We start from the raw sequence: 72,089 nt of genomic DNA, 5'->3' as shown, positions 1-72,089 counted from the left end.
AGAGTCAGGCCTGATCTCTGCTAGCACTAGCAAATAAATTGTTTGGTAGCAGTTCAAACAGTCAGGTGCCTTTTAACCGTGAGTCACACTAGGTATCTATAAATTTATTGGCCAAAATGTCCAAACGGAGGTATACTAGTGAAGAGGCCTACACGATGCTGAGCATGACAGATGAGAGTGATGGGGAAGCCTCACTGTCAGAATCAGGCTTAGTATTGGAACCTGCAGAAAGCAGCGGCACCCTGACAGATAGCTCTGACAACGGAGTAGTGGTCCTTGCTAAGGTCAGGTGTACCCGACCCCGTACTTCTATTGCTGAGGTGCAACAATCGCAGGGTTCTCATATGCAGCAGAGTGTTGGTACTAGTGCCGCTCAACATTCTGGTGAACTGGCAAGCACCAGCAGCCTAGTACATCCTGGTCACAGTCAAACCAGCACTGCAGTAACACCTGGTGACGTGGCGAGTCCTATAAGTGCAGTTCAAGCTGGTGCGGTGGCTAGCAGAAGTAGTGTCTCGCAGCCACCAATAATTCAAAGACAAGCTCGTAGAGCCCATAGTTTTCTTCCTGATGTGCTTGCAAATCTTGATTGGGAGCTCACCACTTCTGCAGCGCCTGTACTTCCCCCATTCACTGGCCAGCTGGAAACCGATTTTACTCCCCTTGGATTTTATGAGCTGTTTTTCACAGAAGAGCTGCATCTATTGTGGATTAATGCAATTTATATACCGATTAATTAATCGCTGCAATAAAATTTGACCCTTGCCAGAGAATTTGCAAGGAAACGTATCACGGTTTCTGAATTAGAACCTTTCTGGGCCTATCCCTCCTCATGGGCATTATTAAAAAGAGTAAGTTGCAGTCATATTGGTCCACTGACCCAATTCCTCAAATGCCCGTGTTCTCTGCTGTCATGGCCAGGACTAGATACAAGCAAATCTTGCAGTTCTTGCACTTCAGTCCTCAGGGTGACTTCAACCAAAAGTTTGCAGCCTTGTATACGCTCCAACAAGCTGTCTGCGTTGAGTCCGTGATTAAATTTTCTGGTTGCCTTGCTGTCAAACAGTTTCCCCACAGCAAGTGTGCCAGATATGGGGTCAAGATGTACAAGCTCTGTGACAGGGCAAGAGGCTATACATGTGAAAAGATAGCAATGTGGAGCCCCCAACTGCCAAGACTACATAGGGAACAGTGGCAAGATTGTTTGGGACTTGGTGTTACCCTTATTCGGAAAGGGGTGCCATTTTTAGTCACCTTTTTGATTCTGAAATTGGCACATGTGGCACCATGCAACCTAATTGCCGGGGCTTACCCCAACAGCTTGTAGACCCCAGACTTAGATGGGGGGAGAGAGCCCGCTTGAAGTGTAATAAATTGCTTGCAGTGAAGTGGAGGGACACACAGAATGTTTTCGTTCTGTTCTCCATTCACGCAGATATAACAGTCCAAATTGCAGCGGTGACTGGTGTTGTTAAGAAGCCCCTCTGTGTCCACGAATACAACCTTAACATGGGAGGGGTGGACTCAAACGACTAGATGGTGGTGCTGTACCTAATTGTCTATAAGGCCAGACTCTGGTACAAGAAAGTGTCTGTATACTTATTCCAATTGGCTCTGCTGAAAGCTTATGTGTTATACAAAGCATCAGGAAGAAGTTGATCCTTCCTAAAGTTCCAGGAAGAGATCATCACAGGCCTTCTGTATCCAGAAGGTGCTGTAACCCAATTTCACAATCCAGATGCAGTGAGCCAGCTGCATGAGAGGCATTTTCCGGATTTTCCTCCCTGGTACCCCTACCCAAAGAAGATGTCGTGTCTGTAGAAAAAAGTGGATATAGGCGTGACACCCACTATTTTTGTCCCTCCTGTCCTGGCCAACCTGGTCTCTGCATCGGGGACTGTTTCCTTCGCTACCACACACTAGTGGAGTATTAGTATAGGGTACAGCACGGCACAGTCTATGGCACACTTTCACACATGGTCTTTAAAGATGTTAGAGGGCTATCACATTTTGAGTGACTCTAACCTGGAACGTTTAAAGTTTTTTTTACAGTTACAAAAAAAGTTAATAAATAAAAAGTTGTCGTTTTATTGAGTTAATTTTCTGTTCTTACTGTTTTACTGTACTTTATAATATGCTGCTATACTGTAATGTTTTATTGTCACACAAAAAAAAGTGCAGCGCTCTCCTTCAGTAAAGTGCATTCAAATTATAGTGCATGAATAAATATCTGAAAACAGTGTAGAAATCATCCATGTATAATAAATTAATAGCGCAAGTCCATCTTTACTTTTAATTATATATATATATATATATATATACAGTCCATCAATAAATAATTCAATGTCCGTGAAAAAAAAAAGAAAAGAAAGGGGGGGGGGGTGCAGTCCCATACACCAGAAACTCTTTAGTAACAATGCCTTTCACCCCACCTATGGGTGTCTTCTCACCTACTTAAAGCGGAGTTCCACCCTAAAAAAAAGTTTTGCAGCATCAGTTAGCAAAGAAAAGACCTGAAAAAGAATTGGATAGTTAATTATTTTTTTTCTTTTTCACTTACCTTGTTTTTAATGAAAATAAACTTGCCTTCCTTCCTCTTCCTCCTTGTGCGAACACGGCCCCCGATGTAACTTCCTCCTTTGCATTGCATCCTTGGAGATGAGCGTCCTCAATCCCAGGATGCAATAGGAGTGGCCCCGGCTGCTACTCTGATTGCCGATCGCAATCTACTGCGCATGCGCGAGATTGCGGTCGGTATTCTGGGTAGCTGAAACCAGGAGGAAGGACACAGCGGCTTCAGACGCTCACACGGGAGATGGCCGCGCGCTTCAATCAATTTTAAAGGTAAGTATTATTATCTTTATTTAATAACTGTAATGACCTGTAATGTGGGATTAGTGTTAGGGTAATAGGGGATAGCTTAGGATTAGGGGGGTATTTTTAGTAAAAAAATATGTATGTGGCCGGAACTCCACTTTAGGTGGACCTCACTAATTAAAGGAGGTCTATATGCACTTCATAGGTGTGCGCAGCCTATTGCATTAGGGTGTGCATCCCAAAGTTTAAATACACATGCATGTGTTTGCCTACATGTATATGGCCCCGGTACATTACTCTCCCTGCTGGCAAAGTGAAATAGAAGTGTGTGGCACTTCTCTTATGGCAGAGCTGGTCCGAGGGAGATCTTTCCCATCTCCTCACTGGCAAACAGAGCGATAATGCTAATGTGCCCTATGTGATTAGGGTGTGCCCAGGCACACCCGGCACACCCTGTGCGCACGCCTATGATGCACTTTGCAGTGATATAAGTGGCACCGCTCCGTACACTCCAAATCTGTGGCTCTCAGCGTGGTGTCAATCATATAGGAGGCAAGAGGAAGGAACCATAGTACAAATCGCTAATAAAAAGCATTTATTTCCATATAAAAATCCACTCACATTTCAGAAGTAAAAAACGAGCATTTCCCAATACAATCCTCTGCATACACAGCTCCACCTAGTCCCAGCGTGACTATGTCACCGCCCACCTCACGCATAGCACCCAATGGGCTATCTCAACAGTTCAGGCTAGCTGACTGCATCATGCTTCATGAAGCCTAGTTCATATGGTAACCCAAGGGGCTGGTACACACATTATATATAAATAAATAAATATATATATATATATATATATATATATATATATATATATATATATATATATATATGTATGTATATATATATATATATATATATAGAGCATGTGATAGAGGCAGCTCCATGTGTATAGATAGCTCACATATCGGTACAAACACTGCATTTTAGATATTAGCAGTAAAGTTATCAGCTTGTAGGATAATCAGTATAAGTATACGACATGTCTGGATAGATTGTATCAAGTCTAATAAGATCTGTGAGGCTCCGGTATCATGGCGATGGCCGTTTGGCAGTTACCATGGGAACTGGGCTTCATATAAAACAGGAAGCGCGATGCTGTCCACTAGCCACTGCAGTGGACAGTCCACAGTCCACTGAACCTTTGATACAGCCCATTGGGCGCTATGCGTGAGGTGGGCGGTAACGTAATCACGCTTGGACTAGGTGGAGCTGTGTATGCAGAGGATTGCATTGTGAAATGCTCGTTTTTTACTTCTGAAATGTGAGTGGATTTTTATATGGAAATAAATGCTTTATATTAGCGATTTGCACTATGGTTCTTTCCTCTTGCCTCTTATATGCTTGACACCATGCTAAGAGCTGCTGAGAGCCACGAATTTGGAGTGTACGGCCAGTGGGAGCGGTGGCACTTATAACACTGCATAGTGCATATAGACCGCCTTTAACCAGTTACCGACCGCCTGACACGCGCATCCAGGAAGCCGATGCGTGTGTCAGGCAGCTCCGACTGCCACCTGAAACCCACAATCGTTCCCCGCTGAGAGAGAAGAACTTTGTAAACACAGCTGACCGTTCTTCTCCCTGCAATGATCATAGAGCTCATGTGATCCTGCTATATAGGATCACAAGTCTCTATGGTCATTTCAGAAGCCCCCCCCCCCCCCACAGTTAGAATCACTCCCCTAGGCTCACATTTAACCCCTCCACCACCCATAATGTTAACCCCTTCCCTGCCACTGTCATTATTACAGTAACAGTGCATATTTTTAGCACTGATTACTGTAGTAATGTTACTGGTCCCCCCAAAAGTGTCAAAAATATCAGTCAGGGGACCCATCTGTCCACCGCAATGTCGCAGTCCCGCAAAGAAAAATTGCAGATTGCCGCCATTACTAGTAAAAAAACAAACAATAAAAACGACATAAATCTTTCCCGTAGTTAGTAGACGTGATAAACTTTTGCGCAAACCAATCAAAATACGCTTATTGCGATTTTATTTACCAAAAGTAATGTAGCAAAAAACAAATTGGCTTAAAATGTTAAAAAAAATTTGATTTTTACATTTTTTTTTTTTTGAGAATGTCATATAGCAGAATGTGAAAAATATTGTTTTTTTTTTTTCAAAATTGTCGCTCATTTTTTGTTTATAGCGCACAAAATAAAATCGCTCACAGGTGATGAAATACCACCAAAAGAAAGCTCTATTCGTGGGAAAAAAAGGACGTAAATTTGATTTGGGTACAGCGCCGCACGACTGCGCAATTGTCCGTTAAAGTAACAGTGCCGAATCGCAAAATAGGGCCTGGTCAGGAAGGGGGAAAATCCTTCTGGTCTTAAAGTGGTTAATTAGTGAGGTCCACTTAAGCAGGTGAAAAGACACCCATAGGTAGGGTGAAGGGCACTGTGGTGATCAGAGACAATTACTGAAGAGTTTCTGGTGTATGGGACTGCACCCCCCTTTTTTTTTTCCATGGACATTGAATCATTTATTGATGGATTGTATATATATTTAAAAGAAGAGATTGATTCAAGTTATTAATTTATTATACATAGATGACTTTTACACTGTTTTCAGATATTTATTAATGCACTATAATTTGAATGCACTCAACTGAGGGAAAGCGCTGCACTTTTTTTTGTGACTATATATATTTATTGCATTTTGTACAGGTGGTTGGATGCATAGTGGTAGTAGCTGCTTCCTATAGTATATAGAGTTGAATAATAGGTTGTTAATACACAGGGATAGCGCAGAATTTTTTTTCACATATATGTAATGTTTTATTGTTACTGGTTTTCATTGTTAACCATAGTTTTCTTTGCAGATACCACCATTCTACTGTTTTACTGCACTGTATACTATTATATTGTAATGTTTTATTTTTAGTGTGTTTTATTGTTAACCATTGTTTGCTTTGCAGGTACGCCCATCAACTGCAGCATTGATTTGTTTATTCTGACAGCAACAGCGTTTGCTCTCAGCATATACAGTACGTAAATCAATGATTTCAGCTCTGTAGGAGGGGATTTCACCACCACAGTTAAAAAAAAAAAAAGAGCATATATGACGAAGCATAGGGGATAGGGTGGATCTCCCCTATGCTTTGCCATATATTTTTTAACACTTTTCCTGGCAAAGATTTCTTCATCCACATGGATCAATGTGAATGGAGGAATCTGCTATATTCTTTTTTCCATTGCATGTATGCCCATTATTAGAAGTGGGTGGATGCTGTGAGGTTCAGTGGTGGGCATACCACACACTTTCTGGCAGAGATTTCTTCATCCACATCGGTAAATGTGAATGGAGGAATCTGTTAGGTTCTCTTTTTTCGTTCAACCCACAGGCTGCATGCCCAACAAGGACCAGCAACATACTGGTACATCACTGGACTTTTGAGTGGTCATACCAGGTTGATGTCTGCAGATTTAGGCATCATCTTGATATTGTTTTTTACAGCCAGAGGTCGGCTTTCATGCAAAAGCAATCCTAGTGGATAATTGACTGCTTTTACAAGCAGTGGGAGGGGGCTGTACCCCTGCGAGATGGGGGATATAACCCAGATATCCTGGATCATTTCCACCCAAACCTTTTGAGAACCAAAGCAGCCTCCCCCCCCCTCACCCAAGTGAGTGGGTGCGCCCTTTCACAATGTAGGCTTAGAGGAAGACTTAGCTGATCTCTGGGTCCAGGACTTTTTCTGTCCCTGCCCTGAAGGCTTGGTTCCGGACCCAGATGGCTGAGGCCATCGCCATCGTCTGGAATTAGAAGCATGGTAGTATGTGTGCTGGGGATCTTAAAAGAGGGACGCTTGCTCTTCCTTTTTACAGTTAGCAATGTACTCCCCCCCCCCCCGAGATCTTTTGGATATACTTATCCAGATCGTCACCAAAAAGGCATTCTCCATGAAAAGGGAAGCCAGCCAGCAACGTTTTACATGGCAATTCTGCAGACCAGCTCTTTAACCAAAGGATTCTGCGCATATGCACTGTCATCAGAGCAACCCGTGACATTTGCCGTATGGAGTCCGTAAGAGCATCAACTGCAAAATATAAAGTGCAAGGCAAATCTGACAGTTCTTCCACAGACCCTCTTTGAGAAGGAACTGTCTTGGACACTCTCGCTTTAACTGGTCTTTAAAAGACTAACAAACTCCTATGGCCGCTACTGCTGATTGTATCGCAGATCCTGCAACAGCAAAGGAGGCTTTCAATAAAGATTCCAACTTTTTTTCTGTTGGATCTTTAAAAACCTGGCCATTATCCACAGGGCAGGTTAAACCGTTGTTAATAGAAGAAATGGCAGCATTTCTTAGTAAACTTTTCCTCCATAGGATACAATAGAGAAAACCTTTTAGGAGGAACATAAATCCTATCAGGGTGGTCCCAATCATTATACATTACTTGCTCCAAGGGCGGATGTATGGGATGTAGGCAATGAGCCTAGAGAGAAAAAAAGAGACTTTAGCTGTCTAAGTGAGGAAATTTGAATCCAGACCAGACCATTTCAGTAAGAGACTGAACTAACAATCTCTGGGTTTGAGAGGCTGAACTAAATCTCTGGGTTTGGGAGGCTGACAAAGATTCCTCAGAGTTCCGCATCCTTGGTTTGTAAGGTCAAGTATACCGACAGATCCCCTAAAAAAAAAAGATCTCTCTTTCTGGCTTTGGACCAGCTGAGGGCCCAAAGAGTGATAACGGAGGTTTAGAAGAACGAAAGGCTCAGGGGTTTTTACTCAAACCTGTTTATAATCCCCAAACCAAATGGGGACATGAGACCTATTCTGGATCTCAAAGCTCTAAACCAGTTTCTGAACGTTCGTACATTTCGTATGGAATCAATTCATTCAGTCATGGCCTGCCTACAAGGAGACATCAAGGATGCATATCTTCACATGCCTATATTACAGGCTCATAGGTTTTTAAGCTTTGCAGTGGAAAACCGTCATTTTCATTTTGTGGCCCTGCCCTTCGGGTTAGCCATGGCTCCAAGAGTGTTCACAAAGATCCTAGCTCCAGTAATGGCTATTCTAAGGTCCCGAGGGATATTGGGATATTACTTATAGATCGATCGGCTTCAGCTCTAAGCCGAAATATCCACCAGACTGTACAGTTCCTAGAATGTCTGGGTTGGATTCTGAACTTGGCAAAGTCAGCATTCCAGCCGATCCAGTGTCTGGAATATCTGGGATTCCTTGTGGACACAGTACAGGCAAAGGGTATTCTTAACAACAAGAAAGGTCACAGACCTGAAGGATCTGGTTGGGTCCATAGTAAGGCTGAGATATCCTTCTTTATGCCTTTGCATGAAGTTATTGGAGAACATGATTTCCGCATTCGAGGGAATTCCCTATGCTCAATTCCATGCCAGACCCTTGCAGAACAACATTCTGTCTACATGGACTGGAAAGGTTCAGTCTCTGGACTGGTCCATGTCTCTGGTACCAAGAGTATGTCAGAGTCTAAATTAGTGGTTTTTGACCAGAAATCTGGAGAAGGGGAAATCCTTTCTTCCAGTAACCTGCAAAGTGATGACTACAGATGCCAGTTTCTCCGGCTGGCGAGCGGTTCTGGAGGAAACCACTGTCCAGGGGAAATGGTCTTGGGTAGAGAAGAGTCTCCCCATCAACATTCTGGAAATCCGAGCAGTCAGTCAGGCTTTGAAATACTGGACGTCCCTGTCAGGGTGCAAGCTGACAATGCCAAGGCTGTGGCTTATATCAACCATCAAGTAGGCACAAAGTATCAGTCAGCCCAGAAAGAGGTGGATGTCATCCTGTTCTGGGCAGAGAAGTTTGTGCCATGCCTGACAGCAGTTTTCATTCCAGGAATAGAGAACTGGCAAGCAGATTTTTAACAGATATTTCCAGGGGAATGGTCCTTACATCCTGAGATTGCATGTCATTGTTTGTTCCGCTGACATACAAAGTTTTTACATGTGAGTGCATCCCTTTTTATTTATTAAAGTTATACATTGGTAATGCACTATGGGAAGTGTTTCCCCTTTTATTTCCATGGTTATACACTGGATACCCCTGTGACTTATGATTGGTTGTCCCCGGAGAGAGTGACCTATGCTCCTGCCTTGCCATTCCACTACATTGGAGGATCTCTCTTTCATATGAGCGTTCAGCCACCTATAATCTAGTGGCAAGAGCTATTTGGTAAGGAGCCATCTCTCACTATATTGTCTGGTGGATTCATTTCTACTCCTGGGCACGCCTGATCTTCACCTTTCTTCATTTGTTTGGAGCTTTTCCTTTCCTGGGAATCTGTTTCAGCCAATATCTTCCTTTGTGGACTTTTTTAGTGTTCATTTTTTGGACTGTACATGTTAACATCATACTTTGATTCAGTATAGGTGTTTGTCATTCATAATCTAGCGCTACACCCTTCTGTTTTTACAATTTATTGAAATACATCACGGGACACGGAGGATCCCTCACCTCTTTTATGGGGCCTTTATTGCTTGCTACAAGACTGAGGTACTTCTAGTGTGGGAGGGGTTATATAGGGAAACATCCTTTCTGATTGGCTGCCAGTGTCCTTCACCTGTGGGTGGCTATATAACCCATATGTTATGATTTATGGCTCTGTGTCCTGTGATGTATTCAAGCAATGGATTTACATTTATGTTATTATTTCTGGTATTAAGGTTTAAACGTGCACTACAGACACAGAGTTAGCCATTGTGATATATAATGTCTTTATAAATAAAACCAATTTTTATAAGCAAACAAAAAATATTGCTTTTGACAAACAGAAGTGCAACTTTAAAAAACAAAACCCAAAACTGTAAACTCTATTGGCTGTAATGTCATTGCACATATTACTTGAATATATTACCAGCATTAATATTATGATACAAATATCAGAAAAGCCTTTTTCTTAATTTGTTTCTCTTTCAGCAGTTTAGTAGATGCCCCATACTTATGCCTTATGCAGGAGTGCAATACATGTTTAATCTTTATTGTGCTATTATTACAGGCTCTGGATGGAATTGTGCTGGCGATTTAGAAATGGCCAGCAGAGTAGTGTTAATTTTGATGTCAATTTTCAATTTAGTTTTAGTCATAAGGCAAAGCCTTCCGGTCTAGAATTAGTTAAAGTTCACGTGCGTGTAAAGGCAGGCGTCCCAATACTTTTGACAATATAGTGTATGTGGCTATACTTTCTAAGCTGCAGAGTGTTAAGTAATTTGAGGTTGCCACCTCATCCCGGTAAACCTTACACATATGTATTACACTTATTACGTAGATTCTCAAGGTGGTGTATAACTCATTAGCTTACCTGCATTAATGTGCTACAGAGCTGGTGTAATTCATTCAGGTTTAAAGGGAATATGAGACAATCCGAATTTATGTAATAATGCAGCTAACAGAATACATATCTCCCAGTATTACAAGCTAAGAATATTCATACCTGTAGGGAAAGCCACACCTGTACATCTTCTATTGTGGAGGGTAGTATGACTACTTGTCAGGTGCAGTATGTAAGCTGGAATAATGCAATGTAAAAGAACAAAGCTTCTCAATTCAGCCAAAGTGAACAAAATAGCGGCTGATTATTACCAGGCTCTGGGTAGTGATCACTGTCAGATGTCAGGATGGATTCTGATTGGTTAGTACTACAGTTTGCGCAATACTTTTGCGTAACGTCCTAATCTCTTGTGTGTACTCTATGCAGTCTGGGTAATAGATCGAAGTTTGGGGTAGGTATTTCTGGGTAGAGAGCATATAAACCTATTAGTAAAAAGCTTACCTCTGACGCTGCTGACTGATGCAAGAGCAATGGGAACATCAATGTGTTCAGCTTCATTACACAGGTTTACATGATTAATGAGCCCACACAGGGAAGATCATTAAAACCTATTGGTCAGCTGCAGACTTTTTTTTGTGAAGCAAAATGGACACTACTGGGCAACACATTCCAAATATATCTTCAACAAAGTATACACATACAAGTACAAACTGTTGTATTCTGAGGCTGCTTCACTTTTTAACCACTTAAGCCCTGGAAGATTTTACCCCCTTCCTGACCAGGCCCTATTTTGCGATTCGGCACTGCGTGAATTTAACGGACAATTGCGCGGTCCTGCAATGCTGTACCCAAATTAAATTGACGTCCTTTTTTTCCCCACAAACTGAGTTTTCTTTTGGTGGTATTTAATCACCTGTGCGATTTTTACTTTTTGCGCTATAAACAAAAAAAAGAGCGTCAATTTTGAAAAAATAACAATATTTTTCACATTTTTTTAAATTAAATTCCCCAAAAAATGTAAAAATCTAAATTTTTTAACATTTTAGGCCAATTTGTTTTCTGCTACATATGTTTGGTAAAAAAAAAAAAAAAAAATCGCAATAAGTGTATTTTGATTGGTTTGCACAAAAGTTATTGCGTTTACTAACTAAGGGAAAGATTTGTCATTTTTATTTTATTTTTTTTTAACGAGCAATGGCGGTGATATGCGTTTTTTTTGCGGGACTGCGAAATTGCGGTGGACAGATCGGACCCTTGACTGACATTTTTGACACTTTTGGGGGTACCAGTGACATTACTACAGTAATCAGTGCTATACATATGCACTGTTACTTTAAAAATGACACTGGCAGGGAAGGGGTTAACTTTATTGGTGATGCAGGGGTTAAGTGTGTCCCTAGGGGCGTGCTTCTAACTGTAAAGGGGTGTGGCTAGTGGTGTAACCACAGAAACATACGATCCTACATAGCAGGATCGTATGATCTCTGCAGTTAGATCAGGGAGAATGACAGGCGGCTTTGTTTACATCAGCCGTCTGCCTTTCTCCCTCTCCACTGGGAGATCGCGAGTGACCGGCGGACATTGGGTCCGCCGCTCACATGCGCGGACATGTCAGGGAACGAGCGGGGGCGGGAGCGCACCTCCAGCGGCGCGCGCTCGCCCCCTAGAGGCTTTCAGACGAGCGACGTAGTACTACGTCACTTTGCCTGTATGGGGCTGACCGCCACAGTAAATAGTCGTGCGGTGGTCGGCAAGTGGTTAAATTAGAGTTCATAAACTTGTGTGTTAATTATATGCGGAAAAGGATGCAGGAAACTTGAAAAACAATAGCAACCTCCCTCACTCTGGCTGCTGGGTTAGAAAAATCGAAATCCTTGTTTTCACTTAGGCCTCATGCACACGGGCGTTTATAAAAACGAGCTGCAAAGCCAGTTCTGACGCCAGGAAAAGAAGCTGTAAAAACATGCTTTTAGAAGCGTTTTGTATTGGCGCCAATGCATGATTTAGCCACGTTTAGCAGTGTTAGAGTTTAGCAGCCTTTCTCTGCGCTCTATTTTCCAACCTCAAATTCAACTACTACAGCTTAAAAACATTTGCATATTTGCCAACATATGGAAAAAATTTCCAGGGACACTTTGCAGCACAGCTATCAATTACTTACCACACCCACTTCCCTGAAGCTCCGCCGACTCTGCATAATTAATCTCCGCCTACTTATCATCAGAATATAGGGTCTACTCAATAAAGAGAGAATTACAGGAAATTAAAAAGGGAATTTCAAACTTAAGGCCAAAGTAGCAGAGTTGGAATAATTCTCCCATTCAGCTGCACTACTTCTGCCTAAAGGTTAAAATTCTCATCACAATTCCCTGCAAATCTAAAGTGTGAAATGTGCTCAGGTGTGACCAAACAAAAAAATGTAATATGTAAATATAAATAAAGTGCAAGGTGTAAATAAGTACGATAAAACCTAATTATACTATCTGGTATAATTAGGTTTTAATGGTGCCAGGCGGCGCCATTACGTAACTGCGCATGCGCCCGCCCGGCCAAACTTTTACGGGCTTTTCCAAGCCTGGCAGGCGTCAGAACGTCGCATGCGCAGTTACGATGTCGGCTCGCAACCATTTTTATTTCGAGCACCGGCTGCCCGTAAGGGGCATTTACGGGCAGCCCGATTGACGGGCGCTTCCTGGGACAATGTATATTAAATGGGATAAGCTCCTATTTGCCGGGACTGTCCCTGCAAAAACAGGACAGTTGGCAAGTATGCATCTGACATGGCCTAACACTGTATGCAGCCTTTAGCAGCATCAGGCATTTTTACAGCTTAAGCTGCTCCAGAACGCACTGGCCCTAGATTTTTTTTACCGTTTAAAAAACGCCTATGCCACTTGCAGCTCCTAAAAGCCTGTGTGTGCATGAGGCCATAGAATAACATGGAGGTGCCAAGAGTGTAAGTGCCGCCGGGATGGGGGTCACGGGAGGAGTCAGATGTGTGTGGACTGTGGAGAGGAGACTATAGGATAAAACTAGAGCTGCCTGACTGAGCCCTGCACAGTGCATCTGAGAGGTGGTCAGTGACACCGCCACCAAGCCAGTCTGAGGGGGGTGAAAAGCACTGAAAATTGCCATTTTAGGTACTTTTTTGCAGTGTCAGTAAAAAATGTGGCTCTGTCAGTATATTTCATGATTTTTGCCTGTAAAAAATTGGTGCCATTTGTAAATTTCAGGGGGTTGGCTACACTGATCTGAGTGGATCCCAACATTAAAGTTTGGATCCCTCCAGAGTCTGGACTGGCTTAGTGACGTCAGCTGTCGGCTGAATATGGATCACAGGAGTGCAGAACGAAATTTCCAACATTTCCAACATTCCAGCCCACCTAGGTTGGGAACTGTTGGTCTGAGTGCTGTACACCAAGTAATAGATGGAAGCAAGGCTCAAACTGCTTACTTTGCTATTGAATAACACATAGTAGAAGACCAACCTTATTGACTGAACAACTGCCTTATCTATTGGCAACATTAGGAGCATTAAAAGTGGACATAGCATTATACACATGTTTTCATGTTAAAGAGCATATATGCTAAGCAATGTGTAAGTGTAACACTTAAAGGGATTGTAAAGGCACAAGGTTTTTTTTTTTTTATCTTAATGCATTCTATGTATTAGGATAAAAAAGCCTTCTGTGTGCAACAGCTTTCTCAGCCCCCCTAATTCTTACCTGAGGCCGACTTTATCCAGCGATGTTGGGGGATTGTCTAAGCTTCCTGGGACTCCCCTCCTCATTGGCTGAGACAGCAGCATGGCACGATTGGCCCCCGCTGCTATCAAAATCATTCAGCCAATCAAGAGAGAGAGGGGGCGGGGTCGGGTCACAGCTCTGTGTCTGATTGGATACTGGGAGCTGTGACTCGACTCGGGTGACCCCCATAGCAAACTGCGTGCTGTGGGGGCACTCAACAGGAGGGAGGGGCCAGGAGCACAGAAGAGGGACTCGAGAAGAGTAGGATCCAGGTTGTTCTGTGCAAACCCAACTGCACAGAGCAGGCAAGTATACCATGTTTGCTATTTAAAAAAACAAAACTTTACAATCACTTTAAGAGTCCATTCACACTGATCCGACTTGGACCGCGACTTGTCAGCCTGACAAGTTGCGGTCCGTCGCGCTCCCATTGTGTATTACAGGAACGGTTCTAATAGGAGCAACACAAGTCGCTCCGACTTAAGCCCCGTACACACGTACCGATCGGCCGTCTTTTGTCCAGGGCTGTCCTGTCCGCTGAAAAGTGCAAAAGACTGCACAAGAATTTTGTCCGCCGACTGCAGAAGTGATGTCTTGTGATGGTTAACTTTCCCTGTGTTTTTTCTTCTCTGAGCATGCCCAGTCTTGCAAATCTGCTGATTGTCGGCCGAATTCTGTACTGACTGGGGAACAATCGGCCGTTCTGGTGTTGGCCAACAAAAATTTTAATGCCTGCACGACAGATTCTTTTCGGCCGAAAGTGCGCTGTCGGCTGTCGGAAGCATCATACTAACAAGCCTACAATCGGCCGATCGGTCGTCGGCCGAATATTTACGGCCGACAATCGGTACATGTGTACGGGGCTTTAGAAAAAGGGTCCTGTACTACTTCGGGGCGACCTGGAGCGACTTGCATAGACATTCATTTTATGAAGTCCGTGCAAGTCGTGCCGAAGTCGCGCTGCACGCGACTTCACAGGTCGCCCCGAAGTCGGATCCCCCGTAGTGTGAACGGGGTGTAAATGTATTATTTGTTACAGAGATTACAGTATGTCTTCATCGTTTCTCATTTCCAGACAAACAGAACTATCTTGGTATAGACATCAAGACATCATCCAGAACTAGAAGAGCCGGTTCACACTACCGCGACCAGAAAGTCGCCCCAGGAGCGACTTTTTAGTGCGACTTTAGCGCAACTTTGAAGAGACTTCTGAAGAGACTTTAATGATAGGCGACTTTGTCTGTGGGGAATGCCTGGGTAATCTTTTTCTTCTTCCTGGAAAGTCTGATCACAGTCGCTTGAAAATAGATAAGGATCCGACTTAGAGGCGACTCCCATTGAAGTCTATGTGCACAAGTGAGATAGAGGTCGCCTTGAAGTAGTACAGGAACCTTTTCTGAAGTCGGAGCGACTTCAGTAGTGCATATTAAGATGGCTCTCATTCATTTACATTGAATTGAATTTGTAATGACAAGCGACTTGGGGCGACTTGAGGTCGCACAAGTCGCGTCCCAAGTCGGAGTAGTGTGAACCGGGTCCAACTGCTTTTCACCTTGGGACTTGCTACAAAGTTAGAATGATGCCGTATAATCACTGGGGGAGAGAAGACTGATGAGATGCCTCCTCCTGCCTGCAGCATGCAAATTACATCATCTCAGCCTAGACAAAATCACTGACTGGAGCACAGGACTGCTTTTTATGATAAAAAGTAGAGCTTTTCTGAAAAAATGTACTGTTGCTGTATATTGTGACATTTTAGAAATGTATTTTACAGATTTGTAAGGGAATTAAAAGAGTACACACGCTGAGAGGTCTTTTATGGTATAAAATATAATCTTTTTTTTTTACACTTACAGCGCCTTGAAAAAGTATTCATACCCCTTGACATTTTCCACATTTTGTCATGTTACAACCAAAAACGTAAATGTAATTTATTGGGATTTTATGTGTTGATAGACCAACACAAAGCTGGTAGAGACATACCCAAAAAGACTTGCCGCTGTAATTGCAGTGAAAGGTGGTTCTACAAAGTATTGACTTTTTTATACATATTTGTAAAAAATTTTGAAAACCTTTTATCATTTTTCTTCCACTTGACAATTATGTACCACTTTGTGTTGGTCTATCACATAAAATGCCAATAAAATACATTTACGCTTTTGATTGTAACGTAACAAAATGTGGGAAATTTCAAGAGGTATGAATATTTTTTCAAGGCACTGTAAATGCTTTCATTTATTACCTTTTATATTTATCATTTGACCACCATCTACAACTAAGTGTGTCAATGAATAATGGCTGTGCATAAAATGGGAATACAAATTTTAACTTTGATTATTCCTTGTAATAATCTTGTTGGTTTATACTGCTTCTCCCCTCCTTTAAATTCCTTTCTATACATATTTTTTCAATTACAATTTTCTAGCACTCCTTCTGCCTCTCTTTTTCAACATACTGTATATACTTGCTTACATTTACTGTTTCCTTTAGCCCTGGTTCACACCGGTGCAGCTTTGAAATCGTGCTACTTCAGTGTGATTTCAAAGCTGCACGTCAGTGCAATTTGCAGTGCAGATTTCATTGTGGCTTGCGACTTAGTTTAACAGAAGTCTATGCAAATTGCAATGAAATCAGTAAAAAGTAGATCAGCAACCTTTTTCATGTTTGCTGTGACATGACAATAGAGTGCAACCTGTCATGCGATTTGGAACTGTCAAATCGCATGACAAGTTGGACCAGCGTGAACTCTATTTCTCTTACTAACATCCCCATCTCTGAAGTTAATTGACAGACGCAGCTTCATATCTTCTTTAGCCATGGGGAGATCCCAAAGCAGTATTTTCATGAGGGGTGGGAAAAACCACACAAAGAAGAACGTAATTCTCCAAAGGTTAACATAGCCAAACAGGTAACAAGGAGCTTAACCAGGAACTGGAGCTCACCCAGAAAAAACATACACCCTCAAAGAGAAAACATTTTCTCTTTAAACAGCAGCCTGCAAAACCTTGCAGCCAAAAAAGGCATCCGATAATGCTAACACATCTACCTTGTAGAATTTTGTGAATGTGTGCACTGACGACCAAGTTGCCGCCTTGCAAACTTGCATCACTGACGCCTGATGGCGAAAAGCCCAAGAGGCCCTCAGCGCTCTAGTAGAATGTGCCTTCACCAAGAAAGGAGGAACCTGACCCTTCAGTGAATAAGCCTGAACCACCGTCTGCCTGTTCCATCTGGATATGGTCGTAGCAGACGCAGCCAATCCTTTTCGAGGTCCTTCGGTAAGGACAAAAAGAGAGTCTGATTTCCTGAAAGATCCAACACCCGCCAGGTAAACTCAAACTGCCCAAACCAAATCCAAAGAACAATTTCCTTGCGATGCTGGGCTTAGGACAGAGTGAAGGCAGCACAATGTCTTCATTCAAATGGAAATCAGAAACCACCTTAGGAAGAACTGATTAGGTCGAAGTACCACTTTATCTCTGTGGACCACTAGATAAAGTGAATGGCAAGACAACGCTGCCGGTTCAGACACCCTGCAGGCAGAAGTGAAAGCCACCAAAATGGCAACCTTCTGAGATAATGTAAGCAGGGGAATCTCCCTAATGTTCTCAAAAGGAGGTTTTTGAAGAACCGATAAGACCAAATTCAGATCCAACGGAGGTTAACGGGGATCGTTTTGGTGGCGCCATATGACGCACCCCCTGAAAAAAAGTGCTAATCAGGGCATGCGTAGCTAAAGGACGTTGGAAAAACACAGCCAAAGCAGACACTTGGCCTTTGATAGTGCCCAAAGCCAAACGCTGTTCAACCCTTTTGAAGAAAAGTCAAAACCCTAGCTACCGAAAATAAACGAGGGTGCACTTTCAACGATTCCCACCATGAAATGTACCATTTCCACATACAATGATTGATCTTTCTGGAAGTAGACTTCCGGGCCTTCAATAGTGTAGGAATCACAGAGTCAGAAAGACCTCTATCCTTCAATACCTGGCTTTCAACAGCCACGCCGTTAAAGCCAGCGCCTGTAAAGCAGGATGGAAGATCGGCCCTTGAGACAGCAGATCTTCTCTGAGAGGAAACCTCCAAGGAGCATCGGCGACCAACCCTACCAGGTCTGCATACCAACACCAGCGAGGCCAGTCACTAGAATGACTGGAATCCCTTCCCCCTTTATTCTGCGTTGCAGCTTCGGCAGGAGTTTCAGTAGAGGACGACTCAGGTAACCCGCCTGCCAGTTCTCCACTCTTGGGATATGCACGACGGAAAGGGCTGGAACAAAATTTTCTGCCCGTAGCAGGATCTTGGCTACCTCCCGGGTTGCCAAGACACTCTTGGTGCCCCCTTGATGATTGATGTACGCCACGTCGTGGCATTGTCCGATTAAATCAAGACTTGGCAACCTTGCAGACAAAACCATCCAGTGACTCAGGCAAAACTTTATCGCTCTGAGCTCCAAGATATTTAATCGACAGCTTGGACTCTTCCACCGTCCAGAAACCCTGGGTGCAGAGTTTTCCCAGCACTCCTCCCCAACCTGACAGGCTGGAGTCCATGGTAACCACCATCCAATACAACGGCAGGAAGGACTTGCCTTGGCGAAGTGCTGACGAGTGAAGCCGCCACAGAAGAGCAGACTTTGTGTTGCGACTCAAAGTATCCAAGGATTTTGGACTCTTGATCCATTTTACAAGAATCTCCCATGTGGAGCAAACAGGAACCGCCTCGAAGGTCGATACCATCAGACCCAAGGCCCGCATACAAGTCCGCAGAGAGGACAGATTTTTTGCCAACAACCGGATCACCCCTTGCAATTTCTGCAACTTATAGGGGGAAGAAAGGCCCTCGCCAAAGTGTAGTCCAGAGTCAGGCCCAGATAATCCAGTCTAATTGAAGGAATCAGGGCAGATTTTTCAAATTGATGTTCCAACCGAACTCTTGCAGTGTTTGGACACTGACAGTCAAATCACCCAACAGGTCTGAGTGAGAGTCCGCCCTCAATAGGAGATCGTCAAGATACCCCAGTACTGAAATCCCCCGTTGGCACAGTAATGCCAGCACCTTGGTGAAGACCCTGGGGGCGGAGGCGAGACCAAAGGGTAACGCTGCAAATTGATAACGCTCCTCTCCTATAGCGGAAAAAATGCTGATGTCCAGCGTAGGTAGGGATGTGTAGATAGGCGTAGATTGGATAGGAAGAAGCTGTCCGACAGTCGAGACTGGAATTCCATCTTGTACCCCAATTGGATCAGTTCGTGAACCCATTTGTCCTGAAACAAGGAAGTCCATGGTTCCCAGAAAAAAAGCAAAGATGTCCCCCCGCTCCAGAATCGGGTGAGGGCGCCCCTTCATGCAGACGAAGAATTTCTGTACCCGCACAAAGCAGTTCAGGGCCTTGAGGAACAGAACCGGATGTACCTTGCCATCCTTCTTTGGGACTGTGAACAGGTTTGAATAAAAACCTTAAAACTGTTCTGACACCTGAACCTGGACGATCACATCCTGAAGCAACAGGTCTTGCACCGCCCCAAAGAGAGCTTCCAATCGGCCCAGGGACAGATGCACATTGGAAGGAAAGAACCTTTCCGAGGGCAAGAACAAAAAACTCTAACTTGTAACCGGACAGAATCACTTTGTGGACCCATTTGTCATTTACCAAGGAGGTCCACAGGCCCAGAAACCAGCGAAGATGCCCCCCACACCAGGCATGGGTGAGGGTGCACCTTCATGCTGAAAGAGCCTTGTCAGTGGGTCTAGAAAATCCCGCTCTCAACTTGCCAGACCAGGGCTGCTTGGAACCTCCTGAGGAGGCCTTGAAAGGGTTTTAACCCTTGTCAGTGGACTTGTCAGTGACGAAAAAAAACCTTTTGTGAGCTCAGAAAGATGGCCCATGTATGCGACAAGGTTCTTTTCCCTTCCCAGACTGGAGGAAAGGTACTCTTCCCCCCCTTTGAGACTCCTAATGATGTCATCCACGGTAGCCCAAACAGGCAATCGCCTTGAAAGGATAAATCAGTCAGAACTTTTTTAGAAGTCTGGCTCGCAGACCAACACTTAAGCCACAATACACGTCCAAGCACCACTGCCGAAACAGATAGCTTAGAAATCAGGGGAGCCACATCACAGACAAACTGCGGCCCCTGGACCAACTAGTCCGCCAACTCCGCAAAAGCAGGGGGAATCTGCTCACCCTCTAGGTCACCACAAAAAAGTTTAGGCCACTCTGTTTGCGACACCATGGCAACGGCCAGGACTGGTCTCAGCACCGAACTAGCAATAGTAAACATGATGGGATACAGACTCTGCCTTCCTTCCTCTACTGGAATCATGGTTGCCTTATTCAACCTGGAGACAGGGGGGTCCACTTCTTGAGAAGAGATTCTTCAAAGGGGTACGTCACAGCATAGCGTTTAGGAACCACAAAGGGGCATTTTGGCTGCTCCCATAGACAAACCTGTCAAAAGAGGAGGGATAAGGAAACACACTTGCTGTGCAAGACATCTGGTGGGTGCTAAAGGGGAGCGGCACCTGCGCCGCAGTCTCAGCTGCATCCTCCATTTTTAAAGTCTCCCACACAAATGTAATCAGTGCGTCAACCAGTGCCTTCTCGTACGCAGCTGCAGGTTTGGAGGAATCATCCTCACTATCTGATAGATCAGGAAGCTTGGCTACAAACACTACAGGGTGGGCTACATCCACGGCGGCAGAGTTAGATTCAGGATCTGAGAAGACAAATGAGGCAGGGGAAGGCGGGGACGCTTTTTCCTAGCCCAGCGCCCAAAGGCCACCTCCACCTGGGAAACAAAAGACTCCAGGACCGCTGTCAGTGCATCAATGGGTGGCCCCGAGTGACCTGCTGCCTCCGAGAGGGGGTCAGGTGGAGAAACATATCCCGAGAATTCATAAGTAAAGAGGGGGAACCCACCACAAAAAGTGTCTAGCACCGCTATGGGTCACCCCCACCGCACCGGTAGGATCACCAGGCTACCAAGCAAGCAGAGCAGCCCACAACCTGCAGCAAAGAGCGGGAGGGACCCCACCAGACTCACCACCCCACCAGAGTAGCACCAGTCTGCACCAGAGATAGCTCAGTATCCACATGTGGAATCCAAGGGAAAGGGAAAACCCATGCGGGAAACACCATGGAAAAAGGAGGAGCTCCCACAGCCAAAATCGCCACCCAAAGGCTCCACCGTCATAGCCGCTGCTCCATAAGCACACCAGACCAACCAAACATGGCCACCGGTCAATAGAAACACATAGGTCCCAAAGAAATGGGGCACAGGCCATGGCAAAATGGCTGCTACACAAGGCATTCACGAGGCTCCCAGGAGGGATCCCTGACAACAGCCACCGTGGAGAGGAGGGATCCGGGCAGAGGACCATCATCAGCTGCCCCCCCACCATAAAACCCATCGGCCAGCAGCGCGCCCCCCCCCCCCACCGGTACAGTGCAGATCACCATCCCCTGGCAGTTGCCAACCCATCGCGCTACCTCGGGGGGGGGGGGGGGGAATGGGGTGGGGGGTACCAAGATGGCCCACAGGGGCCACCAAAAAAAAAAAAGGGGGGGTCTGAGGAGAAACCACAGGTCTGACCGTCCCAGGGAGGGATCCGCTTTCACCCTAAACCAATCCAGAAAGAGAGGGGGGCCATCTACTAACCATACCCGGAACCAGGTGGGCACCACTCCAGACAGAACCTCCTCACCATCAAAATGGGGGGCTGTTGGCCAGGAGAAATGCTGCGACTACAGCCAAGACCCGGTCGTATGCGACCTCGTGAGGCGTTTAACTCGCAGGCTAGCCCCCGTCCAGTGGGGCTGTGTCGCAACAGACCCAGCACAGAGCTCTGGTCAGCTGGCCAGACTGGAGTGACTACTGGATCTAGATATCCAGCCCGTCGCCCAGTCCGGCCGTTGATTGTGGATCTCACAGGGAATAAAAAAGGAGAAAAAATGCCATGTAAAAAGCAAAAAAAAAAAAAATGGTAGGACCAGAGATCCCGGCAGGGAGCTAGGCCCTTACTCCTGACTAGGCAGAAAACAAAACTGAAGGCCTATAGCAGAAAGGGAGATGTATACCACCTAGAACTGCCCATAGGCATAGCCAAGTCTTTTTTCTGCCTAGTGTCCTACTCCTGTAAGCGGCGATATAACCCTGTGGTTCTGAATAATAGAGAGTGGTGTCAGTCAATGAAAGAAACAGAAAATTGATTTGTCTTTGTCTACAGCTATGTCTTTATAAGTGAAATATAAATAGACCAAACAGGTCCACCCTGCGCATATGTGAAAATTTAAATGTGTAATAAATTGTTTCTTAAATGTTAAAGCTGCTGTTCATCAACAAGTGAAAATAGTAAGTGCATATATAAACACAGCGCTATAACAGTGAACTATATTGAATAAACTTATGTGACTAGTGATTTGATGTATCCATATATATAATAATTTTTTTGGACAACGCGTCAACGCGTTTCGCCCCTCCCTCAGGGCGTCATCAAAGGACATGATCATAGTGGGTTTTTTTGGTGCTAGCAGCACTGAATATTTTTGGACACCTTTATTTGGACACTTATATTTGGACACTTCTTTTTCACTTATTTGTTTTGATCGCTTTATATTGTGCGATTTATCCATATATATAATAATTTTTTTGGACACTTCAAATCACTAGTCACATAAGTTTATTCAATATAGTTCACTGTTATAGCGCTGTGTTTATATATGCACTTATGTATTTATAAGACCTAATGATTTTTTTTTTCCACTCCTACGCTGTGTGTAGGGATACAAAATGTTGCTGACCTATTACGCAATGTAATCACTAGGGTTGTATATTGCCAAATTTGCTTGTCCAAGCTTAGGGAATATCACTGTTCTTAGTGGCTAAATGTATACGCAGGGGTAAATCTCATAGCTCCAAGAGGTATTTCTGTATGTTAGAATCATATTCAAATGTGTTTTTTACATGGCTGGAAAAAAAAAAAAAAAAAACACATGTTCATCTTCTAACTCAAACAATAAAAAAGGGGGAAATTATACAATTATAATCCTATATACACAATCATATACTCACAGTTGATCCAAAGCAGTGGTTCTCAACTCCTGTCCTTAGGACCCACGAACAGGCCAGATTTTAAGTATTACCTTGGGGAGATGCAGACTAAAATACTGCAATCACTGAGCAGCAAAATATATCACCTGTGATGTATTTCAGTTATCTTGCAAACCTGGCCTGTTAGTGGGTCTCGAGGCCCGGAGTTGAGAAACACTGATCCAGAGGAAGGCAAAGCATGATCCGATTTGCTAGAGCAGGGGAAAAAATCCTTCCTGACCGCCCAAGAGGAAATCAGATATTTCCTGGATCAATGTTTCCTATAAATATTCACATCCAGTTATAATATGTACATTTAGGAAATAATCCAGGCTTTTTTTTAAGCAATCTACTGAGCTGGCCAGAACCAGCTCTTGAGGGAGTCTATTCCACATTTTCACAGCTCTTACTGTGAAGAAAGCTTTCCGTATTTGGAGATTAAATCTCTTTTCCTTCAAACACAAAGAATGCCCCTTGTCCTCTTAGTGAATAACTCAACACCAAGTTTAATATATGGACCACCTATGTATTTATACATGTTGATATCCCCCCTTTTAAATAATAATTTGGGGGAAGATTTATGTGAGGTGAAAAAAGGCAACAAACATTTGTTATTTTCTCAGTACCCCTGTCATTCAACAAAGTAATGCAGATGTCTCCAATGGCCCACTGGGCTTTCATATTGGATGATTGGTGGTGGGAAGGGTGCAATCATAGCATAGAAAAGGACTGTATGACTGATGAAGTCTCTGTTTATATATTTACAAATTGGAACTTCACCTTTGCCACCTCCCAGATTGTACGTACATTCATGTTGTCTTCAGGTGTAACGCTATGCATTCTTCTTAATCAGAAGCAGCCCCCTATCTCCTGGGCTGAGTACCTTTTCCATAAGAACATAGGAGTGCCCTTCAGTGCAGCAGCATTGTGTAGAGGGTGTGCAAAAAAACACAATCCTCTGGGGTCACGTCATCACACAGCCTGAACTCATAGGAAGTGGATTGAATAGCAGTGGCCATCATTCAAAAGCAATAAATAAAATAAATAAATAAATAATTGTCACGGAATAGCATATGATGAAAAAAAAATGGTTACCTCCAGTTTACGCTGTATTTTCAAACAAACCTTTGACAGGTACATATTGTATGTATGTGATTCTAATGTTATTTAATGCATATATTTATTGCTGAAGGAGATAAACCACTTTCAATTTAAAGCTGATTTGCCATGCATTGCAACAGTAATGGCTTGGAAAAGAACTCTGCCAAAGAGTTCATTAACATGTGAGTGATCTCATTGAAATACAAAAGGTTTGTTCTCATATCCTTGAATGTATTAAAAAAAAAGAAAAAAAAAAAAAAAGAAAAAACCACACGATCAATAAAACTGTTTTTTTTTAAAAAAAAAATACATTAAAGTTCTTCCGAATTCTGAAATGCAGCCAAAACGCAAACCGGCTGCGGCGCTGCTCTACAGAATCAGCTGTTCTTCCAATACTGAACTGTAAGTGACTACTGCTTTATTAAATCTTGAAGTTTATACATACTACACCATGAGCTTCCTTGCTTTTTTCTGACATATTGAAACCACCGTACGTGGTCTGAACGGGGTGTATACCGGAATCCCTATCCAGCCCTCTTCCAAACCAGCAGAAGGAAATCCCAGATATAGTACAGCGGGGAGACGCAAGTCTGAAAAAGATACCGGGAATTCTTAAAAGATAACACTTACCTATGCTAGACCCCAAGGGGTCGTTCGGTAAGTGGGCTAGGCATTCGGGGACGAATTCCCCTTTCCCCTATTTTGCATGAAGAAATGCAGCTTTGCTGAAACACGAAGCACTTTAATAACAATCACTGAGATTTGTTTGCTGCACGGTTTTGCACTTGCACTTTGGAGATACAAGGACTATATATTTAATATTAATTTACAAGGACTATATATTAATTTAATTATATGCACAATCACTTTAAAGTTTAAGCCCTTTAGGGGGAAAACCCATTTGGCTTATGTAATGGTTTTTTCGTGATTTGTGGTTTATGTATACATATTTATTTATTTATTAGGCATAATTGATTAGAATTAGATTCACGCACAGAAAATTATTGAGCGCTGTCCTCTTTTTCACAACCCACTGTTTTTGACTAGCTGCTCAAATTTCTTTTGGTACCCATTTATTTGAATTACTTATAAATGTAATACCTAGACACGATCACGTGAGCAATTATTACTCACACTTTGCTCCAACATTAAAGTTCTTGTTTATAAATTAAAAGTTTTGAGCAGAGCAGGCAAGCGAAGAGAAAAAGGATACCTGTTTAAGTCCTACTTCTAGAACGCTGTAGTACTTTAATAAAGACACAACACCAAGTGATAGTAGAACTAGTAATTTTTTTTTTTCTAAACGATTCTTATATAGTATAGTTAAATAGCATTGCTTAAAAAAGATTTGGTTTATCAGTGCAAAACAGAACATATTGCAAATACATCAGATTTACTCAAGTGTTACAAACTTTCTGTTTCCTCAAAGACCCACTCAAGTTAGGATGCCTTTTTATTAAATTCCACCTAAAGGCCTCATTGAACATAATGCTATAAAAGAGGTAGACTTGAAGAATAAGCAAATTGATTTTTAAATCAGGTTTGATTCACCTAAACAGATGCATCAGATAGATCTATTTGGAAATTCTATTTGGAAATTGTCATGGGAATCAAAAATGTGTGTTTCACTAGATGGATAAACTCAGCATTAATATATATGGTCTTCACTGAATCAATTGGCTCATCCCTAGCACACACTTTGAAATATATTTACTTTAAAATAAAAGTATAAAACAATCTTAAAGCGAAGTTCCATTAAAAAGTGGAACTTTCGCTCATCTGCTTCCTACCCCACCCCCCCCCACCCCCGGTGCCACATTTGGCAACCTTTGAGGGGGAGAGGGTACCTGTTTTTGACAGGTACCCTTCCCCACTTGCTGGAGACAGCGCCGCAGCACCGTCCCTCAGAAGTTCCATCCTCCTTCCCCTGCCGCCGAACCAATGAGAATGAGCAGCGCGCTTCCCGCATAAGCAGCAGGGAATCGGCTGTGAAGCTGTAAGGCTTCATTGCTGGTTTCCCCTAGAAAGAATGGTGGCGGCAGCCGATCCAAAAATGGGCTAGGGTGCTGACATCGTGGACTCCCTGGACAGGTAAGTGTCTATATATTAAAAGTCAGCAGCTACAGTATTTGTAGCTGCTGACTTTTTATTTTTTTTCCCCAGCTGGGACACCTCTTTAATCTAATCCAGTAAATGTCTTTTTAATCTGATTTGGGTCTAACAGCCAATCAGAAAATTAGAGTATCAATGTAATGTTAAACTATTTCACAATCTCACCTTGTACCATATAGAAAGCAAAACTTAATAAGGCCTCATACACACTGGACATTATAAAAATAAGTCAGTAGAGTTAGTTGTTGAAAGCTGTAGTTGTAGAATACGTTTAACGTCTTTACAAGAGCAAAAGCTTTTTTTTAAACAAAATTATACTCTCACAAAAGCTTATGGCTCAAAAACGCTGATAAATGCCGAATAGCCAAGTTTTTCAATGGTTTTTTTTTGTGTTTTTAAAGCTTTTTTTCCAGAGTTAAAGCATTTTTACAGCTGACAAACTCCTCTCAAAACCCACTAGTTCTGGGTTTTTTTCCAGTCAGAAAACGCCCCTACCAAATACTGCTGATAACAGCCTATGTGTGCATGGACATAGGATAACATGCTGGGGAGTTTACTGGCTGCAGAAAAAAACATCTGACGCCAAAAACAGCAGCTGTAAAAATGTTCAGTGTGCATGAGGCCTAAAAACTACAGTATAACTAGTATGACATTTAGAGCTTATCCTGCTTCCAAAGGCCTCTGAAAACAATTACTTAAAAATCCCACAAGGCAAAGGCCACTTTTCCTGCACAATTTAAACTGGGTCTTTAAGGTGAACGAAGGCTCACTAGGTTAGTGCAATGCATTACAGTAGTCTTTAGTAAATCACCTTGCTAACGGATTCGATTGATAAAAAAAAATCTGCAATATACAGTTTTGTTCAGTGCACACAAAACTGAAGAGAAGTACCTTATGCAAAAATATAAAAAGGATTACGAGAGCCGGGTATACCATCTGACAGCAGCATGTTACTAGTACAGTGTGTGTGTACTGAACATACAATTATATTAAACTCTAGGAAAACAAATATTAACATTTTATTTACATTTCCCTGCATTTGTCACAATACAGTAAACCATTTAAAATGATATTGCTGTTTTGTCAAGTTATTCTTGAACACTTGCTCAGTATTAATGCAAGCATTAAAGCGGAACTAATCCCAAAAAATATGCTGGCATATGATGATATATATTAGTAATCTATGGCGAAATTCTTTCTGGCTTTATTTTAGGGACAGAGCAGCTGTCTACTCTGCATGTAACTTTGCTCACGGCATGCCACCATATGCAGAACATGTCTAAACCCGTAGAAAGGAAATGGATAACATATGCTCATTTAGATTTACATTGAAAGAATCTGGTTTGGACATATGATTGGTTAAAAGGGCTTCCAAGACCTAAAAAAGATAAATCTCACCAATAATAGAAACACATTTTAAGGAGTGCAATCTGCTAGAGTCGCATGAGAAGAGTACACACTGGCTTGTTATTGCAGTCTCTTTGGTAATAGAGTAAAATGTTTCCAATTCAAGGGAGCTTCAATTTTTCATGGGCGGCAGAAAACCGTTACATTTTTTTTAATGAGTCCCAAGTTCCAACATTTATCCTTCCTTTCACCAAGGCATACAGGGGTCTGGACAGTCCCTAAGGTAGGCCTCAAACTTGTTCTCAGAAATGGACATCATGGTTGTGTATGTGGTAAGCTGCAGAAAATACAACAAAAACACATCAAGACACAGAATCATATATTATATAATTATATAGTAACACAGGAAAAAAGTGGGATGATGCTTGTGGCAGCCAATTCAGCTAATTAGATGCCTGATTTACAAAGACTTCAGAAATACTATTGTCATCGATTGTTGTGGACATTTCCATTATGTTGTCCGGTTTTTATTAGCCCAGCCCATAACCCCTGAAAAAGAAAGCCATGTGGACTGTAATACTAATAATATATCATCCAGGGGCTTTATTATTTTTTATCTTCCAAGTGTACACTGCATGCATGGTTAGGATTTACAACACCTGCCAGCTAACATTCCAAGAAGCTTAATATAATGCACTTCAGGTCTACCATATACTTTATTCTAGACCTAACTTCCTTTTTACTCATCTTATTGCATTTTGTAAACTGCAATAAAAATGAAAAAACAAGCTTTCATGAAAAATAGATATCTGGAGCATCAGTAGAGGAATACTGAAAAATTTCTGTCTGCTCTAACATATTCTGTGGCATACAGTCAAGTAAAAAAATAAATAAATAAAGAAGTACAAGTATTCTTAGGCTGGGTTCACATGCGAATTGGATGCGAGTTTCTCCACATCCAATTTGCATGACAGGAGAGTGTGACTCGCTCTCAATGGTGTTGGTTCACACAGCACCGGGGCGGCCGCAGTCTGCACTGGAAAAGGGTCCGGTGCGTCTTCTGGCGCGCTTCAGGTCCGAATTCAGCCAAAAATTTGGACACGAGTCCCACCTGAAATGGAGAATAGGGATGCACCGGACCCCTTGCTGTGAGCCTTGGCCGAACCTAGTGTGAACCTAGCCTCATACTACTTAAAGCTGAACTCTGGGGCCAAAAAAATGTTTACCCTTGCAGTGGTTCTCCCACTGAATTGAGTTAACTGCTTGTTTTGCCTATGGGATGACGAATAAGGTTATATACTTACCTTATTCTCTGTTCCTACAGGCCTCCCATCCACTGAAGACTCTTCCTTTTTCTGCCTGACTGGTCTGCAGAGGTCCTGCATTATACAGGAGGACCCTGAGTGCCTGCCCACAACCTGGGAGCGACAAACAGCACAGGAGAGCATAGGCTGCTGGGAGAGTGAGGAATAGGGTAGGTATATCCTATTAATCATCCCCTAGGTAATACAAGCTGGTAATCCTTGAAGTGGTGAGGGGAACCCATTGCAAGGATAAAGATTTTTCATCCCAAGAGTTTTTCTTTAAACACGTATCGAAACTGCTATCAGAAATGAAATGGTTTACCTCCAAATCTCTTTAAGTGCCCTGGGAGCTCCAAAAGCTCATTTATGCAAGTTTGGTTTTTAGATGAGAAAGTTGAGGCTTAGCCCTTCCATCATGCTCTTCTCTGTTGGACAATCAATGGGATGAGTATCCCCAAGGACTAACAGAGGAAAGTGTGAAGGGATGGGCCAAGACTATCCATCTAAGGTCACAGTTCTCAAGTGCCCAGGAGGCTCAGAAGCTCATTATATTTAAAAAGAGATCTGGAAGTGACAGCAATGAATTTCTAATAGCAGATAAAATATTGTGCTATACTGCACACAGCCTGCAGTAGTGGGGACCACAATATAATTCCTCCAGGTTCCCTGAACATTAAAGGACTTTACAGAAAAAGCAGACTAGGCCCACCAACCTCCACTCAAGAGGGATTACACAGTTCAGATGGATTTGCAAGTTTTTAAGTACATATATCCTGATACATTGGTGTGAAGTTTACCTTGTTAAGAACGGGCTTAGTAGAAAGCATATCATAGATTGTTGAAAATGAAATGCCCTGCAAAGAGAAGCAGAAAATAAGTTACAGCATTATGACAATAGAAAAATAAAATACAAATCTGCTCCATCAAAATGTTTTTAAACTAGTAAACGAGAACTTCATTTAAAATTGGCCTTTTCAACAACATGAAGATATTTCTGAATGAAGCAGGGGGCTAGGACAAAAAAAACCTTTACTCCCCCTTCCTCAAATTGGAAAAAAAAAAAAATGAGTCAGTGTTAGGCTTATTTTTTATTATACAGGATATATAGTGCCAATAGTTTGAACGGCACTTTACAATGTGAGGGGAGACAAAACAGTTACAAGACTATTTAATACAATGCAAGAGGAATCATCGGAGCTTACAATCTAAGAGGGAGGGTCAAGTGATACAAAAAGTAATAATTGTGGGGGTGGGGATATTTTTTATTTGCTCCCTTTTGTGTCAAACTACCATTTAAAGCATTCTATTATATCTGTTCAGTAAAAGCAAAAAAAAAAAAAAAAAGTGTTCACCCTGTAAGAAATCCGGTAAGCTTGAAAGGACTTGTGCTCTCTGCGTGTGCAGCACAATTTTCAGATAACATTGTTACCCGGTCCTATGCGTGAACTGCAAAATATCTCCCCCCCCTTTACATCAAGAGATATATATGACTTTTACATTGCCGCCATCTATGTCTGAAGAACTTATCATTTCATTCTCATCCCTAAGCTAAAGACCCTCTTGATTCAACACCCTGATAGACCCCCATCTTCACTATAAACAGATGTTAAACATTTTTCAAAAATACTTTCCCTCAGGCTTAATCAAGTTGTCCAAAACCATTATACACCCAATTCAAACTGGTTTTAGGTCTAGTAAAAACACCTCACTTAACACAAGACATTTATTCATGAATTTACAGGCCTCCTAAGACCAGGCAAAAGTATATGTTATTGTGGAATGGGGCAGCTTGTAGCCTTGGGTTTGGCCCTAATGTACTAAACCAGGGCTCAAAATTTAAAGTCCTGAGCTACTAGCCAGGCCTTAAGGGTTACTCGCCACCAGTTGCCCCACCCAACCCCTACCATGCCCTGCCCCTAATTCCGCCCCTAAACACGCCCTCATAAATTATCTCAAAATTACACTGTTAATTGTTTTTGAATTAATGCAGAAGTTACAAAAATATTAATAACAACGTTTTTAGTGCCCGTCAGTGCAGTCTCATCAGTGCCCATCAAGGGTCTGGAGGGTGGGGGCTGAAGAGCACTGGGGGGGGGGGCTAAAGAGCACTAAGGGGCTGGAGGGGTGCTTAAGAGCACTGGGGGGGTTGAAGAGCACTGGGGGGGCTGAGAGCACTAAGGGGCTGGAGGAGTGGGCTGAAGAGCACTGGGGGGGCTGGAGGGGTGGACTGAAGAGCACTGGGGGGGCTGGAGGGGTGGACTGAAGAGCACTGGGGGGGCTGGAGGGGTGGGCTGAAGAGCACTGGGGGGCTGGAGGGGTGGGCTGAAGAGCACTGGGGGGGCTGGAGGGGTGGACTGAAGAGCACTGGGGGGGCTGGAGGGGTGGGCTGAAAAGCACTGGGGGGGCTGGAGGGGTGGGCTGAAGAGCACTAAGGGGCTGGAGGGGTGGGCTGAAGAGCACTGGGGGGGCTGGAGGGGTGGGCTGAAGAGCACTGGGGGGGCTGAGAGCACTAAGGGGCTGGAGGGGGGGCTGAAGAGCACTGGGTGGGCTGGAGGGGTGCACTGAAGAGCACTCGGGGGGGCTGGAGGGGTGGGCTGAAGAGCACTGGGGGGGGGCTGGAGGGGTGGGCTGAAGGGCACTGGGGGGGGGGGCTGGAGGGGTGGAAGGGCACTGGGGGGGCTGGAGGGGTGGACTGAAGAGCACTAAGGGGCTGGAGGGGTGGACTGAAGAGCACTGGGGGGCTGGAGGGGTGGGCTGAAGAGCACTGGGGGGGCTGAGAGCACTAAGGGGCTGGAGGGGGGGCTGAAGAGCACTGGGGGGGCTGGAGGGGTGGGCTGAAGAGCACTGGGGGGCTGGAGGGGTGGGCTGAAGAGCACTAAGGGGCTGGAGGGGTGGGCTGAAGAGCACTGGGGGGGCTGGAGGAGTGGACTGAAGAGCACTGGGGGGGCTGGAGGGGTGGGCTGAAGAGCACTGGGGGGGCTGGAGGGGTGGACTGAAAAGCACTAAGCACTAGGGGGGCTGGAGGAGTGGACTGAAGAGCACTGGGGGGGCTGGAGGGGTGGGCTGAAGAGCACTGGGGGGGCTGGAGGGGTGGGCTGAAGAGCACTGGGGGGGCTGGAGGGGTGGGCTGAAGAGCACTGGGGGGCTGGAGGGGGGGGGGCTGAAGAGCACTGGGAGGGCTGAAGAGGGAGGGGCTGTACAGCACTGGGGGGCCAGCAAAAGAAAAAAAGAAGTTGGATAGGAGGAGCGGTGGGGTGGCTGCATATAGAGGAATTGATCTTTGCATATTCCTCCTGCAGCTGCTCAATGCCTGCAGAGAGGAGAATCAGGCATCCAGCTGGAAAGATCAATTCCTCTATATGCAGCCGCCCCACCGCTCCTCCTATCCAGTCACACAGGGAGGCTGCTAAATCCTTGGACACTCACCTGCTTCCAGCACCCGTGAGCAGCGCAGCACAGACCGAGGGAGCAGCTGCCTTCACAGGAGATGATCGGCGCGAGTACCGGTGTAGCTCTGGGAGATCGATTTTCACTCCGGCTTGACACCCCCCATCGGTATGCGGCCGGATAATGTCAGAGTGGCGGATCATCCCGCTGTAATAGCTTCAATTGTAATTGCCGGGCGCTCGCTGACACACACAGTCCCGCCTCCTAGCCCGGCTCCTTTGATAGACGTCACACATTCTGGTTGGCCAGGTGTTCTGTCTATCAAAGAAGCCGGGCTAGGAGGCGGGACTGTGTGTGTCGACGAGCGCCCCGCAAATTACAATTGAAGCTGTTACAGCGGGATTATCCGCCGCTCTGACATTATCCGGCTTTCCTCTCCTCTCTTCCCCAGAGCTCGCCCAACATAATTTTCCACTCACAAAATGCGAGCAGGCGAGTGGAAAATTTGAGGGCTGTACTAAACGACTACAACTTCTCTAAGCCTCTCCCATAGACAGAATGGGCAAACATGTGAGGTTTTTCCACTCCCCAGGAGGACCAGTAAAACACCAGCTGCTGCAGCATACAACGGTGGCAGCGAAAGGGTGAAATATTAAACCCCTGCTTACTACTGTTCAAACTAAGGCTGCCATACGGTCTAAGCTCCAGATTTGTATTATGGGGCATTAACTCTGTGAAAATTATTCTTCTCCCAAAACCTTTTATATTCTTTAGCAATCTCCTTGATTTCCCCTTTGAAATATTTTAAGGTGTTAGATTCTCCATTTAAACCTTTTACCTGGGGCTCCAGCAAACACAAACTGAACTGGTCCAGTCTGAAACAGACTAAGGATTTGGGAGGCCTGATCCTGCCAGACTTGGCTTCACAGATTTCTAATATTTTCTACTGGCACACTGCTGAAGCCCCCAAGTTAATGCACCTTATGTTCCCTGGAAGTACTACTTTTCCAATAGACCCTACTGCCATTAATAATTGTGAATTTATAGATTACACAGGCCTACAGCCTACCAACCTGATACTGACTCAATGTCTTAAACAATGGGGAATAGCTACTGTATGTCCAAACTAGGTAATCCTGGAGTTATTAGTCACACTCCACTTTGGTGGCATCAATCTTTGCCTGAGCCCTGTAAGGTGCCACATCCCAAGCTCTGGTGTAGACATGGTAACACTTGGTTAGCTTACATTATAACTGGTGGACAACGCCAAACATTTTCAGATCTAAATGAGGGATTATTTTGCTGAATTCTATGCATTTCTGATACCTTCAGCTTAGACATGCAGTCAAGGGAATTTTGGTCTTGTATTACCTGTGCTTACAGATAATCCTTGGGCTGCTGCTATAGTTAAAACTTAGAATCAAAAACATGATTTCAGAATTTTATGCAGCCCTCCACAGCGCAAGTCCAGGCTTATAATGGAAAGATATTGTGGGAGGTTTATTTGGATCTTATTGATGAGACCAGAGAAGAAGTTCTAACCAGCCTACCAAGGTATAAACCCTCTTATAACCCAATACGCTATAAGTGTCAAGGGGCTCCGGCTTCTTTTTCCACCTGCTCTGGCCCTGCCCAAAGATACAGGCTTACTGGGAGCAAATAATAACCTTTTTGCATGATGTCATGGGTTCGGCAGTACAACTAGACTCTTGGCTATGCCTGCTGGTTCTCCCTGAGCCTTCAGAATAAAACATTTATCTGTATACCTTTTTGCATGGAGTATTGTTTATTGCTAAGAAGCTGATAGCTAAGGTCCATGCTGGAAAGCCTACCTAACAACAATGTAAAGAGAAGGTTAATAAAACATTCCCAAATGTGAAACTGAACTATGACCACAGAAGTTTAATAAAAACTTGGAGTATGTGGCAGACAGAATCTTCTACTCGCTGTTTGAATAGACACAATAGACCTTGTATTATCTATTCTTTTGACTGAATATATAGAACATAGGCGCATGTCTTTGTCAACATGGATGTTGTTACTTTATGGCCATTTTAATACTAGCAGAAACTCTTTTGAATTAAAAAAAAAAAAAAAAGCTCCCCCTAAAAGGGAGGTGTTCTGTAGCTCTAACACACTTCCTGTCCCAAGGAGACCAACAGTTCTCCTCATTTATACAGTCCAGTGAGTGAGAATTGTCATACTTGGACAGGAGATGTGTTACTGACAGTTCACCAGGAAAAAAGCCTAAAAGAAAATATAGCTATCATTTCTAAGGACTAGTAAGCTACAATATATTACATTTGTGTTCTTTGAGTTAGGGAATGCTTTAAAGCTGAATTCAAACTTTCTTTCTACTAGAATTGAACAGAATGATCTGTTGCAGCATAGATTATACCTCTGTATCATGCTGCTCTGTTGTCCACAGATCCCCTCATTTCTGGGTTTACGGTAGTTTGGCTTTGTGTCATGTGATATTATATAGATTCTGCTGATAGACTCTGCCCCTTCTACAGCAGCTCGAGTCTATAACACTCCCCTTTGTAGTCTTTTAGACTCTGCAAATGATGTAACTTCCTTCACAGTTCCGATGGTGGGTGGGATTGAATAAGTCCTAATTAGCATTTAGTCCCGCCCAGTCACACCTACAGGAAGAGTTCAAACCTCCCAAGTCCCACCTCACAAATCACAGCATTATTCAATAAGGAAACCACCAGATTAATTTACATATGAAGGAAACACCTTCAAAATAACCTTCCATAGCCCTTACTCTGTAGTCTTGCAGTACGCCATTATTCATTGGCATGCTGCAAGATAGGATTTTTTTTTTTTTTTTTAAGTCTGCGGTGGTGCAAAAAGCTACAACGAAAAAACTCGTAAGTGAACAAAAAACGTGCATGTGAACACACACTAAGAAGTGTACTTAAGGGTGTGCTTTAGTCCACCCCCCAAAGGGGTAGGACTTTGACCCTAATCCCCCGGGGGCGCAAGGCTCCTGACAGGGACAAAGGGTTTACATGGTCTGCCTAGCCAGAAGGCCTGGCAGACCCCGTTCTTCAGGCCAGCTGAAGCCAACCCCGAATACTAGGTCGAGGGGCTCTCCCGAAGAGAGACCCCCCCAGAGGAAAGGGAGGAAGGAACCTGAGGGCCACACATCCTCCCCCTAGACTTCAGGTTAAGCCAGAGGACTCACACGCCAGGCCCTAAAAGGTGCAGTGCATAAGGAAAGCTTTGTAGCTGTGACCATGTGCCTTTTCACACCATGGGGGCCCACACCCAAGTGTTACTCAGAGCACCCCTAGGACGACCACTCCCAGGGGGCACAGACACCGCGGTCCATGTGCCCTCCCAGGCCCCTGGCCAGACAAGGTAGCCCATTCAAATCAGGAGGTAATGGACCCTTCCAGCTTTCTCTGACAGGACTTACTCCCGGCCCCCAGTTACGCCCAGGCGCTCCAGTTTCAGTCCCTGTCGATACTAACCTTCCAGGTCCCCATCACTCCAGCAGGTTTGCATAGCCACCACCCAACCTTGGTCAGGTCAGATGACAGCACAGCTCCCCCACTGGATCACTGATAAGAACAGATACTACACTTGATCTTAGCCAAAAGGCCGCAAGATAGGAATGACACATTTAAAATCTTTCACCACCCACATGAAGGCCCAGAAACACCCACAGTAACCCTAGGGCCCACCCACATCAACTCCCACAGTCGGTACAAGTGACTCCCATAGCCTGCCCTAAAGCTACAGAGGCTCAAATGATCATGGGACATAAAGTATCAGGGCTGGAAAAGGAAGGAAGCAGGAAGTAAGAGAACTTAGAAATTCAGCCAGGAGGAGTGAAATCACAAACAAACATGCTATATACTGCTAACGGAGGTACGTTACACAAACTGACAGTGGAGTTGTGATTCATTTACATGCACAACAATCTGTTTTGGAGAGAAAAAGCTGGAGTTCTTCTTTAGGTTACCTTTTGTCCTGTTCGGTTCATGCATTTCATGGCCGCATCTCTTCTGTTATCAATGGCTAGCGGAGGCTTCCAGTGGTCATAGTTTGTTTCCAGGACATACCATTCACCCTTTTGAGTATCCAGTCTGAAATATAGCCACATAAATTATAAACTACACCTATGGATCTGGATTGTATATTATCTAATATAGCACAGCATTCTACTACTATTGCAACATAAGGACTGATCATGTGACTACACAAGAGGCAGCCTTCCCCTTAAGCACTTAGGAAGTTAGTAATGATATTTGAGTGGAATTGTGTATCATTTTCAAGAGAAACAGCAGCAAATTATATATGCAGGGAAGTAGTAAAATCCTTGTAATGAATGTAAACGACCTGGAGAGGATGGTTAACACTCCCCTCAATAAAAGACACGTTAGACAATAAACTAAATGTTACATGCACACAGGCAGATTAAAATGAAAAATGTACTGACCACAAATCACAATTTTTTTGGTTTTTACCAATAGTTTATGAAATATAAAAAAAGTGCAAATAAAAGCACCTTACCAAGAGAATAAAAGTTAAAGTGAAACTACACTCACCTTGGCTCCAGTGATGCGGTGTCCTTGAGCTCCCCACCCAGCCGCTGACATCTTCAGGCGACAGGGTTCTGGGACTCAACCGCTGGCCGCTGTCTGGGCAGGGATGATGTTGCTCCAGTTTATGCGTGAGAGTGCATTCAGATTCAGCATTGACAAATTTGTAGAGTGAGCAGATTTATACTTACCTGCTCTGTGCAATTTTTTGCACAGAGCGGCCCCTATCCTCCTCTTTTTAGGTCCCCCACTGGTGCTCCTCCCTATTCTATGGGGGCACTCAAGCAGGATCGCTTCTGAGGCTCGCTGTTTGCATCTGTAGACACAGACAACAGGACTCAGCACATGCGAGACCGGGAAGAGAAGGGCTGCAGAAGAGCACAGTGCTGGAGTGAATGAGGGCTCGGGTAAGTAAACCTGATACTGAGCGATACTGATACCTAAACATTCTATGCATTAAGGTAAAAAATATTTAGGCTTTAGAAACAATTTAATTTGCAGTGCTAACATTTAACAGATAAAACCTGGGTGAGTACTCTGGTCCAGCCACATCTGGAGTATGCCGTCTATTTCTGGGCGCCGGTTCTCAGGAAGGATGTGCCCGAACTGGAGAGAGTTCAGAGAAGGGCAACAAAGCTAATAAAAAGGGACTGGAGGATCTCAGCTATGAGGAAAGGCTACAAGCATTGAACTTATTCTCTCTGGAGAAGAGACACTTGAAAGGGGATATGATATCAATGTACAAATACTGTACTGGTGACCCTATCATAGGTAACAAACTATTCAGTGAAAGGGAACACAAAAAGGACTCGCTGCCATTCACTAAAATTAGAAGAGAAGCGGTTTAACCTTAAATTACGTAAAGGGTTCTATACCGTCAGAGCGGTAAGGATGTGGAACTCTCTTCCACAAGCAGTGGCATCGGCGAGGAGCATCGATAGTTTTGAAAAACTATTAGATGGGCACTTTGACAACCACAACATACAGGGGTATTCAAGTACTTTGACATAAAACACACACACACTCATCATAGGTTGAACTGGATGGACTGGTGTCTTTTTTCAGCCTCACCAACTATGTAACTATGAGTACTCACTCCCAGAAATTGATGGAGGACTTCCTGCTGCGTGTGATTACACAGGCCTGGCCAGGCTTGTTACCTCCCAGGATGAAATATGCTGGGGCCAGCATCTCTGTTTTCGATAGAACTTCTTTAGCGTCATCATAACTGCATATATAGAAAGAGGGGGGGAGAACACAAATTTTGTTACAATAGGTTTAGGAGTTATCATTCATTTTGGTTAATAAAGTCTATTCTAAAAATATCTTTTGATTGCAATAAATAAAGCTACCGTATTTTTCGCTCCAAAAAATGGGGGGAAAGACAAACATTGATCAGTAGCCCCCCTCCCCCCGTCGCTGCATCCACCGCCGTGTTAGAGCACCGGGCCTGCCACTCGGCTCATCTGTTCGAGTCAGCAGTGCAGCAGCACCAGGTCAGCCTTTCAGTGAACAAGCACAACCCGGCTGGACGACGAGCAAGTACTGGGAGCCGCGCTGCTGTGCACGTGAGCTGCCTTGACTGGACTGACTTCGCTGCCTCACACGAGGAATCCGAACCCCTGCAGAGCAAACGCATCATTTAAAGTCTTTATGCGAGAAGAGTGGAACAAATGGATGGCTGCTGGTAACCATGATCTGACACCTACTGGACAAATGAAGAGGCCCACTATCACTCAAGTTTGTGAATGGGTGAAAATATCATGGCACTCAGTGAAAATCGTTGTACAGTCGTTCAAAAAATGTGGCATTAGCAATGCCTTAGATGGAACTGAAGATAGTATTGTATATGAAGATAGCGAAGAAAATGATGTCAGTGATTGTGAGCAACTGAGCTTCAAAAATTCTGACACTAGCGATGAGGAGTTCTTGGGGTTCCCAAAAAAATAGAAGAGTACTCGAACCTTAAAGTCTCTCCTCATTTGTTAATGACAGTGATGATGGTTCCTAATGCCATTGTTGACTGCTGTTCACTTTACATGGTTGAAATATTATTCTATTTTATTAAATATTTTAGTACACCATTTGGTTCAGAATATTTTTCTTTTTTGTTTTCCTCCTCTAAAACCTAGGTGCGTCTTACGGAGCGAAAAATACGGTAATCCATGTACTGTAAATAGAAGATCCTAAAGGTTGGCAATTATATTGCCCTTACATAAAGAAATGTATAAAACAAAATATACCAGTGTGCAGTGAGGGATCAGAGAAAGGAAAGACTGATGGAAAGTCTTAAACAGACCAAACTGTATAAAAAAAAAAAAAAAATAGCCTGAAGAATAGTTAAAAAAAAGTTTTTCTATAAAATATATTCGTTTAATATAAATGAACAGTATTGCATGTAGAGGTCCAGCAGTGGTATAAAGAGCAGACAGATCCAGGTAATAAGGAGATATGCAATTTTATAACTTGCAAGAAACAAATTTGTCCTTACCTGGTTGCATTTTCCAGTACACTTCTGGTTAGAAAGCCCATCCATACCCCTTGTCTTTTTCCAAGTATCCACTCCAGGATTCCTATACATACACAGAGAATGAGTGCAAAGCTAGGTATACACCAGAAGAATTTTTAACAAAAATTCTAAGTACATTCGAATGTCGTTCAAAAATAGTTCCAAGATTTAGTTTGCTTTCAAAGTGGTTGTAAACCAAATTCATGAAATCTGACCTATGCACATATATCTGTAGTGTTTACCTAACTCTCTCTCCAAAGCTCTGGAGTGCTGTTGTTCTGCCGAAAACTCCAACTCGCCAAATCTCCAACATCACTTCCGGTGTCTCTACAGCAGGAATAATTGGAGATTGAAGAGTTGCTGTCTTCACAGAAGACTGGCAGCCTGTACAGTACATGACCAGTTGTCTCTTTTCACAGAACACTGGGTAAAGAGGAACAAAGTTGTCGCGGCCATGTTGTTGGTTAGTAGCGGCTGTTACCAACAACGTCCAGTCATAGCGTATACTGGAGTGTATAGGCTGCTGGTGGTCTGTGAAAACAGCAACTCGTCAACATCTCCAATTATTCCTACTGTAGAGTCACCGGAAGTGACGTGGTTGGAGTTTTTTTGGCAGAACACTGTCTTTCTGCTGTTCTGTTCCTCTGACAAGTTCTCCAACATACGAGATAAAAGCAGCTGGAAATTTGTGTTGGGGGAGGGAACTTAGAGCTAGATAAGCAGGGAGCTGGTCTATTCACAGCACAGCTGTATGCCTAGACTCCCCTCCCACTGCTGAAACAGGAAGAAAAATTTCTAATACGATGTGCACTTTCTAAAGAAACTAGAACAGTGTTTCTCACCCTTTTTTTAGTCAAGGCATCTTTTAAAATTATGGAAAATCTCGAGGCACCTTTCAAAATTATGGACAGCCTTGAGGCACCCCATTCTAAAAAGTAAAAACTATTCTAATAGTTTTACATATTGCAGCAACATCAATACACATAGGACACCCAACGTTAGAGGGGATTTATTCTTCCAAAGCAAATACACTTTTGCAAACTGCTACTGACTAGTATTTCAATGTTTCTCTTCTCCCTCAGTTTTTCTCCATCACTTAGCTAATGAGGCCCCAAAGCTGATGGAGAGAGGCAAGGGAGGGTCAAACAAGGATGATATTCAGGCAATTGACATCCTCCTTATCAACTGATGAGGTCATTGGTCGTTAAGAGGTTGGCAGCTAGAAGACTGTAATGGTGCACAATAAAAACCTGTGGCTTTTTTTAAACTAAAAGGCAGGTTTCATCCACCAACCGCCTTGTATACAATTATTGAAGCGATATTTAGGCAGTTTGCCAAGGCACCCCTGAAGAAACCTCAAGGCACCCTAGTTGAAAAAGGCTAGTCTAGAAAGCTGAAGACAGCAGATATACATGAAAAACTTATATAGGGAGATTTGTTTCATCTCGGTGTATTATCTGAGGCTATTCACTTCACTGGGTATATGTGAGGGTTTACATCCACTTTAACATCGATTTTGGAGTGAATGAAAATAGATTCCAAGAAAACTATTATTACCTTAAAAGGAGTTTAATTATTGGTGATAGAGCTTCTGAACTGGATTCCATGGATTATCTACATTTTTGGCAGTGATCCTATATAACAAACGCTTTACCAAAAATGGATTCTGTAATGTGGTCATTGCACAAGAGAAGATGGCTAATGTGACATCAGTTGAAAAACAAAAAACTAATAGAAGCACTTCGGGCCCCTAAACAGGAGTACAAGACAGAACAAGAAGAGTTTATTCTGTTCAACAATAATGCAATGGATTGTAGTCCATCTTAGTCAAGACGTTGGGAAAGATAGACTGCAATCCCTCGAAACATTGAACTGAATAAACTCCTCTAGTTTGGTCAACTACCTTCCGTTTATCTATTAACCACTTTACCACTGCCCGCCGCAGTTATACTGCGCAGGCAGCAGCTCCTGGGCAAACCGACGTAGCTATACGTCCGCCACGCGCAGGAGGCTAGGGGGCGAGCGCCACCGCCAGCAGCGCGCTCCTGCCCCTGCTCATCAGCAGGGAAGCCGATGCAGCGGGCAGGCGGCTCTGATTACCGCCTGACACCCACGATTGTTCCCCGATGAGAGAGAAGAACGGTCACCTGTTGTAAACACAGCTGACCGTTCTTCTCCCTGGAATGATCATAGAGCCCCTGTGATCCTTCTATATAGGAACACGGGTCTCTATGGTCATTTCACAAGCCATGCCCCCCCCCACAGTTAGAATCACTCCCCTAGGCTCACATTTAACCCCTTGATCACCCACACTGTTAACCCCTACCCTGCCAGTGTCATTATTACAGTAACAGTGCATATTTTTAGCACGGATTACTGTAGTAATGTCACTGGTACCCCCAAAAGTGTCATAAATGTCAGTCAGGGGTCCGATCTGTCCGCTGCAATGTCGCAGTCACGCAAAAAAACGCAGATCACTGCCATAACTAGTAAACAATAAAAAGTACATAAATCTTTCCTGTAGTTAGTAGATGCAATAAGGAATAGATGACCCAGCACTGTGGCAGAGGTGTGTAAAACATTGATTGTGCACATTTTCCAGATAAAATAAACAAGTTTATGCAGCAAGTATCTCACCTATGTATCCCCCATCTAAACTGTATCGTTCATTCATAGTGAGAGTAAGGATACCCTGTAAGAAAAGCAGAAACATTTAGAAACTTACCTCACCCTGTGTGCATTTCCAACTTCTTAGAGAAAAATTGTTACTTTATATTACGCCTAAATGTTCTTGTATGACAGCCTAAACAAGTACCAAATATAGATACTATGTGATTGACATGCTTCATAATATAAACAAAAAATTCCTTTACCTCCCCTGATTGGGCTAACTCCTTCATTTGTGGCTCAATCGCACCCCCTCCCAGACATTGCAGACATTGTGGCCAGGTGCTGATTTACAAGCTACAGGCTTGAGAATCAGCTGTGACAATGCTGATAACTACACCTCTTGCAACGTCATATCATCCCACAGTAGTGTGAACAGGCACAGAATATGTGAGAGCGGCAACTCTGCTCTGAATTCGGGGCAGCACAGCATTGTTGCCACACCATCATAGAAAGCTGCATTAGTTGGCACCCCCAACAGGCATTCCGGGGCCTTTGTAGGGGTACTATAAGAAAAAAAGTGCAGAAAAAATTTACAGTTAAAGGAGAACTATAGGCTAAACTTCCCCCCCCCCCCCAATTTGGATAGAGTAATAGAGGGTTATAATCCCCGTTTTTGCCATCTGTCCCATGGGGGGGGGGGGGGGGGGGTTCCTTCACTTCCTGTCCCATAGCCAACACAGGAAGTGAGAGGAAAACCCTGCAAACTAAGGCATTCTTGGGACCCCTAGGTCAGAACTAGAACTAGTGTGCCCATTGGAAGATTTCCACATCTATCACAGTTATGGGGACAACCCGTAATTTGAGATTTTCTTTTACTTTCAATGATAATGGTAAACAGGACAAATAGGGGGGGGGGGGATCTCCTTAACAGGGCAGTGGTAGCAATACAGGTATTCTAATCTATCTCCACTTTGTTGAAAACCCGACTGTGGTTTGTAGTCCGGAGTCCCCTGAGGTTTCGCTCACCGGTTCAGGTGCAATTTGAATGCAAATTTTTACTTTAATTCGCACCTAAAATCGCACAGGTCCCTTTTCAGAAACGGATTGCAGCTACCCCGGACATGTGTGAACCAGCTCCATTGAAAGCTGTTCCGATTCACATGTTATGTAAATCAGAAGCGGTTAACCACTTGCAGAACCGCCCCATAGCACATTTACTGATACAGGGCGGCTGCGCTGTGCAGAATCCCCTATATATACACACACATGTGATCCTGCTCTTCTGGGTTCTAAGTGCAAATGCACGCCACCAGCGGCTCGCTCGCGCTGTAATTTTACACAGTGGGAGCTAATCAGCGGGACCCACTGACCCAATGTCCTCAGCACCCGCTGATCGTTCTGTACACTGACAAGGCAGATTGCCATTCTGTCAGTACAGAAGACATGAATCCTGTGTTCCTGTAAAGCAGAAACGCCAATCCATGCCTTCCAATAGTAAAAAACTCCCCCACTACACTGAAACATTATCTAGGAACACAGTTAACCCTTTGATTGCACCTGATGTTACCCCTTCCCAGCCGGCCTCGTTAGTATAATGACAGTGCATATTTTTAGCACTGATCACAATATTAGTGTTACTGGTTCCCAAAAAAAGTCTCAGTTAGGTGTCTGATTTGTCCGACACAATATTGCAGTCCCGCTATAAATCACTGATCGCCGCCATTACTTTTTATGAAAAAAAAAAATTTAATAAAAATATCCCTAAGTATCTCAGTTTTGTAGCAAAGCAATGAATATCCGTGATGTATTCCAAGAAAAGGATTTTATAGGTAAGCTGTAGGAAAAAAAAAAATCACATTTTCTTTATCGTACATCACGGGACACAGAGCAGCCATAATAATTACTATGTGGGATGTGCTAAAGCAATGCCATTGAGGGGAGTGAGAGACAATCACTGAAACTGCCACCTGAGAAGGACATATTCTGCCGCCCATAACATACTGTGGCCAAAGCAATATCCTCCATGGTTTTGATATCCATCTAGTAAAATCCTGTGAATGTATGAACCAAGGACCATGTAGTGGCCTTAAACGCCTGAGTCACTGACACTTGATGGTAGATGGCCCAAAATGCCCCCACACACCTGGTAGAGAGCACTCTCAACAAAAAGGAGTGTGGACCTTCCCCTTTCAAGCCATAGGCTTAAATAGTTAACTGGTGGATCAAATGAAAAAAAAAAAAAAATAGTTAACTTGGATGCCTCCTGGGCTCTGCTGGTAGCACAAACCAGGATTCCTGACCTGCGCTGAACATTCAAGTAAATCCTGAACGCCTGAACTACCTCCAGAGTATACAACGATCTTACTACTGCCAAGATACTGTCCTGATTTAAGTGAAAACTAGAAATCACTAAGCAAAAAGATGGAGGACGCAACATCACCTTATGATGTAAGACCAAGAACAGCTCCTTGCATGAGAGAGCGGTCAGCTCTGACACTCCACTTACTGAAGTAATAGCAACTAAAGAAGCCCCCTTCTGAGTCAAAGGAATAACCGTTTCTCAAATTGGTTCAAAAGGTGGCCTCTGCAAGGACAGTCAAGAACAAATTCAAGACCCAAGGACACAAGGGTGGCCTGACAGAGGGACTGTATGCATTACATCCTGTATGAAGTATGAATCAAGGAGTAAGAAAGAACAGCCTCTAGAAAAAAATGGATAGGGACGAATCTAATCCTAAATGATACCTAAGGCCAATCTCACTTCCCTTCCCGATTGGAGAAAGGAAAAAAACTTCCACTCACATATCTGCAGGTGGCACTTCCTGGCTTCACCCCAGGAAAAAATATTTCCAAGTCCTGTAATTGAAACTTCCTGAAGCCGACTTCCAGGCACTCAACAGAGCGGAGATAACAGGACCCAAGACCATTAGGTCCAGGTGAACTGGAAGTGTCCAAGACTACGTCAGAGTACCAAGTCCTTCGGCCAACACTATTATCAGTATTACCACCTCCCCGATTTTCCACAAACATGCGGTAGTAGTCGAAACAGGAACCAGTTCTCCCTAATTGATGCCTTCCCTTTAAGGTGTTACCAGTGCATCTACCCCCAGTGGTATTCTCGTCCCAGACACAACCTGTCCAACTTGATGTAGAACTTGGAATCCACTAGATCCACCTGCAGAGTTCCCCAACATTGGTAGATTGCCAAAAAAATTCTCAGGAAGCAGGGACCGCATGGTCCCAGCATTAGTGGCTGATAACTGGAAAACCCCCATCATTTTTCTATACCTGGAATGTGTACTGGCGACAGAGGCCGCGCCTGTTGTACCCCAGACGGAATGAGGTTCCCTTCCAGAGTTGCACGGCTCCTGGTGGTTGATTATATGCCACTGTAGAGGCATTGTCGGATTGAACCTACAACTGGTTCGTCCAATAATCTAGAGCAAGGTGTACTGGCAAAAAGTTTCAAGATATCAATGGGCAGTATTCTGTCTTGTGGAAACCAAGTCCACAGAACTGTAGCCACCTTTAAACCAACTGGAGCGACTTGCCTCAACCCCTGAAAGGAAGAATTTCGCCCTCTCCAGATTCCGAACCATCAACCACCAATTTTAGCTCTGCAACACCCCGGGAACAGAGCCCTCTGGCAATCCAATGCTTGGATCTTCATGTTCCAGACAGAGAGAATAATTCTCTACAAAAAAACTTGGAGTAGGACTGTCCTTAGGGAACATGCTTTAACTAGATACAATTTTCTCCTGCAGAAATGTATCGAAAGAAAACCTGAAGCCAACTGCTTCCTGATCAAGGATTATTAGGGTGTTATTAGGGTATAGCAAGTCCAGTACCGGGGCTTGGAGCTTTGCGAACCCTCGGCAGCTGTGGCTAGCTCGATGGGGCTGAGCCACAAATGAAAAAAAACACAAGTTTCTACTGCAATTGCAGAAATCTTTTATGAGCCTGGAAAAAAATGTCACATGATGATATGCAATATTGATGATTATGGACCCTGAAATCTAACTCCTGGAGAGGTCATCACTAAACAGACCGCGCCGATCTGAAACAGAAGGATGCCCATCGGTTTGTGATCTTAAGATAGAACTCATGTCCCCATTTAGTTTTGGAACCGATACCATTTAGGGGTTTTACAATAATGAGCCCATAGCTTCTGCTCTAAGAGCCAATGCAAGGCAAAAGACTGACGCTATGGCAAACCCAGAAGGTCCCATGAGGTGTATTTAACCTAGAACATTTCTGCAGGCTAAAGATGCTCTCAAACCAGAGCATCCTCAGATGCCTCCCTCGCTCAGGAGGGGACAGCTTACAGCACCTGTTCCCAGGCAGTCCCATCCAAGTACTAACCAGCCTTGATCCAGCTTAGGCTCCGATCAACGGCGATCAGGCATGTTCCTCCGGTTTGATTGATCTGCCAGTGTCCATTCACCTATAGGTGGCGCATAACCCACATAGTAATTGTTATGGTTGCCCTGTGTCCTGTGATGTACAATAAAGAAATTTGATTTTTATTGGATAGGTTTTAGAGCAGAAAGTAAATAATATAAATTTTCTTTTTTTTTTTTTTGCAAAATTGTCGGTCGTTCTTTGTTTATAGTGCAAAAAATCAAAAATGCAGGAGGTGATCAAATACCACCAAAAGAAAGCTCTATTTGTGGGAAAAAAGGACATGCATTTTATTTGGGTACAGTGCTGCACGACCAGGTAAATGTTAGTTAAAATAACGCAGTGATGTATCGCAAAAAATGGCCTGGTCCAAAAAGGGGGGGGGGGGCAGGTAAACCTTTCCAGAGGTGAAGTGGTTAAAAACGCATCCAATTCCCATATATGTGAACCGAGCCTTAGGCGATCACAGACATTGCATGTGATTTGCACCACATTGCTGTGCAGATCATATGCGATGTCTGTGCTATGCACATTCAACCATATAAACTGTATGGCCGAAATCGCATCGCACTCGCACCAAAATGGTGCAGGACTCTTTTTTTGGTCCGCACTGGAATCATTTTGCATGGGTATTCACACCTACGTGATCCCATTCCTGCACAATTTGACAGTTCGCACTGCAATCTGAAAACTGATCATTAACTTTACATTGAAACCCCCAGCGGTTCACAGAGGTCAGTGTGCGATTCAGGTGCGATGCGGGAACCGGCTCTGAATCGCAGGATTTCATGCATCGCACTAGTGTGAACCAGGGCTAACAGAAGCTGGCAAAACCTAAAGGGAAGCTATTATAGTTTTTGGTTAGTTTTGATTATTTTTAAATGATGTTATGCCATTAAAAAAAAAATGAATTAAAAAAAAAAAAAAAAAATTATGCTAGGTTCACACTACTGCGGCTTCCTTCTGGCTGTGTTTGCTTGGGCGCAGCAGCCCATTCATTTGAAATAGTTGCTGTACCTACAGAAAATGCAGGGAAAAGGTCCCTGCATCTTTTACAAAATCACAACCACAGGGAAACAGTATTGTGTTACACACTGCAGTTTCCAGTGAGTGGGGGTGCCATGAAGAATACACGTCACCCCCACGTGTCTTCTAACAGCAGCGCATTTTTGATGTGGGTGTGGAAAAGCGCGTGATTACCCGCAGTCCTGCACCTGCTTATAGTGGGAACCTAGCCTTACAGGTTTATAAACCAATGTTTTATATTTGTCTTTTTAGTATAATATGTAGTCTTAGCATTATCTTATCACATGCATATGTATTTCCAGAGCACTATGGGTTACCTAAAGAGAGCACACCAGTAGCAGACTACCCTGCTGGCATTGTCCGACTGAAGCTTTAGACCAGCATGTCCAACCTGCGGCCCGGAACCGCAGGCAATGCGACCCACTGCCCCCTGACAATTTTTTTTTTTTGCTGCGGAAGGAAGTCGGGTTGGGGACACGGCCACAGCGGCTTCCAACTAACTGTAGGCCCTGGGGAACAGATGGCCTTTTTTGACCCCTGGGTGGACGATGGCAACGCCAGCTGCGGGAAACTGATGGAACGCGGTAAACTCCTGCCCTATGATGTCTTGAAAGCACGTCACGGCAGGTCCCCTATGAATTTTTGGAAGTATAGGCAACTCCACCACTTCTTTGCCGTTCATGGCCCTGCAATCCGTCCCCAGACCTCTCTTAAACACTTTGAATGTCTGTTCATCCAGGACGACCCCATCCCTCATATGGTTTCTGAGTTGTACCAACTACTAGATGCTGCATCCTCTGCTTCTGCACCCATATGTACTCGGCTATGGGAGCGGGACCTGGGAATACAACTTACTGACGCCCAGCTTTCTTGTCTTTACCAACTGACTCACTCGAGTTCGGCAGACTCTAAGATGCAAGAAACAAATTATAAGCTCCTGACGCGCTGGTACCAGCAGACTTGGCACGCATCTATCCATCGGCCTCCTCTGCATGTTGGCGAAACTGTGGCGGTACCGGTACCCTGCTGCATCTGTGGTGGGAGTCCCCGGTGATCGCCCCTTTTTGGCACGACATCCGGGAAAAGGTCAAAACTATCCTGGACCTGGACGTGCCTTTTAGCCCCCTCCATTTTCTCCTGCACGTGCCCTGCATGCCGCTCAGCCGCTATAGACGTAGCTTGCTACCCCATCTCCTTAATGCTGCGAGGAGACTGATCCCGATTTATTGGAAGCGGCCGCAGGTCCCGGGCAGGACGGAGTGGCGGCGGATGGTGGACACCATCAGAGATGTGGAGGACTGGGTCGCTAGATGTCGTGGGACAAGGGAGCGCAATGACTCGAGGTGGCGAACGTGGGCTGATCACTCAGGTGATCTGTCCGCGGTGCCCTCGAGCCTAGATCATGCCCTGCTGGTGTTGGCCGATCCTTCCTTAGCAGCCCTTCCCAGGCCCAGCCCTTAGGCCCCTTTCCGTAGGATGTCCTTGCTCTTCAGGTGGACGGGAGGATCCCGTGGGGGCGCGGTGCTGGCAGTGCTCCGGATTCTGGCAGGTACGATCTTCTTTCCCCCTTCCTCTTTCTCCTTCCCTAGGCCTCTTTCTTTTCCCTCTCTCTCCCTACCTTCTCTTTCATGTTTCCTCTCCTTGGTATCCCGTTTCTGGATTCTTCTCTTTGTTTTTCCTCCCTACATGCAGCCCAATCTACCTCGAGTGGGCGATTTTTGTGAGTGTTTTGGGAAGTCTGCTGGAGTTAGTCATGTTGTGTCTCCCTCTTCTTAGGCCCCTCCGCTTGCGGAGCTGGCCTGAGGGCGGTGCATCTCTTCTGTGTGGTCCCATCCTGTTGCTGGACACCCCCCCACGGCCAGTTAGCAGTGGTTGGGGGTGCCTGGGGGGGCGCCGGCTGGGGCTCCCCTGGGATGTGTATTACACCCTCTGGAACTCACAGACGTCTGAAGTTGACTGTGACACGTAGCACCCGGCAGGCCACCCTGTTATTTTCCACTGAATGATGGTTTTTGCACTATGTTGTGTTGATACATGCGGCTTCTTTTTCACTGTGTTACGTAGCACAATGCACTTTTATGCCCCCTGGGGTGTGGCACTGTTCCACTAACACCCCTACCCTGCATTTTTGTTGTCTCATTCTTGTCTGTACTCACGTACACTAAATAAAGATTAATTAAACTAACTGTAGGCAGAGGCTGCCTTGGGGGGGGGGGCATGTGCAGTGTTTCTGACTCCTACCACCATGACCACTTCAAATCACTGAAGTGGTCATGATGGTTAGAGTGTTCCTTTATTGTCTCTCAAAAGAAGTAAACCTCTGTATACTGATTCCATTTAATTTGATCATCCTCTAGTTGTGTTAAATTAGTGCGGGGGGCACGGCAGCATTTTATTACACGCCTTAACTATAGTATATATTTTATATGTGGCCCGAGAAATTTTCTCTACACTCAATGTGGCCCAGAGAAGCCAAAAGGTTGGACACCCATGCTTTAGACTGAACAACTTGACAAAAGAGTCATCAGTCCTGTGTGTAAATTGCAACTTTATAGAGTACTTTTAAACTGTTCATGCAGTGCAAAATAACAAGTTTACTATTTGCTGCCCTCCCCAGCAGTACATCCTAACATTCCCTTTGCTCCCCCGCCACTGAATATAAATACAATAAACCTCCAATAAAAATCCTAGTTCTGACTACAACCACTGTAGGTACAAAATCTCAATACAACATACCAGAACAGGTTTGGATAATCAGAAGAAAAAAAAAAACACACCTAATCAATACATCTTAAAATCAAAAACCATTAAAATCTTGGCCAAGATTAGTAGCTTTAGAGCCGGTTCACACTGATGCGGCTGCGGCGATCGCATGTAATGTCGGTGCGCACTGCTCCTTTATTACATGCGATCGGCTGTGCGGTGTGAGTTTAGCCATACACTTTGTATGGCTAAATTCGCACCGCACCAAAGACGCACAGGACCCTTTTTTGCAGCCGCATCAGGATCGGATCGCACAGCGGTTCACACTTGTGCGATCCGATCCTGTGCGAACTGCAAGATCGCACTGTGATATGCGATCAAACTGGGGGTGTCATTAAGATTACATTGACACCCCCAGCGTATCGCATATGGCAGTGTGAACTGCCAGGGGTGCGTTTGCGATGCGGGAACAGGCTGCGAATTCGCAGCCTTCCCGCATCGCATAAATGTGAACCGGGGTTCAGGTGCCTTTTTAATGCTGCTTTTCTCTTGTCAGGAGAAAGGTATTCAGAAGAGCCTAGTGTGCATGAGACCTTAATTAAACTTGTTGTTTTGCTGTGCATAGGCAAACCAACAAGATCATTTAACTACTTTTAACATCTTCCTGCCGGTCGTAGGCATATATGCGGCCTCTCGGCTGGTGGGCTTTTACACCGTGAGGCCACATATATGCGGCCCTATGTAAACATCTTTCTGTGCTAAGAGCACGTGCCCAGCACAGAGACCAGCGTGTACCAGAAAGCTCCAGATCCATACTTGTGATCGGGAACTTTCAGGTCACGTAACGGCCAATCACAGCGCTCACGTGAACCGAATGCTTGCCTCTGCCCAACAACACTTAGAACCTCCTAAAGGGCCGGGAGGCAGGTGTAAGGCGTTAATTTCCTCTTCAAACAACTGATAAGACTAAGCCAATAGTAAACACTTGCATAGGATTAAAGCTTACCGGTTTCATTCCAGTTAGCATGCCGATGTATCCAGCAAAACATGTAGACGAGAAAACGGTTTTATTATTCCTTTGGAAATTCACGTTGACAACCAGTGGTTTAAGGAGCTCAGCGACCATCCATGAATTGTTCTTCACATCCCATCTAATAATAATAATAATAATAATAATAATAAATAAAAAAATAAAAAAGGACTACTTCAACACCGGACACTTTCACCCCCTTCCTGCCCCAAGTGCTGTCACATTTTAAATGACAATACAACACTGTTCCATAATTACATTTGTATCATTTTTTTTTTAGACACATCAAGCTTTCTTTTGATTGTATTTATTCACCAAGTTTTTTTATTTTATGTTAAATAAACAAAAAAAATACTAACATTTAAAAACAAAAAAACAAACAAAACTGGTTTCTCTTTCTTTTGGTTATAACATTTTGCAAATAAATAATCTTTCTTCATAAAATTTAGGTCAAAATGTATTCCGTTATATTTCTTTGGTAGAAAAAACTCAAATCATTGTATATTATTTAGTCTGCGGAAAGTTATAGAGTCCTCGGACTATGGTACAGTGCCTTGAAAAAGTATTTCTACCCCTTGAAATTTTCAACATTTTGTCATGTTACAACCAAAAACGTAAATGTATTTTATTAAAATTTTTATGTGATAGACCAACACAAAGTGGCACATAATTGTGAAGTCGTAGGAAAATGATAAATGGTTTTCAAATTTGTTTACAAATCAATATCTGAAAAGTGTGGTGTGCATTTGTATTCAGCCCCCTTTACTCTGATACCCCTAACTAAATTCTAGTGGAGCCAATTGCCTTCAGAAGTCACCTAATTAGTAAATAGAGTCCACCTGTGTGTAATTTAATCTTAGTATAAATACAGCTGTTCTGTGAAGTCCTCAGAGGTTTTTTTGAGAACTTTAGTGAACAAACAGCACCATGAAGGCTAAGGAACACATTAGACAGGTCAGGGATAAAGTTGTGGAGAAGTTTAAAGCAGGGTTCGGTTATAAAAAAAAATATCCCGAGCTTTGAACTTCTCATGGAACACTGTTCAATCCACCATCCGAAAATGGAAAGAGTATGGTACAACTGCAAACCTACCAAGGCATGGCAAGGAGAGCATTAATCAGAGAAGCAGCCAAGAGGCCCATGGTAACTCTGGAGGAGCTGAATAGATCCACAGCTTAGGTAAGAGAATCTGTCCACAGGACAACTATTGGTCGTGCGCTACACAAATCTGGTATTTATGGAAGAGTGGCAAGAAGAAAGCCATTGTTGAAGGAAAGCCATAAGAAGTCTCATTTTCAGTTTGCGAGAAGCCATGTGGGGGACACAGCAAACATGTGGAAGAAGGTGCTCTGGTCAGATGAGACCAAAATTTAACTTTTTGGCCTAAAAGCAAAAGGCTATGTGTGGCAGATAACTAATACTGCACATCACCCTGAACACACCATCCCCCCCATGTTGTGGGGATGCTTTTCTTAAGCAGGGACAGGACAGCTGGTCAAAGTTTATGGGTAGTTGGATGGAGCCAAATACAGGGCAATCTTAGAAGAAAGCCTGTTAATAGTCCGAAAAACACTTGAGACTGGTGCGGAGGTACGTCAATGACCCTAACCATACAGCCAGAGCTACAATGGAATGGTTTAGATCAAAGCATATTCGTGTGTTAGAATAGACCAGTCAAAATCCAGACCTAAATCCAATTGAGAATCTGTGGCAAGAAAATTGCTGTTCACAGATCCTATTTTGCAAAGAATGGGAAAAAATGTCACTCTCTAGATGTGCAAAGCTGGCAGAGACATACCCAAAAAGACCTGCAGCTGTAATTGCAGCGAAAGGTGGTTCTACAAATTGACTCAGGGGACTGAATACAAATACACACTACACTTTTCAAATATTTATTTGTAAAACATTTTGAAAACCATTCATTATTTTCCTTCCCCTTCACAATTATGTGCCACTTTGTGTTGGTCTATCACATAAAATCCCAATAAAATACATTTACGTTTTTGGTTGCAACATGACAAAATGTGAAAAATGTCAAGGGGTAGGAATACTTTTTTAAGGCACTATACATAGTTTATAGGAAAATCGATCAATTGTGACGGCCTATTTCATTTCTTGAGGCCCTAAAATGCCAGGACAGTACAAATACTCTCCAAATGATCCCTTTTTGGAAAGTAGACAGCCCAAGGTATTTAGTAAGAGGCATGGTGAGTTTTTTAAAGTTGTAAATTTTCTCACAATTTTTTGGAAAATTAAGAAATGAATTTAAAGTTGTTTCTTTGTAATATTTTACACACACACACTGATAAGCCGTAACTTTATGAACACCCACTTTAATGGCAGGACCCAAGATTTCCTAGCAGAACTTTGCCCAAAGGATCGCACTGCCTCCAGCCAGGTAAGTGATACACACACCTGACCATCAACATGAAAAGAAATGTGATTCATCAGACCAGGCCACCTTCTTCCATTGCTCCACGATCTAGTTCGGATTCTCACGTGCCCATTGAAGGTAAGTTCCGACACCTTTCTATTGGAGCCAGCAATAACTTTTTCAGCAATCTGACCTATTGTAGCTCTTCTACTGAATCAGACTACGTGGACCACCCTTTGCTCCTAAAGTGCATCAATGAGCTACAGTTTTGGCGTTGCCCTGACCCAGTCATCTAGCCTTTGCAATTTGACTCTCGCTTCCCAATATTTGTAGCTTTCAACACATCAACTTAAGGGACATGTTCACTTGCTGCCCAATATATTTAATTTACTTTCAAATGCCATTGTAACGAGATAATCAATGGTATTCACTTTACCTGTCAGGGCTCATAAAGTTATGGCTGATCGGTGTATATACATATACTGTGTAAGCAGCCAGATCACGTCCCAGGAAAATGAACGGCTGCTTTGATTATTGGCAAATAAATTCTTCTCTTTCATGAAATGTGCCTAGTGAAAAGTATAGATCTTGGTGGGTTCGTCAACATGTAATCTTTATTTTACAAGTATCTAGTGTAAGTATCTGATATATAAAATGTCTGAGAGGTGTGTATCCAAGCGCAAGCTGATAGAAATGTGCTTACTCACCCCAGAAATAATCCAAAATCCAGATTTCTTGCATGCAATAACTTGCCTGTATATGAAAAGAGACATTTTAGAAGCTAAAATAGTTCTTAACAAGTTACGCTAAACTAGAACGAGCAAAAATGGAATGTTACCCGAGGTATCTTGTGCCACTACTGAAGTGCAAACAGAAAAGACTTCATAAAAGATGTTGAACAACATAATTTCCCCTGGAATGAAAGGTAAACAGAACAGGGTTATACTCTGAAGCTTGAGGCCAATAGACAAGATGTAAGCCTTGCCTCTGCTTACATTAACCACATCTATATAGAAGGATCACAGGCGCTCTGTGATCATTCCAGAGAGAAGAACGGTCAGCTGTGTTTACAACAGCTGACAGTTCTCTCAGTGGAGAGCGATCCCAGATGGCTGGCAGCAATCGTAGCTGCCAGCCCCCTGCATCGGAGTCCCCGCTGCCAAGTGGGGGCAGGAGTGCGCCACCGGCGGCGCGACTGACGTACACCTACATCGGTTCGCGCAGTAGGGGCTGCCTGCCGCAGTAAAACTGCTGCGGGTGGTCCCTTAAGTGGTTAAAAAGGCTTTAGTGTGGTGGGCCCCAATGGTTCATACGTGCCCTGTGCAGGTTATACCACTCTTACACAAAAATGTTGCAAAATATAATAAATAATATACCAGCAAACTCCAAACTAGGCCACAGATATCAAACCAGTCCATAAGAAAAAACTACCCATCTACCCTATAGCAACTCGACTCCTTTTTTCATAATCTAACCTGTCCTGGAAAAATGACAGCCAACATCTGATGTGCAGATGAAAGTTGGCCCAACTGCATGGGATACCTACCCTCTTAAAATCATGCACTGTGGTTGGGTTGTAGGGTGGATGTAACATGAAAGGTGCCATGATTCCCTGCTGCATTGATTAACCTGAAACACAGTTTATAACCCCTGCAGGACTACAGAAAAAGGCTTTAGCGATGGGAATTTGGTCTTACATTAGCAGCAGACAGCCACAGATCACCTCAATTTAAGATCTCTTCTTTATCTGAGAATATTCAGGGTGGCTGATTTACACATCCCTAGAAATGCCCATAGTAACTAAGCACAGGGGACTGTTTTACATAAAGGAGTTCAGAATCTTTACACACAAAATTTTTTGAATATTAACTTCAAATATCCAATCATGTGCAGATGAAATAAGTGAACTCCCAACCTCTTTAGTAAATCAGGCTGATAATGTCAGCATTCACATGTACTGAAGAGTCATCCCAGCTGTCAGTTAGCAGTTATTGATGCTCTTAGTAAACAAAGCTTTGTGTTTGTATCATGTAATAGTCTAAGGCCGGGTTCACCCATATGCAATGTCAGACATCACATGCGATTCACACCGCATTGTTTTGCAGATCATATGCGATGTCTGTGCGATGCAAATTTAGACATACAGGTTGTATGGCTGAATTTGCATCGCATTCATACCAAAATGGTGAAGCACCCTTTTTTTTGGTCCACACTGGAATCGGATCGTATGGGTATTCACACTTATGCGATCCGATTCCTGCGCCATTTCACAGTTTTCACTGCGATCTGCAAAACCGATCTGGGGATGTCATTAACTTTGTATGACACCCGCAATGGTTTACACAGGGCAGTGTGAACCGCCTGCGAGAGACATGCAATGAAGGACCCGCACGGGAATTGCACTGATTCCTGCATCATATATGTCTGATCTCAGCCTAAAGGGTGTACCCCAATGTCTCCCTAGGCAGAAACCGTACAGGTATGATATACTGCTGCGAGCTGAGGAAGTTATTATTACCTTTTGTGCCACTTACCCCACCGTATTAGATTGTAAGCTCTTATGAGCAGGGTCCTCTTAACCCTCTTGTATTGTATTATATTGTAACTATACTTTCTCTTTTTAAATTGTGAAGCATTGTGCAAACTTTTGGTGCTATATAAATCCTGTATAATAATAAAAATAATAATTCCTCTGCTTTTATCCACATGTTTTCTAGTGCTGATAATAATAGAACTGGTAATAAAGACGAAAACCCAGCATTATAAAATTATACCTAGTGGTACGCCAGCTGCATCTGCAACGCCTTTTATTTCTTCATCAAACGGGGATGGAAGATTTCCAATAAGCAAAGGCTGTAACGCAAACAGGTTAGATGTTGAAGCATTAACAATTCCCAACTATACCTCACATAGGTTTAAAGGGCAAGTCCACTTCTAACAAAAAAATAAAATAATTTATATTATATATATATATATATATATATATATATATATATATATATATTACATACACACACACACACACACGAATATATTTATTTACACACATAAATTATTTATTCACACACACACACATATAAATATATTTATTTACACACATAAATCTATTTATTCACACACACACACACACACACACACACACACACACACACACACACACATATAAATATATTTATTTACACACATAAATCTATTTATTCACACACACACACACACACACACACACACACACACACACATATATATATATATATATATATATATATTTATTAACACACACACCATATACAGTTACTCCTTAAGCTTTTTTTTTGTAATGTAGTGTTGATAAAAATTATCTTTGTGGTTTAATGCTTTAAATTACAAGGAGGGAATGTAGAGCACTTCATTTATCACAGTATATTTCATGAGAATTGTTTGTATGGCCACACAGCCTGTTTCATTCTAAACATTCATTTTCATTCAGAACTTTCGATCTGTGATTTTCCATTGAAGTGATATATGATCAAAGCAAACAATTCTTATTTCATGTATCTTCTACACAGCAAAGAACACATTATTACAAAATGATCCTCATGTAAGTCCCTGTTCCCACAGGAATATGCGCTCCAACATGCTGCCAGACACACATGCACATATTGTAGGATTGTAGTGTAGGCTTTTCTAAACCTAGCAGCAGAGCAGAGGTGTAATACACACATTCGTAGCAAGCTGGTACTTTAGTGCCTGGACTTTTTCATATTAGCACAGATGGTCAGAATGATGGCTGTTTGCCTAAAGTATTATAAAAGGAACATCTAATATGTTCTAAAAAAACGAATGTCACCATAGACTACACCACTAGCCACTGAATTACAGAAATGTCTCTTATGTACAGAGGGCCAGGTAGATTTCTTCCTGGATTTTTTTATAAAGGAGGTGTTTGTGAGTACCAGTCTATGTTACTATATAATAAGGGTTTTTTGAATGTGTCACATGATGCTGGTGCTCCGTCTGTCTATCGGTTTCTAAAGATTTCCAATGAAAAAAAAGCTGCAAAGCCACGGGCACTGTGGGGGGGGGGGGGGGGTCATGGACCGTCGGTCCATTCTCGCCCGATCCGATCCAGGTTTGACGGATCGGATGTCAGCGGACATGTCTCCGCTGAAACCTGATGCCCCATAGGGATGCATGGGGGGGACCGTTCAGATCCGCCAAAAAAAACCGACAGGTGGATCTGAACGGTCCGCCTGTGTGAAAGGGGCCTTAGAATCTGGTGCAGCTGTGCATTTTAGCCAATCAGCTTCTAACTTCAGCTTTTTCAATTAAACTTTCAAAATAAAACCTGGAAGCTGATTGGTTTCTATGCAAAGCTGCCCCAGATTTTATACTCTCCAGTTTTAGTAAATAACCCCATGTATTATACAAACAACAGTGAATATTTATTTGCAATGACACTTTTTAAGGCCTCATTCACATGGGCGTACCTATTTTTACTCCTGTAAGAAGGGCCATCCATGTTCACCCAGGCTGGATGCACAGATGTTCTGTACAGACCTGCACAAAGCCTGTTCAAATCAATAACAGGTGGCCGGATGCACAGATCTTCAAAGGCATCCTAGAATGCATATCTATGCAGGTCTGATGCACAGATCAGAATTCAAACCGACTGAGTCCTGATCTGTGCATTGGACCTGCACACATATACACTCTGGGATAGGCAGCCCTGTGTACGGATAGGTACGCCTGTGTGAATGAGGCTTAAAAGTTTGCAGCAGGATTGAATCTTTTTTCCAATTAAGCGCTGACTGTTTGTATCCATCTATGGCAGTGTCACTGTTATGAGATTCTCAGCATAACAATTCTAATGTAAACTCCCCTTTTGCTCCCCTTTTTATCCAAACTCCTTGAACGTCTGGTCTACAACCGACTGTGCGACCACCTTGCCGAGAACAGCCTTCTTGATCCCCTTCAGTATGGATTTCATCCTCAACACTACACAGAAACTGCTCTCCTATAACTAACAAATGATCTACTAACGGCCAAAACCAATGGACACTATTCTGTTCTCCCACACCTGGACCTTTCTGCTGCCTTTGATACAGTTGACCACCTCCGTGACTGTTCTCTTCACTGGTTCTCTTCCTACTTATCCAACCGCACCTTTAGCGTTACTTACAATTCTACTTCCTCCTCTCCTCTTCCTTTCTCTGTTGGGGTCCCCCAAGGTTCTGTTCTTGGACCCCTCCGATTTTCAATCTACACCTCCTCTCTGGGTCAGTTGATAGCCTCCCACGGCTTCCAATACCATCTCTACGCTGACGATACCCAAATCTATCTATCCACCCCTCAGCTCTCTCCCTCAGTCTCCGCACGTATCACTAATTTACTAACAGATGTATCAGCCTGGATGTCTCACCACTTCCTCAAACTCAATCTATCCAAAACCAAACTTATAATTTTTCCTCCACCATGTGGTCCTTCCCCCGATCTCTCTGTCAATATCGATGGCACAATTATCAGCTCATTTCCGCATGCCAAGGTCCTAGGTGTTGTCCTGGACTCTGAACTCTCCTTCAAACCCCACATCCAAGCACTGTCCAAATCTTGCCGCCTCAACATCCCCAACATCTCCAAAATACGCCCCTTTCTAACCAAAGACACAGCAACGCTCCTAGTTCACTCCCTGGTCATCTCTCGCCTCGACTACTGCAATTCCCTTCTCATTGGCTTACCTCTACACAGGCTATCCCCCCTTCAATGCATCATGAATGCTGCTGCCAGACTCATCCACCTTACCAATAGCTCAGTGTCCGCTGCTCCTCTCTGTCAAGCCCTCCACTGGCTTTCGCTCACCCAACTAATTCAATTCTACATCACTAGCCTCGTCTCAAAATACCAACCTAATCGCTCTCTTCATTCCTCTCAAAACCTCCTGCTCTCTAGCTCTCTTGTCACCTCTTCCCATGCTCGCCTCCAGGACTTTTCCAGAGCCTTTCCAATCCTATGGAACTCCTTACCCCAATCTGTCTGATTATCTCCTACTCTATTAGCTTTTAGACGATCCCTGAAAACCCTCCTCTTCAGAGAAGCCTATCCTACCCTCACCTAACAACTATACTTCAATTTTCTCCATCAGCCCATCCCCCACGGTTACTTGACCCTCCCTTCTAGATTGTAAGCTCTAACGAGCAGGGCCGTCCAATTCCTCCTGTATTGAACTGTATTGTAACTGTATTGTCTTCCCTCATATTGTAAAGTGCTGCGCAAACTGTTGGCGCTATATAAATCCTGTATAATAATAATATAAACATAGACTATTCAGGCAGCCATATTTATTACACCGTGATATCAACAATTTAGGTCACAGCAACTCACCAATTTGTTATCCACTATATCAATAAGTTCTGGAAAAATGGATTTTGCCAGGTTCTTGATATGCTGAACTAGTTCTTTTAGCTGCAGGAAAAGATAAAAATAGACAATGATGTCATCATTGGAACGTTTTAGGTTTACTACAATGATGACCACAATTACAAAAAGCGTTTCTTATTTTTAAGGCATCAGTTTAAAGCTGGCCATACACAGATCGAGATTCAGACTCTTTAGCAGGGACTGACCGAATTCCAATCAGTGTGTGGCTTTCCCCGCCTGACAGAAGTTGAGCAATTGGTCGCCTTCCGTTGAAGGAACATGTTGGAAAATGTTTCTTGATTGGTAGCTGCAGCCAATGGTATTGCGCAGAGCAGGTAAGAGTCCATTCACACTTGTGCAACTTAAAAAAAAGTGAGATTTCCATTGCAACTTTACCCTGCGAATTTGATGCGACTTGGGATAAGTGCGACTTTTTTACGATTCCGAGTTTGGCATGGATTTTAAGGGGAACCCCACACCAACATTTATCAGGCTCCCCCAAAGTCCATTTGATGGATCTACAGTGGGGGACATTTTTTAAAAAATGTTTAATATAGGAATTGTCAAAAAACAGGTGTTGTGTTTTTATTTACTTTTTTACACTTTTTTGGTGAATGAGTAGGAGTATACTCATTAATATGGGGGGTGGGATCTGGGGGCTTCCAGATTCTGATAAGCCCCTCCCCCCCAACCCACAGACTGCCACAACCACCAGCCAGGGTTGTGGGGAAGAGGTCCTTGTCCCCAACAGCTTTGGGGGAGGTCCAAAGTCGCATGACAAGTCGCACAAGTGTGAATGGAGCCTAAGTATAACATGTTTGTTATTTCAAAAATATAGCCTTTACAACTGCTTTAATGCCCAAACCCTGTTTTGTAACTTTCACATGTGTTAGTAAAACTGTACATATCATCATAACTACTTTGTACATCCAGGTGGATTATACCTTGTTTTTTTTCATTGGGCTTTCATTTAGTGGTAAATGGTAATGGATATCTCCTGATTTCTTTTCTTTATTATCAAAAAAAACTGGCCCAAAATAGTAAAAAAAATATTGCAAGCGAAGACGGAGCTGTCATCCCCCCGGCTCAGCGGGGATCGCGGATCGATCCCCGCTGAGCAGCACGGATCCGCCTACGGAGGCGGACCGTGTGAAAGAGCCCTTACACATATATGCAGTGCCCAAGAAGAAATCCCACTTCCTTAATGCTGCATATACAGGTGCATCTAAAAAATTTCAATATCATCAAAAAGTAAATTTATTTAAGTATTTCAATTCAAAAAGTGAAACTCATTTTTTATATAGATATGTTGCACACAGAATGATAGATTTCAAGCATTTCTTTCTTTTAATTTTGATCATGGCTTACAGCTAGTGAAAACCCAAAATTCAATATCTCCGAAAATTAGAATAATACACAAGACCAATAAAAAAAGAAGGATTTTTAACAAAAAATGTTGGCTTACTGAAAAGTATGTTCATGTACAGTATAGTATAGTAGGCACTCAATACTTGGCATGGAGGAGATGAGTCTGTTGCACTGCTGAGGTGTTATGGAAGCCAAGGTTGCTTTGATAGCAACCTTCAGCTCATCTGCATTGCTGGGTGTAGTGTCTCATCTTCCTATTGACAATACCCCACAGATTCTCTATGGGGTTTAGGTCAGGCAAGTTTGCTGGCCATACAAGCACAGTGATACCATGATCATTAAACAAGGTATTGGTACTTTTGGCAGTGTGGGCAGGTGCCAAGTCCTGCTGGAAAATAAAATCAGCATCTCTATAAAGCCGGTCAGCAGAGGGAAGCATGAAGTACTCTAGAATTTCCTGGTAGAGGGCTGCGCTGACTTTGGACTTGATAAAACACAGTGGACCAACACCAGCAGATGACATGGCTCCCCAGATCATCACTGACTGTGGAAACTTCACACTGGACCTCATGCAACTTGGATTCTGTGCCTCCCCACTGTGTGTGGTGGTTCTTGAAGCACTGACACAAGCTGTAGTCCACGCCTTGTGAATCTCCCCTAAATTATTGAATTACCTTTGCTTCACAATCCTCTCAAGGCTGCATTTATTCCTGTTGCCTGTGCACCTTTTTCTACCATACTTTTTCCTTCCATTCAACTTTCCATTAAAATGCTTGGATACAGCACTCTGAACAGCCATCTTCTTTTGCAATGACCTTTTGTGACATACCCCCCATTATTGTGTAACTTACTGAAGCAGACTGAGAGACCATTTAGGCTCAGAAAACCTTTACAGGTGTTTAGAGTTAATTAACTGATTAGAGTGTGACACCAGTCTACAATTTTGAACTTCTTCACAATATTCTAATTTTCTGAGATACTGAATTCTGGGTTTTCACTAGCTGTAAGCCTAAATCAATAAAATAAAATAAGTTTTCCTTCTTGAACTGAATTACTGAAATAAAATAACTTTTTGATTATATTCAAATTTTTTAGATGCACCTGTATGTGTGAGGTGCATAAAGCATATCTCACTGGATTGTTCCATCTTAAGGCCATCCGCCCCTGCACGTTATATTAGGCTGAGGTCCAAGTAACGTTTGGAGTACAGCTAGGATGCTACATCCTTGGTTTACACAATGCAAGTCTATAAGCCGATTAATTAATTGAAAATTCACTCCAATTCTCTTACTTTAATCTCTAACTTCTTTCCATCCCCTGAACTACACCTTATTATTTACTTAAATGTATGATCTTGGTGAAAGGTGTTTCTGGTCCCTTATTTCAAAGTAAATCCTTCTCTTAATAAGTATGTTACATGGCTGCAAGCAGATACGCCTAAGTGTAAGATTACAGAAATACGCTTGGGAACTCTTTATCTACAGAAATAATTGTCCAATTATTTACAACTACAAAGAGTTCGATGACTGAATACTGTTCTGTACGGGTGCTATAACCATACCAAACTACAATCCTTCTTTGTTGTATTGTATAAACACTTTGCAACAGCAATCATGACTTGTTCCCTTGAGAATTCTTTTGTTCATGACACCCTACTACTTTTGTTGTTATAAGATAAATCAATACAAATAGATATATCAGCCAAGTGCTCACTCCGAAGGGGAAGACTGGCGTGCTGCTCTCCTCAGGCAGGGAACTCCAAACGAATGCATAAAAGAAAGGAAAAGGAGGCGCAAACACCTAGTGCATTACCCATGGTACTGTTTAAAAGAATTTAATAAAATGCTGAATGCATACTCACAAACATGAAGAATTAAAATCGCATTGCAAATTCCCGTCACCCGTGTGTTTGGACCATGTCCTGGAAATTGCGACCGCTAACGCGTTTCGGGAGTCAAGCTCCCTTCCTCAGAGCTCTGAGGAAGGGAGCTTGACTCCCGAAACGCAGTGTTAGCGGTCGCAATTTCCAGGACATGGTCCAAACACACGGGTGACGGGAATTTGCAATGCGATTTTAATTCTTCATGTTTGTGAGTATGCATTCAGCATTTTATTAAATTCTTTTAAACAGTACCACGGGTAATGCACTAGGTGTTTGCGCCTCCTTTTCCTTTCTTTTATTTATTAAATCAATACAAATACTCCATGTGTGATTAATACATAATTTCAGCAATTTTATCTGAGCAGTTCGTGATGGTTAAAGTGATTGTAAAGTCTCATTATTATTATTTTTTAAATAACAAACATGGTATACTTACCTTCTCTGTGTAGTTGGTTTTGCACAGAGCAACTCGGATATTTCTCTTCTCGGGTCCCTCCTTGCTGCTCCTGGCCCCTCTCTCCCATTGAGTGCCCCCACAGCAAGCAGCTTGCTACGGGGCACCCGAGCTGAGCTGCAGCTCCGTGTGTCCATCTAGACACGGAGCTGACATTCGGCCCCGCCCTTCTCTCTCCCGATTGGCTAACTGACTTTGAAAGACAGCTGCGAGAGCCAATGGCGCCGCTGCTGTGTCTCAGCCAATCAGGAGAAAGAGTCCCAGATGGCCGAGGGACTTTGTGGACATTGTTGAATAGAGAAGGGGTTCAGGCAGGGGTGGACTGACAACTCATGGGGCCCCCGGGCAATCAGAGATCATGGGGCCCCCTGTGTCCACACAAAGCCCCACCTACAAATTGCAGCTCAGCCACATAGAGTGGGCATTTAAATATCTACCACAGCACAGCCTGCATGGAAGTTCCTGGCTTCTTTCTGTAGTGTGTAGCCTCTCATGGGGCCCTCTACTGACCCTGGGCCCTCGGGCAGTGCCCTAATCCCCAAATGGTCAGTCCGCCCCTGGGTTCAGGTAAGTATTAGGGGGTGCTGGGGAGGCTGCTACACTCAGATTGCATTAAGATAAAAAGCCTTCTGACTTTACAACTCCTTTAAGCAAAGTCATTCTAGTAGCTAACTATCTCTTCCTGTAGTGGCTAAGCTACAATTCCCACTAATAAAGAACAAACAAGGGACAGAGGAAGTTTGTAAGAATGCAGAAGTCAAAAAAAATAATTGAGTTTCAAATGTTTAAGTGCAATTAAATATGTGCTCTCTGAAAATACAAAATACTTTCAGATTAAGATGTGTAGCGATGTCACTTGGATGCCCCTTGACGGAGATGTCCTCATATCCAATACCAGAGGCCTGACAGGCTCTTCCTATGAACATTGGGCAATGACATTGTATATTTGTTCTAGATAAGGATGTAGTCACATGTGTAGTTTTGCAATCAGTCATATTCAGAGGTCATGTGACACTTGAAAACAAGATGCTCGGACTCAGCTTGGTGTGGATGTAGAGTATCTTGGAGCAATGAGCGGACCTGAACCTTACACACTCACCGGGGCCTTCTTATCACTAATCAGCTTCTGCCATCTTTCATAGGGGGGCTGGTCCAGATTTATGGTATACCATTGGACATTTCCTTTAAACCTGTAGGTAATACATCAAGAAACCGTGTTAGGAGTGGTCTGTGATAACTAAAACACCACAGTTACTTATATCTTGATATGTAGGGTAAAATTTATTTTTTAACAAGCTTTAAAGCCCACTAAACATGGGGTCACACTGTGATGTCCAAACAAACAGTGCACTCTTGGTTTGAGTTGCTCTGGTATGGGGACAGGGGACAGCTGCATACATGCTAAATTCACTTGGAGTACACACTATGACCAAATCGGATGATCGTATGAGGCACAAATGTTCGATTTTTGTATAGTGTGTACACAACTTTCGACATCCGATTCAGACTTTACTAAAGAAAATTTCCAACAAACCCTAAAAGTTTTCTTGTACGTGAACAGAACAAACAATTTTTGTTTAATGTGTACTGTTTTTTAGTACAAGAAAAAATCGATACGAAAGACTGCGCATGATCAGAAACAATAAACAACAAAAAAAGCCTCTGAGAATATTTATACAACTAGTACCATCCTTGGTTTCGACCTGCTGTGAAACAGAGGGAAAATGGACAATTTTCTTATGGTGTGTATTTGGCTTTAGGCTGGCCATACATTAATAATATTTTTTTGGTCAATCCATCAAAAAAAAAAAAAAAAAAACACAAGAGCCGATTCCCCCATCCACACACTCATGGAGGAATCCTTCCCGCTGAGTTATTGTATTCTGATGGCAAGGAGACTTTCCTGCTGTCAGAATACACTGATCAGTGCTACTGACTATAGCTGGAGGCATTGATAATCTGGGAAAACACAACAAGTTACTTTACAGATGTCGATTGTTAGATTGATGTATGTACAATCATGTCCATACATGGAACAAAAATCGAACCGGACAAATTTAAATCTATGTATGGCCGCCTTTACTGAACACCCCTGGAGTCCTGAAATCCAAGGCTCTCTATTGCACAAATCCTGATCAGTTCCTGTATTCAAAAGATCTAGGGTGTACAGAGATATTCCATTTTTTTGGGGGGGGGGGGGGGGAAGTGAACTTACACTTTAAGTAAAAATCAAATATTTTGACTTGATCAAAGATCTACCATTTATTATTTACATTATTATTATTTATTATTATTATTTACATTATTATTATTTATTATTATTATTTACATTATTATTATTTATTATTATTATTTAATATTTATTATTATTACAGGTATTTAATAAAACGCCAACAATTCAGCACTTCATATATATTGTACATTTACATCAGTCCCTGCCATTCATGAAATTGCAATCTATGGTCCCCATCTCACATGCATACACACACATACATACATACCAGGGCCAATTAACCTATCAGCATGCCTTTGAATTGTGGGAGGAAACCGCTGTACCACGAGGAAACGCTCTGAAGCACGGGGAGAACATGCAGAATCCATGCAGATACTGTCCTGGTCAAAATTCCAACCAAAGACCCCAGTGCTGCAAGGGCGAAGTGCTAACCACAAAGCCACTGTGCGGTCCAAATTTTATTCAGCGTTTTGCCCCATTACAACACTAAAATGTTCCGGGTTTAAACTATGCTTGCTAGTTACAAAATTAATAAAAAGGTATTTTCTCTTTTTAATAAAAGGTATTTTCTACATTGTATGCATATATTATATATATATATATATATATATATATATATATATATATATATATATGTGTATGTATATATACAAACAAATTATTATAAATGTATATTGGCTTGCTCTTCATACTACCACACCATGTGGAAACTCTGGGGTTTTTCTGTATAAAGAGCTTTACTCTGGGGATGATCTTTCTCCCATGGGCGGGCGGTAATTTCCACGAAACGCGTTGACCCTAGTTCCTCATCTTGACAAACAGCCATACATGTTTGTAGTGGATAATGTTTTGCTGGTATCAGTATGCAAGCCATGACAATTTAATAAGTGTTTTTAAATATTTTGTTTAAAAAAAAAAAAAAAAAATTCTTACATAAAAGTGTACTTGTGTGATCACTGGAGGGGTATTTAAATTCCCACTACCTACCTTTTGTTGCAATATATCAAGCACGGTGAGAACATGCAGAATCCATGCAGATACTGTCCTGGTCAAAATTTCAACCAAAGGCCCCAGTGCTGCAAGGCCGAAGTGCTAGCCACAAAGCCACTGTGCGGCCCAAATTTTATTCAGCGTTTTACCCCAATTATTACAACACTAAAATTATATTTCAGATATAAACTATGCTAGCTAGTCACAAAATTAATAAAGGGATTTTCTACATTGTATGCATTTCTTAAAATGTCCGAAAATAATATAAAAATATTATGTGTATACTGATGAAATGTATTATGACTAAAGCTGGGTACACGCGACCTGAATAGCGGCTTACTCAGCAGGAACTGGCTGACATTTAGGCTCCATTCACATTTCGGCGTCGCGGATGGCAGGCAGAAACGTGGCAAATCGCGGGATGCCCGTGCAATCCCTGTCACTTCTGAAGGCTACCCCAAACGTGGCGCGATTTTGCCGCAGTTGACGTTCTTGTACTTCTTTGAGGTGACAGGCGTCCCGCAATTCTGCTTGCGGAATTTTAAAGCGATTCCTCGGGTGACAGTCAAGCCAAAATCACACTGTGCTTGGGGGGCCATTGGAAGTGATGGGAATTGCACAGGCATCCCGCTATTTGCCGTGATTCAGGATTGCGGGAAGAACTGCCGCAATTCCGCCCACGATCCGGGAAGCCAAGATGTGAACGAAGCCTCTGACAGGGAGTACAGCTGCCTGCCGACAAAGCTGGTCTTATCCCCGGCTTCTGTCGAATGGTCCTGCTGGAAAACCAGCATCTGATCAGCCCTTGCAGCCAGTGCCTGTGAGCGCTGATCAGTGTGTTTTCACAGGTGGGGGCAGTCCCCCTGCTAGAACACAATAGCACAGCAGAGGAGATTGCCGCACTAACAACACGTAGTTCGTATGGCGACCTCTTAGGTTTTTTTTTTTCGTTCAGCCCGCAGGGTTGGATAAAAAAAACGTAATGCGTGTACCCAGCCCAAAAACGGTCTGTACTACTTTATTGCAATTTACTAGATTAGGAAATAGTAGCTACAAAGTGAAGGCTTGGATTCAACTGGATGCCATCAGGGTATACAGACAGTTCTAAACTATTGTCCCTTCAAACAGGGTAGTAAATGTAGTGAATATATCCCATTGTAATATCAGATGCCTCTTTAATATTATTATTATATAGGATTTATATTGCACCAACAGTTAAATATATAGCTACTTCCCCTGGTGAATGTTCCTCTACAAATCAGGTGTAACAAGGTTATCAGTGACAACAACAAACTTCCTGAAAAATACTTTGTAACTTACGTAGGTCCTGAGGGAGGGTAAGTTCCACTTTTGCAGTCCTCTGTGTACTAAAACAAAGCAAGTGCAATGTCATTATTGTCCTGGTAATAACAAACAAACAAAACAAACAAAAAAAAAAAAAAACAAGTACTTTAACAAAACCAGAACCCTTCTGTATATGCAAGGAAGCCGATCTTCCATGTTTCCAGGAGGGTCTGCTTTAAAAAGCTGACAGTGGTTCTAACTCTTCTTTACTAAAATGTATTGTACATTAAGGTGTATATCTAACAAATTCATAGCAGTATTTATTCTGTATAACTGCATCATTTGTTCTGTGCAAATATAAATGTTATTGGGCTATTTTCTCTCCATGTCAAATGTTTATTCTTCATACAGAATAAAAGTCAATGAGGAAAAGCCCACATTATGGCCACTAGATGGAGCTGATGATCTTAGGAAATAAATACATATATAATCGTTAACTCCATGTAGTGGCCATAATACTGCGTTTTATTTACTTATTATATTTTATGAATACCATTTGGCATGGAGAGAAAATAGCCTAAAAACTAAGGATGCAGCAATATATTGGCAGCTGAAAATTATCTGCATTTTGCTGATATAAAAAAAAAATAAATAAAGGGGCTGATAGTGGAAACTAAAAAATGTGGGCTATTTTGCTGCATTTTACTGTGTTTATGGTGCATTTTTCATCGGTCATGTGACTCAAAAACTGCATCAACAACGCAACACAAGTGCATTTTTGCCAGGTTTTCAATGCATTTCAATGGGAAAGTGTTTTTTTTTTTCACTGACCAAATATGCACCAAGCAGGATTTTTAACACCGCAACGGAAGCCCAACAGGCCAGTGTGAAGACCTACATGGAATTTTATGAATGCATTGTTCTTGAGCTTTTTTGTGTTTTTGTTTTTTGTCGCAAAAGCGCTCCAAAAACTGCTCAGTGTATAAGCAGCCTATAGTCCAAATAAAGGTGCTGACAATGGCAGAAAATAATCTCATATTCATTTTCAAAATTCACAATATTAAAAAGTCAAATACAATATATTATATATAAAAATATATATATTTTAAAAACTGTTCATTTCGGTTTCAGTTTGCAGCTTTGATCCAGAATTTTTATTTCGGTACACCGCTACTAATAACACTTGATTTTTGCTCTCCCCCGCACATAACAAATATGTCTTTTTTTTTTTTTTTAAATAAATACACCCATTTGTATTCCTGACAAACGCTTTTAACTCTCTTTCTACCCAAAACGAAAAAAAAAAAAAAAGTATAATAATGGCTGGAAACATCACATAAAATGATCAGTAGATCCCTAACGCCAAATATAAACTTTAAAAGTCAAGCTTGGCCTCTGGAGACTGCCTAGTGGTCCTTAGTGTTTTTTTTTTTTGGGGGGGGGGGGGGCACAGACAGTGATAACTGATGGGATCTAATCCATCTCTACTTCATCCAAAACTAAAAAAAAAGTTTTTCTTTTACTTCTACCTGAACTGTCATTAGACAATGGATGGGCAGTGTCAGGGATCAGTACACAGCACCCCATTATTCAGCACTGGGGGCTGAGCAGTGGCAGGGATCAGTACACAGCACCCCATTATTCAGCACTAGGGGCTGAGCAGTGGCAGGGATCAGTACACAGCACCCCATTATTCAGCACTAGGGGCTGATCAGAGGCAGAATACACATCTGTACACAGCTCAGGATACGTAACACCCGGAAATGGAGGATCAGGAGTCAGTGACAGATCTGTCTGTGTATGATCAGAGGGGGATCTCATCGCTGACACTCGTACGTCATCGCCCTCCTACACCTGCAATCAGCTGACACTCACCGGAGGGACATCCTGAGCCAGCCCCGGTCCGCACACCGCCAGGACCGCACACACCAACACCGATCGCCACATCTTCTCCTCCCGGTCCGCACACTGACTGACACTTCTGTCACATGACAGGTCCTGGAACGTACCACTCCACACCACCGGAGGAGGCACAGGGCGGCCCCACTATGTACAGTGCTCAGTCTACCGCTCTCCCCCCCCCCCTCCTCTACAATGGGATGTCCCAGTCACAGGACAGTAGTCACGCTGTGTGTACAGTCAGGAAGACAATGTGGGCTAAAGAGGAAGGAGCACAGGGGGAGTCAGGTCACCAGACACTGCCAAATCAGTGGCCATGCTATCAGACAAGTTTTTTTGGGTGGATATTCAACAGAGAAAAACTAGATGACACAATATATACCATAATGTACTATATAAAATAATGATTGCACAGAGTTGTCACACATACACCCCTCTATAACATTTACTATATGGGATGATTGTACTGTGTACATTTAAAGATGCAGAGTCCCAAATATCCACCATTGGTACAAAGTGACACTTTTGCAAAACTTCAAAATGGGTCAGAAACAAAACCTCCCATTGGACCAACAAGTTTACAATGCAGATCTGTCATATGCACCCCCTTCTATGATATCTTACAATATAACGTGAGTTTACTGTGGAGATTTAAAGATACAGAGCCCTAAATATCAATTAATTGGTTACAAAGTGACATTTTTGCAATGCTTCAAAATGGGTCAGAAACAAAATCTCCCATTGGACCGTTTAAATACGTTTACAATGCAGATGTGTCATATACACCCCCGTCTATGATAACTTACAATGAGGTATGGTTTTACTGTGTATATATAAAACTACAGAGCCCCATATATCAACTCATTGGTACAAAGTGACATTTTTGCAAAAACTCTAAATGGGATAAAAACAAAATCTCCCATTAGACCAATACGATTACAATGCAGATGTGTCATACACACCCCCCTCTATGATATCTTACAATGAGGTATGATTTTACTGTGGACATTTAAAGATATAGACACCCATATATGAACCCATTGGCTACAAGCTGACATTTTTGCAATACTTCTAAATGGGTCAGAAACAAAATCTCACATTGGAGTTGGACCACTAAGTTTACAATGCAGATGTGTCATACGCACCCCCCTGTAAGATATCTTACAACGAGGTATGGTTTTACTGTGGAAATTTAAAGATACAGAGCCCCAAATATTAACCATTTGGTTATAGTGAAATGTTTGCAATACTTCTAAATTGGTTAAAAACAAAATCTCCTATTGGGCCAATAGATTTACAATGATGTGCCATTTTGACCCATTTCAGATTGATCCATTTAGAAGTATTGCAAAAATGTCACTTTGTAACCAATGGGTTCAGATTTGGTAGTCCATATATTTAATTTTCCACAGTAAAATCAAACCTCATTGTAAAATATCATAGAGGGGGTGTGTATGACTCATCTGCATTGTAAACTTATTGGTCTAATGGGAGATTTTGCTTTCATCCTATTTAGAGTTTTTTGCAAAAATGTCACTTTGTAACCAATGAGTTGATATATGGGGCTCTGTAGCTTTATATATACACAGTAAACTCACGCCATATTGTAAGATATCATAGAAGGGGGTGCATATGACAGATCTGCATTGTAAACTTGTTGGTCCAATGGGAGGTTTTGTTTCTGACCCATTTTGAAGTTTTGCAAAAGTGTCACTTTGTACCAATGGTGGATATTTGGGGCTCTGCATCTTTAAATGTACACAGTAAAATCATCCCATATAGTAAATGTTATAGAGGGGTGTATGTGTGACAACTCTGTGTAATCATTATTTTGTATATTACATTATGGTATATATTATGTCATCTAGTTTTTCTCTAGAATATCCAACCAAAAAAACTTGTCTGATAGCATGGCCACTGATTTGGAACTGTCTGATGGCTTGAATCCAGTGAGGAAGTGATTGTGTGTGTCACATACTACACCACTAATATACACTACTACACCACTAATACACACTACTACACCACTAATACACACTACTACACCACTAATACACACAACTACACCACTAATACACACAACTACACCACTTCTACACCACTAATACACACTACTACACCACTAATACACACAACTACACCACTAATACA

General features: G+C 43.0%; 1 protein-coding gene across 1 annotated transcript; it reads right to left on the bottom strand.

Annotated features, from left to right (window-relative positions):
• Positions 1-27,767: 27,767 nt before the first annotated feature.
• Positions 27,768-70,074, bottom strand: ASAH1 (N-acylsphingosine amidohydrolase 1). The gene is made up of 14 exons (XM_082253419.1): positions 69,915-70,074; positions 68,076-68,122; positions 64,632-64,722; positions 59,793-59,873; positions 56,210-56,288; positions 54,274-54,348; positions 54,143-54,188; positions 51,038-51,182; positions 41,929-41,983; positions 39,274-39,355; positions 37,879-38,010; positions 36,203-36,326; positions 29,637-29,693; positions 27,768-27,872 (listed from the first exon to the last, which is right to left on the bottom strand). The coding sequence occupies exons 1-14, from the start codon at positions 69,984-69,986 to the stop codon at positions 27,783-27,785; spliced, it is 1,176 nt and encodes a 391-aa protein (XP_082109545.1). The 5' UTR covers positions 69,987-70,074; the 3' UTR covers positions 27,768-27,782.
• Positions 70,075-72,089: the final 2,015 nt, after the last annotated feature.

This window comes from Pelophylax lessonae (assembly GCF_965119305.1).
Source record: "Pelophylax lessonae genome assembly, chromosome: 1".
Classification (NCBI taxonomy): Eukaryota; Metazoa; Chordata; class Amphibia; order Anura; family Ranidae; genus Pelophylax; species Pelophylax lessonae.
This window is presented reverse-complemented; position numbering and strand designations above follow the sequence as displayed.

Bases quoted from the DNA above. Each gene is read 5' to 3' on its own strand.
- ASAH1 (XM_082253419.1), bottom strand. From the start codon at position 69,986: ATGTGGCGATCGGTGTTGGTGTGTGCGGTCCTGGCGGTGTGCGGACCG. The intron at 41,984-51,037 runs GTAAGCTTTAAT...CTTTTCTTACAG, and splicing joins TGCTAACTGGAATGAAACCG to GGTATCCTTACTCTCACTAT. The intron at 27,873-29,636 runs GTAAACTTCACA...TATTTTCTGCAG, and splicing joins CTAAGCCCGTTCTTAACAAG to CTTACCACATACACAACCAT.